The 51965-nt window shown below is 32.3% G+C and overlaps 2 protein-coding genes across 4 annotated transcripts; one reads left to right on the plus strand and one right to left on the minus strand.

Annotated features, from left to right (window-relative positions):
• Positions 1-8748: 8748 nt before the first annotated feature.
• On the minus strand, positions 8749-11541 carry LOC134681184 (transmembrane protein 45B-like). Its single transcript, XM_063540676.1, has 2 exons — positions 11451-11541; positions 8749-9770 (listed from the first exon to the last, which is right to left on the minus strand). The coding sequence occupies exon 2, from the start codon at positions 9755-9757 to the stop codon at positions 8921-8923; it is 837 nt and encodes a 278-aa protein (XP_063396746.1). The 5' UTR covers positions 9758-9770; positions 11451-11541; the 3' UTR covers positions 8749-8920.
• Positions 11542-20646: 9105 nt separating this feature from the next.
• Positions 20647-37233, plus strand: LOC134681181 (uncharacterized). Of its 3 annotated transcripts, none has more exons than XM_063540670.1 (5): positions 20647-20916; positions 24620-24677; positions 27636-29001; positions 34205-34327; positions 35366-37233. In XM_063540670.1, the coding sequence occupies exons 3-5, from the start codon at positions 27657-27659 to the stop codon at positions 35539-35541; spliced, it is 1644 nt and encodes a 547-aa protein (XP_063396740.1). In that variant the 5' UTR covers positions 20647-20916; positions 24620-24677; positions 27636-27656; the 3' UTR covers positions 35542-37233. The 3 variants fall into 3 exon arrangements, with proteins under 3 accessions (XP_063396740.1, XP_063396741.1, XP_063396742.1); XM_063540671.1 differs by lacking the exon at positions 20647-20916 and adding an exon at positions 24234-24363; XM_063540672.1 differs by lacking the exons at positions 20647-20916; positions 24620-24677 and adding an exon at positions 24236-24583.
• Positions 37234-51965: the final 14732 nt, after the last annotated feature.

Here is a 51965-nt window from a genome sequence, read left to right on the forward strand (position 1 = left end):
AAACCGTATATTATAAAAGATAATTCAGTCAAATTTTCAATACTAAATCAACAACTGAAATGATTCCATATTTTGATGAAACATCGTACGAACGGAAAACGGAATCGCAAGTATAAAAATGCATTTTTTTTCACTCGGACGTCTATGTTTTTTGATAGTCAAACGGTTGTCCCCCTAAATACAAAAATACATCTACAAGAACGTATGCTGAAACTTCTTAAATCCACTAACGTTTTTCAAAAGTTTCAAGCTATGTATTGCATTAGAAAACATACACAGGTGTTTAAGAATGACAGACCAGGAGCCTGTTTAACAAAATACTATGGCTTGATCTGGGCGGAGTCTCTGATCTGGGTCACAAAGATGGCCATACGCGACGGCATGAAAGCAATTGCTTTAAAAAAACACAAACAAACGAAAAACAAAAACGTTTCAAACAAGTGTGACAAGACATCTCAAGGTACATTATCAATACATTGTTCAAAATAAATGCCATATAGTTGTGATCACTATGCGAATAAAATATCAAATGTAGAATTCAATGCAACTTTTATTCAAACAAAATACATGTTTAAAAGGTAAAATTCAGCTTGTAAAATACAGATCTCTGACATAAATGTCAACGGTATAAAAATTATTCTCCAAAATAATGACTATGATTAACATGCTTCAAAAATATCTAGTTAATCGGTGATAAAGACACACAACAAACAGTATTTAAGGCACTAAATAACAATTAAGAAGCTTGCAAAGTATGTAAATGATGTACAAATCATGTAATATAATTCTTCTCCTTTACACAAAGATGACAGTATATTGTCATACATGTTGCTATTTCAAGTAATGCCCTCTTGTTTTAAATACTATTAAATATTCATTGGATATTTCACTCCCCCGACTTCTGCTGTCTTATGAACATTTGTAGCACCTGATCAAATAAATGTTCAAGACTTTTAATCTTAAGATTGAGGACCTTTATTTGAGTGTCAATGTGATCGCTTAATCACAATTATTATATAACCCCATATTCATTAATTAATTTAAAAAAAAAGAAGATGTGGCATGATTGCCAATGAGACAACTCTCAACAATGACACAGAAATTAACAACTATACGTCACAGTACGGCCTTCAATAATGAGCAAAGCCCATACCTCATAGTCAGCTATAAAATGCCCCAAAATGACACTGTAAAACAAATCAAACGAAAAAACGCATGGCCTAATTTATTTAAAAAAAAAAACAAAGACAAAAAATCAAGAAATATTTGGTCTGGTAATCGAATAATCACTATCAAAACAGCCAAGTTACCACATAATCAAACAAATATGTGTCCAAAGTACACGGATGCCCCACTCGCACTATCCTTTTTCATGTTCCATGGACCGTGAAATTGGGTTATAAACTTATTTGCCATTAAAATTAGAAAGATTATACTATAGGGAACCTATGTTCTAAGTTTTAAGTTGATTGGACTTCAATTTCATCAAAAACTATCTTGACCAAAAACTTCCACCTGAAACTCCCACTTTCATTTTCTATGTTTAGTGGACCGTGAAATTGGGGTAAAAAGACTACTTTGGCTTTAAAATTAGAAAGATTATATTATAAGCAACAAGTGTACTAAGTTTCAAGTTGATTGGACTTCAGCTTCATCAAAAATTACCTTGACCAAAAACTTTAACCTGAAACTCCCACCTTCATTTTCAATGTTCAGTGGATCGTGAAATTGGGGTCAAAAGTCTAATTTGGCTTTCAAAAATTAGAAAGATTATATCATAAGCAACAAGTGTACTAAGTTTCAATTTGATTGGACTTCAGCTTCATCAAAAACTACCTTGACCAAAAACTTAAACCTGAACGGACGCACAGATGAACGGACAGACGAACGAACGGACGAACGAACAGAGCCACAACCAGAAAACATAATGCCCCTCTACTATCCACTATCGTAAGTGGGACATAAAATTTATGATGTTTACACTGACATGATCAAACATAGTAAATGATACTTCAAAAAAATAATTTATAATCTCTAAACTGAGCTCAATATGTTAAAAAATAACACCTATTAAAATACCCTGTTGGAAAACAACTGTGAAAGATTTACCTATATAATTTTGCTTGGAAAGAATCATATAAGAGTATTGTTACAGGGAGATAACTCATTATTTTATAAAAGATACTTAACTATGAAATACTTCCTGATATAAAAAGTCAAATGAACATAAATGTCATGAGAGAGGAACTATAGTACACAATTATACCAAAATAACACATATTGCATTTGATGATAGAAAAGGTCCAAATAATGAGGGTATTAATGCCCTTTAACATCAGGCTTCAAACGGTCATTTTCCGCTACCATTGGTTTACTTTGATATACTTATTGTATTAAAGCTCTCAATTAATAATCTTTACTATTATTTTTGGAAAAAATTTAACATGATTTTTATCGTCTAAAAGATACAGTACATTTTATCGTCATGCACCAAAAATTGTCTTTAACGTCATTCGGCAAGAAATTTTACCGTTATTGCTCATGATGGTACCCGCATTACCACCCTCAATAATATGACAATTTCTTAACCATGACAATATCTATTAGGTCTAGAACTACATGTACTAGAAAGTAATAAAATTGAAAAAAATCATATCTATACTGGCTAGTAAATGGAATATTCTCTTCAGAAAATAAAGTCCTCACATACAATATAGTACATATGCTTTGCAATTGAAACAAGAGGCTCTCAAGAGCTTGAATCGCTCACCTTAATTTTTTGGTTAAATCTCTCATCAATGATTATTTTGGCTTTTCAATTTATTTAAATGTTCTTTGAATCGTCCTATTTTCTTCAAAAGCAAAAAAAAATCATTTTCTCCTATGTTCTATTTTAGCCATAGGAGCTATGTTTCTTGACATACAAGGAAATGAAATATAAAATTTATACTAGATACTCTGAAACTCATTTAGCCTAAGTTTGGCTGAAATTGATACAGCAGTTTCAAAGGAGAAGATTTTTTAAAGTAAGTCAACATGATGAACAAATTGTGAAAAAAATCTTTGAAGGGCAATAACTCCTTAAAAGGTCAATTGACAATTTTGGTCAAATTGACTTATTTGTAGATCTTACTTTGCTTAACATTTTTGCTATTAACAGTTTATCTGTATCTATAATAATATTCAAGATAATAACCAAAAACTGCAAAATTTCTTTAAAATCATCAATTCAGGGGCATTATACCTGAAAAAACAGTTACCAATTACTTATTTGCTCTAAATGCTGGAGTTTGTGAGATATAAACCAAAAACTGCATTTTACCCTGTGTTCTATTTTTAGCCATGACGGCCATATTTTTGACGAAATAAAAAATAAAGCACAAACTTTATTTTTATACACCCTACTGATCATTCAGTTGAAGTTTGGTTGAATTTGGTTGAGTAGTTTTAGAGAAGATTTTTTAAAGTTTGCAAATATGATGAACAAATTGTGAAAAATTGTCATTAAAGGACAATAACCCCTAAAGGGGTCAATTGACAATTTTGGTCATAACTAACTTTTTTGTAGATCTTACTTTGCTGATCATTTTTGCTGTTTACAGTTTATCTTTATCTATAATAATATTCAAGATAATGACCAAAAACTGCAAAATGTCCTAAAAATTACCAGTTAAGTGGCAGCAACCCAACAATGGATTGTCTGATTCATCTGAAAATTTCAGGGCTGATAGATATTACCCTAATGAAGATTTTTAACCGATGTCAGATTTGCTCTAAATGCTTTCGTTTTTGAGATATAAGCCAAAACTGCATTTGACCCCTATGTTCTATTTTAAGTAACAGCGGCCATGTTTTTTGACGGATCAAAAATCGAAGCACACACATTGTGCAGGATAATCTAAGGAACAATCATGCTAAGTTTCATCCAAATCTATTCAGTAGTTTCAGAGGAGAAGATTTTTTAAAGTTAGCAAATATGGTGAACAAATTGTGAAAAATTGTCATTAAAGGACAATAACCCCTTAAGGGGTCAATTGACAATTTTGGTCATACTAGCTTATTTGTAGATCTTACTTTGCTGATCATTTTTGCTGTTAACAGTTTATCTTTATCTATAATAATATTCAAGATAATGACCAAAAACTGCAAAATGTCAGGGCTGATAGATATTACCCTAATGAACATTTTTACCAGATGTCAACAGACGAGGACGACAATCTAATTGAAATTAAATCTCTCACTCGCTATTTTTTTTATTCTTGGTCGCTGCATGCACTCTCACTCGCTATTTTTTTTATTCTTGGTCGCTGCGTGCACGCAGCGACCAAGAATAAAAAAAATAGCGAGTGAGAGATTTAATTTCAATTAGATTGACGAGGACGACGGACGCCAAGTGATGAGAAAAGCTCACATGGCCTTTTGGGCCAGGTGAGCTGAAATGGGCTGTGATTACCAATGATTTAAGGGATGAATAATCCAGTAGTCTACCAGGCTTTATATCACCAGGGTTTCATCAATCTTTGTCGCACCAGGGTTTCATCAATCTTTATCGCACCAGGACTTTATCAATCTTTATCGCACCAGGACTTTATCAATCTTTTTAGCACCAGGACTTTATCAATCTTTATCGCATCAGGACTTTATCAATCTTTTTAGCACCAGGACTTTATCAATCTTTATCGCACCAGGACTTTATCAATCTTTTTAGCACCAGGACTTTATCAATCTTTATCGCACCAGGACTTTATCAATCTTTATAGCACCAGGACTTTATCAATCTTTATAGCACCAGGACTTAAGCAATCTTTTTAGCACCAGGGTTACGTGGTACTATCAAAATATCTTTTATAATAGGATTTCTAATACTCTAGATTCATTATTTTTCATTGGATACAATTTTTGTGGATTTTCCGGGTACCATAAATAAAAATAATATTTAAGAAATGATATATTTTCCATAGGCTTGTGTATATGCAGACTTTGGCTAAACCATGAAAGTAAATATCTATGAAACTGTAAGTTTTCTTCAATCAACAAAAATAGGTACAAAATAAAATAAATGAATCTACAATATTATAAGTCGTGATTACAAGTAAATTGTAAAAAAATAATACAATCAATGGCAATCGTGCTGTATCAGCTATTCATATCAGTCATGTTTACAAAGGCTTTATCAAACCAAATATGTATATGACATATATATATATATTATATAAAATGACTGAATAAATAGTCAACGATCAATCTTACAGGGCGATGGATCATGTAATATGATTCTGTACACTATATATATTTATCGCTATTATGCGCATTTTTCTTTTGATCTTTTTTTGTGATAATTTTCATATCATGCTTCTCGCCTGAGATGGAAAAATTATCGCTAGAAACTAAGCACGCACGTGCATTGCTAACGAAATTGATATTGAAATTGACAACGTTGTCATAGGTAAAATAGCGATAAACAGATTATCATTGGTCATCTCAACTCGATTGCTTTTCTCACTTTCGCTGTACCAGCTCAAGCGAGAAAATCAATCTCATTGAGATGACCAACGATAATCTAGTTCATGTGATGTTTGCAAAGGATTTATCAAACCATCTAATCTATATAACATGTATAATGTCATGTGAAAAGCATCTAGTACATTTATATATAATAAAGTGCAGAGCTCTTTGGCTTATATTGGTGTCTTGTGTTGATACAGTGTGTAATATTGAAAAAACTATATGAAAATCTATATATTAGTAGTATAATTTAAAGGAAATAATGCTATTTTTATTATCACATGCACGGTGGTATTAGAAAATGCAAAAGTGAAATCTGTTACATCTACCTTAAAGATGTTTACTACTTTATTTCAAAATAACAAGATTTTTAAAAACTGTAATACATTGATTGTAACAAAAAAAAGCAGGGGAAACATAAGGATCAGTGTGCTCTTTTTCGAGATATAGGTCATTGAAAATTTGGTTGGTAATAATTCCCTCTAGACTCTTCATATATTTAAAATAGGCACCCTTTTTCTTTAAAAAAATTAGGAAAAGATAACATAATTTTATAGCATTTTCAAATATGGCTTTTTAAACTATATATATTTCAATGATGAAAAGAAAAAAACAGGGATTAGTGAGGAAAATTTTAAAATGGCACTACATGGATAAAACCCAAGGATTCCGAATATCTGGCGTAAATTCAAAAACAAGAGGGGCAAAGGTGACTGTCATCTTCAAAAATATCAACTGACAGAGATATAATACAATGTACATGTAGCACCAAAATATGAATAAAATAAAGCGTAAATGTCAACAAGACAGCAACTGAACAATACACTTTAACAAATTTTCACAACGTTTTAGCTCTCATACAACATATCAAGGTTTAACTCAATCTGGAGGAATCAAATTCATTTGATAAATTTTTCGAAAGCTCGCACCAAAATTGTACAAAAAACAACAAAAAAAGTGACTCACTGACAAAATGGCTGAAGATTTCAGACTTGGTACAGGCACACATTCACATAAAATAGACAGTAATAGCAGTCAGGGGTAAAACTTATACAAGTGTTTTATTTATTTACTAGCAAAATAGATAGGATGTGGAGTATTATCCCTTAGAAATTTATTTTTTTAAATTTCAATTAGTTAAAAAAGTCTTATTTTCTCCTTTTTTGAATTTTTCTTGAAAGAGTTGCTCTAAACAGCATGAACAGGCTCATATTTCAACTTAGAATTATTTTTTAATTTGAAATTTGCATAATTTCTTGAGCTTGATTTTTTTTAATAAATTCCATGTTTATTCTGTTTTTTAATGTTCTTTGCGGCACACAAATCTTTCATTTACAAAGATGGTAGCACATTTTTAATGGAATATACTGTGCAGTGTAACACTATCTATACAAAATACATTGTATTGTAAGTATTATGCACCACCCAAAACATTATAATACAAAGCAACATAAAAGGGGGAGGGGGTCTAAGTAGTTACTACTATAATCACTAGCCAGTCAACACTGATGTTGTTGAATTCAACCCCTCTCGTGCAGGTGCACTTAACTTCAATCTTTATTGACTAGGATTGTCAGTTAACCTATCGAAGAGCTGTGGTTTTCTCTGGGACTCCAGATTCCACTACCAATTAATGAAATGAAATACTGTGGAATCAGAACTCTGGCTTCCACCACCAAAAAATTACATGAAATACTGTGGCATCAGTTTTATTGGTGTGGCACCAATTATTCATGTATCTCGTTGGTACAGACAAACCACTAAATCAAAGGCCTAACCAATGACATATTTTCTATAAGGTTGTAATGTATTCATACATTGGCAAAACCACTAATTCAAATATCCACAAAAATGTTAATTTTTCTAAATCCATGAAAATTGGTACCCACGAAAATAAAACATTCCACAGTAGCCCAAAAGTGGCGTTAAAACACAAAAAAAACAAGAATGTGTCCATAGTACACGGATGCCCCACTCGCACTATCATTTTACATGTTCACTGGACCGTGAAATTGGGGTCAATACTTTAATTTGGCATTAAAATTAGAAAGATCATATCATAATTAACATGTGTACTAAGTTTCAAGTTGATTGGACATCAACTTCATCAAAAACTACCTTGACCAAAAACTACCTTGACCAAAAACTACCTTGACCAAAAACTTTAACCTGAGCTTCACACTATCTTTTTCTTTGTTCAGTGGACCATGAAATTGGGGTCAATACTTTGATTTGACATTGAAATTAGAAGGATTATATCATAAGGAACATGTGTACTAAGTTTCAAATTGATTGGACTTCAACTTCATCAAAAACTACCTCGACCAAAAACTTTAACCTGAAGCGGGACGAACGAACAGACGGACGAACAGAGGCACAGACCAGAAAACATAATGCCCCTCTACTATTGTAGGTGGGGCATAAAAAAAAATCAACATAAGTTGAAGGATTGCAAAAAGTAGGTGCATTAACCATATAAAGATGCCCAATACTCAAAATCTGTGTGTTATACAAATATATCTATGGTTTGGTTTAAAAAATACCTAAAAATATTAACAAAATCTTGAAACAAACATGCAATGTATTTTCTACAAAAAAACTAGGCATAAAAATAAAACAATTGCTTAACCATATTTAAATAAATATTACCTCAGTATTGTAAAAAGTACATGCACAATTAATAAAGTATATATATTTTACACAAACACATTTTGTAAAAATTCTTTATAGGGACTTAGGCCTTTAATCATTTTAACGGTTGTATTTGACTTGAATATGACAAATAAATATAGTATTGTAAAAAGTACATGCACAAGTATATATATTTTACACAAACACATTTTGTAAAAATTCTTTATAGGGACTTAGGACTTTAATCATGTGTTAATCATATGTTAATGGCTGTCTTTGGCTTGAATATGACAAATATATATAAAAAAATATGGTAAAGTTGTAAATGTTTTAAAAAAACATCAAGATATAATTTAATCTCTGATTTAGAAAATTGGTTGATCAACCGGTACCATGTTTACCAAATGCAGAATATTAAAAAAAAAAAAAAGAAAAAAAAAGGTATCAAGATAAAAAAAAAAAAGTATCTAATTCTTTACATTATTGAATTTTTAATTTACAAAATAATCAAAAAGTCCAAGGTTACCAAAAAATACCCAGATATTGAGATAAAAAAATAAAATTCTAATGCTTTAAATTATTGAATTTCCGATATATAAAATAATAAAAAAGCTTCACAATTGATCAACGTAACATTAATTTGAGTAGACTTTCAAATTATTTTAACATCTTAATTGAAGAATTTCATGTACAGAATGTGCAACAACAAATCTATAGACATATGATGATGTAATAGAGAAAAAGCAAGAAAAGGGTAGACAACTCTTTCTGATTGTTATAAAAATTATTCAGCATCAGAATCAAATCTGTTTAAAAGTGGATAATCAAAGCGAACTCTGTTGTGTAAACAAACATTGTCATCTGTGCTGTTATCTAAAGGTAAACAACAACATTTATTGTGTGTAAATAGTTTGTATGTAATCAACCAAATACACAACATGAGTATTCCATTTATTGCACAATGCCACGTAAAATATAGTGTGACCATCCATGCATTGTCTTTTGTATCTATTGACAATTCTTTGTCTTCCAAAATGATCGATGTGTGTAAAGTCCATGTTCCAAGTACCATGACGAAGACTCCACGAAACAATGGAAAAATTACGTTAGTTCGAAACTTCATTTCTAAGGCAGTGACAACACAACATATTAAGGCTGTATACTGAATGAGATTGTGTACAACACATTTTACCGAATATTCTGTTGTAAAATGGCAGCCATAAAGTAAGGCCTGAGCACCAAATGCAAATATCAAGGTCACATATTCAAGGTCATTTACAATCAACTTGACCTTAAAATGCTGAATAATCTCAATGATAAAACTGAATGAAAAAAAGGCAAAAACAGTCATGTGCAGGAGATTCCCATAGTGTAAATTTTTGGCATGACCAAAATCTGTCGCTAATACTATTTCGTAAATGATGTAACTAATACTGAAGGCAAACTTGGTAAAACTCTCTATAGGAAATGTTCGACATGAATAACAACATGTATAGGATGTCGAGCTTTTAAAGTCAGTTTGTTGATCTTTTGCATAGTAAAACTTTTTCGTGATTTGGATGCTCCACCATATCCCACAAATCAGGAAAAAAACTCCCGATAAATGAAGTGATACGTCCATGACAGCTATTTTTCTAAAAAAGAAGGGAGATAATTAAATAAATATCAAAATTCAAATTATCTGTTTTAATATTCTACAAATCAGGAAAAACACTCCCGATAAATGTAGTGATACGTCCATGACAGGTTTTTTTCAGGGAATAAAGAGAATATATAAGTTTCATAACATTTGGTTGATGCAAACTTAAGGTGGTACCTAACACTTTCACTAAAATTAATTTGGCTCGTTTAATTTTCATAAAATTTTGATAAAGTATTTACTTTGATCCTTTAACAAAAATATAAAAAGAATCAACATATTTAAACCAACCGTTTTGTCAGAAAAAATACACTGGTTATATAGCAGTTTGACAAACACCAATTTTGATCATTGAGAAGCTTGATATTCCCTATACAACACAACGTAATAAAAACGTTTAGCTGATTTTACAGAGTTATCTCCCTGTAGTGTTAGGTACCACCTTAAGTTAGACATGTTAGAGAAATGAAACCAATTTCAGGAGAGAGGGATGAACTGATGGACATTAGGGTAACACTTATGGTTTTTGAACCTGTATTTACAAGATGATGAAAATTTGCATAGAGGCTATTTTTTACCTGATTAAATCAAATATGTAATAAAAAATATACCTTCATGTGCTCTTTGAGTAAAATGAGGTCAAAATTTTGTTTATTTGCTCAAAATCCCTATTTTCTTTTTCGAAAGAAAGACAGAACTTTTTTGTTTTACAAGATAAACACGAATTGTTTTTTGTTAAATAATCTGTAATTTCTGTATTTCATAAGTATCGTTAAAAAAATTATGCAATTTTTATTTCCGAAATAACTCTATATTTATCAAATGTTCATGAATAGAGGTAAAAACATCATTTTTTGCTGCATGTTTATCAAATAAAAAAATTGCGCTATTTACAGTTTTATAAAATTTGGGTAACATAATCTCCTTGCACAACAAAACAAATGGCTGTTTTAAAAAATAGAGCTCTATGCTCTCGTTTTTAAATCAAATCAGTTTGAATGATAAAAATCACTTGAAAAATGCATCTTTTCCCGATATGTCATAAGTTTGACATCGCGAAAATAACATTTTATGTTAGCAACGTCATTACCTTCCCTGTAACTGTATCGTATGCCCTTAATGCCGCCTCTGATAAGGCAGGGGTATGAAAACAGACATGCAAGATACAGGCATGCACGAAAACAGACATGCACAAAAGTAAAAGAGCACAGAAACACAGTTTTATTGCTGTTCTTCATCTTAAAGTCACAGTTAACCTTCAACACTGAAGATAATAATATATATAGAGAAAATAAGTTACTCTAAATCAATAAGATAAGATTATTCTCTCTATATTACATGTAGCTATACAATACCTTAACACATATTAGCTAGGAATTCCAACATGATACTGTGGATTCATTAATATTCGTTGGATACCAATTTTCCTGGATTTCGAGGGTACAGGGAAACAATGAATTTAAATCTTTAACAAAGTGCAAATTTTCTAAAGGAATGCATGTGAACTTTGTCAGAACCACAAATTTAAATATCCACGAATATGCAAGTTTTCCTCTATCCACGAAAATTGGTACCCACGAAAATAAATGAATCCACAGTACCTAGATTTTTTTCCTGAACATTGATATTTTTGCAGCATAAATAACTGTTTATATTCATGCCATGATATATTTACCTTTACAAAGGAACTGTATCTGTTTTAATATACCACACAATTCTTTTCATCTGTTGAAAAACATATCAGGTCTTGTACACAACGAAAACCTGTCAATATAAAGGCAAAGCTAGTATCACTATCATTTTCTAAATTAAAAGGAAATTTTACATGAATGATAATGATACTAATTTGAAAGAGTAAACTATTAAATTCAATTTATGTTTTGTATAACCATCTTTTTATACATCTCATTGTTTTCCCTGGAGATGTTTTCTTATGGATTAGTATACACGTAGAATGTTGACACACATACAGTCTCATTATTCTCCTTCTACGTTATTTTTTTCATTGATTTTAACACCGCATTATTCTCAATTCTTTATTTTTTCGCCCTTTATTCTGCATTTCTTTCCAATCTGTTTACCCCATGAAGACCCTCATATTACAATTAGATTTACAAGCCAACTGAAAACAAAGGATGAGCTAATTAACTCTTTTAAAAACATCCTTTGAAAACAGTGTTGTATTGTCGATCGTTACATGTGCTTGTGGCAGATACAGATAATTTTATAAGAGGGGCCAACTGACTTCCTAAAATGGACATGCTCCAATCATGCTTCAGTGATTCCCTATATGATCAAACAATTTTTTCCCACAAAAAGGGAAGGGGGAGGGCACCCTGTCCCCTAAATCTGCCTCTGTGTACTGTATATAAATATATATATATAAATGGAAAGGGCAGACATTTGTTTATTTGGTCAAATTAAATACTTGGCAATTTTAATGATTTTAAAATCTGACATAAAACCATCAAACCATTGGTTAGCAAGACACAAGATGACAAAGGATAAGAAGGATTAAATATTGTTGGAAGGGGGAAAGGGGAGGGGGAGGTCATTATTATAATTGAGTCAAGGGTTTGGATAGTATCTTACTATAAAAATCCTTGATTGAACAATTAGAATTTCATATTTTATCTTATTTTCAAGGATTGTTCAGAATGAAAAAAATGTAAACAAATTTTCTCAATGGCCGAGTCTTTTGACAGTTATTGATTCTGACTTAAAATAGTCAAAATTTATTTTTATGGAAAACTCCAGTCCCCATAATGACTTGTACAACGGAATCAGTTTTTAAATACCATATTTTGACACTATGAGTCCCATTTATCATGTTTATTCAAAATTTGTGTCAAGTTTTCATTTTTGAAAGTGTGAGCCTTGTTCAAGGTCGTTTATCAGTATTAAGTAAAGACCAAAAAAACAATAAAAAAAAACATGAAATAGGGGGATTTATTTAAAAATTGTATATTTTTCTACTTACATTGACTTATCAGGTGTCAAAATTTAAAAAAAAACATGCACTCAATATTTTCTAAAAAAAAACAAATCGAAGAAATATATAAAATACACAAATAACATGATGTATGTACAATGTATGCCAATTTTTTGTTATCATTATTATGAGATTTGATGTGCTTAACATATAATATTGCTTTAGTGTGGCCTTTTCTAATAGATAATTATACCCTCTTACACCTATGTGTTATCTACATGTATAAATAATAAGACTGGGGAGATTAAATGAATACCTAGATACCTAATTTATCTAAAACTGTTAAGCAAAATTGATTTTCTTAGTAGGTGTGGATTTCTCACGTATTCTATAAATATAATTAGTATAAACATCAGCCCAACAATGTTAGATCTCAACACCTCCCTCGACACCATTAGCGAGTATGGTCTTGAGGAAACGAAGATAGTCCGTCGGAAGGGGACGATACATGGCTGACCCATGTTAAGAGAGAGCCATATCTCTTGCACGTAAAAGACACCCTTGTAGATTTCGAAAAAGAGTAGGCTAATGCCGCTACAAGGAAGAACTCGCACCCGCAAAGTGGAAAGGGATTAATATAAGTTGCAAAACTTGTTTCCCAATCCACTATAAATAAATATGTTTAAACTAACAATGTTAGATCTGTAAATTTGCTTTTGCAAGTTAGTGGTCTGTTTAAACATATCTGCAGAAACTGTATTGTTTTTCAACAATTGTAAGAAATGAGAAATCACAAACTGAAATTTATTTTAATCATTATCAAATAGATATATATAGGAAGATGTAGTATGTTGTACAGTTATACCACTGTCCCAGGTTAGGGGGAGGGTTGGGATCCCGCTAACATGTTTAACCCCGCCACATTATTTATGTATGTGCCTGTCTCAAGTCAGGAGCCTGTAATTCAGTGGTTGTCATTTGTTTATGTGTTACATATTTGTTTTTCGTTCATTTTTTTTACATAAATAAGGCCGTTAGTTTTCTTGTTTGAATTGTTTTAAATAGTCTTATCAGGGCCTTTTATAGCTGACTATATGCGATATGGGCTTTGCTCATTGTTGAAGGCCGTACGGTGACCTATAATTGTTAATGTTTGTGTCATTTTGGTCTTTTGTGGATAATTGTCTCATTGGCAATCATACCACATCTTCTTTTTTATAGGTTTATGGTTGGTTGGCCGGGTCACGCCACACATTTTTTAAACTAAATACCCCAATGATGATTGTGGTCAAGTTTGGTTTAATATGGCCCAGTAGTTTTAGAGGAGATTTTTGTATAAGTTTACTAAGATTTACAAAAAATGGTTAAAAATTGACTATAAAGGGCAATAACTCCTAAAGGGGTCAACTGACCATTTCGGCAATGTTGACAGCTAAATTTCCTTAAAATTACCAATTCAAGGGCAGCAACCCAACAAAGGGTTGTCTGATTCATCTGAAAATTTCAGGACAGATAGACATGATAGATCTTACCTGATTAACAATTTTACCCCATGTCAGATTTGCTCTAACTTTGGTTTTTGAGTTATAAGCCAAAAACTGCATTTTACTCCTACATGTATGTTCTATTTTTAGCTGTGGTGGCCTTCTTGGTTGGTTGACGGGGTCACGCCGCACATTTTTTAAACCAGACACCCCAATGATGATTGTGGCCAAGTTTGGTTTAATTTGGCCAATTAGTTTCAGAGGAGAAGATTTTAGTAAAAGCTAACGACGAAGGACGCCAAGTGATGAGAAAAGCTCACTTGGCCCTATGGGCCCGGTGAGATAAAAAGGGGGGAGTAAGGTACGTATATTCTCTGAGTCAGAAAATTTGTTTAAACACTAGGTGTGAACATATAAGAAAAGATAAAATTCATCAAATTTGGGATCAGATTTTTATTTAAAGAAGATTCCAAGAAAAACCATACCCCCTTTTTTTTAAAGTTAAATACAATGGACAATTATTGGTGTCATTTGGAATTACACAGTCAGAAAAAAGTTTTAGGACTTTCCTACATCGCTTACAACTGCTTTCACAATAGCCCCCTGATCTGAAATGAAATATGATCTTTGAAAGGTGTGCGATAACACTGTCTACTGCATGCGCTGTGTATCAACATCTTCATCTGTTCATGATCATACACTTTTCAATAAATTAAACCTAGCTTTATAAGTAAAATGTACATTATGGCAGCAATAAGTTTATCAATTCATTGTGTTTGTAAATCTTAAAGACAGACTGAAATGCTTTACATGTCTTACATAGCTTACCAAGCACGAAAATATAAACAAACTTTACTTCTTTGTTTGTAAACTTTTTCATCCATTGAAGTCGAGTGTAAGGGAGGTAACTCGTGTGTATTGTGGAAATAGAGCTCTGTCTAAGCCTAAGATAAACATTTATGAGGGGGAGGACAGGGGGTACCCTTCTCCCTTCTCCCACCCTCTTCTCCTTTCTCCTACCCCTCTTCTCCTTATTTTATTTTTTTTAATTTACCGGAAAAAAGAGAGATATTTTATTTTTTCATATTTTATTTTTCTCCTTTCTCCTACCCCCTTTCTCTCTGTCTCCCTTACCCCTGTCCTCCCCCTCATTAATGGCAGGTTCCATGTACAGAAAGTGCAATGTCTGTCAAAATTAATAAATGACAAAAAAACAAAAAAACCCAAACGAACATGTTACTAAAAACAAACTTGTAGATGTTAGTATGGATAAATATATCAGATTAATTTATAAAAATAATATTTTTTTGTCACTGTTTTATTAAAAGTAATTTGACACCAGGCGCGGATCCAAAAAAAGGGGGGGGGGGTCCGGGGGTTGGTACCCCCCTTTTTTTTGGACGATCAATGTATTTGAATGGGACATGTAATTGGAACCCCCCTATGTCCTGGGTTAGGAACCCCCCTTTTTAAAATGGCTGGATCCGCCCCTGCACACGGAAGACAAATATTACTATTTTCTGATGGGAAATTATTACAATCAATAGTTACTAAGAGTTGTGACTAAAAAATGATCCGTTTATTGAATAGAAAATTACCCTCTCAAGCAGAGGAAACAAACCCCGAAAACAATCGAGTACTTTTTTTAGTATAAGTCTCCGTTTAATTATATTTCAACTGAAATCCGAAATTAGCAAATTGAGTCAACATCTTACTAGATAAGGTTGGAGACCAATAAAACAAATATATATATTATAATCTTATAAATAGAAAATATTATATAATCATTGCACTTTAATATATTAACAAATATTAGATCTATACTGACGTAGCGCATTAGAAGAAAACTAAAATGAACAATGAAAGTGAGATATTGTTTTTCTTTTGCATTTTCTCGCTATGTTATTCATTTGATGTCAGAGGCGGATTTAGGGGAGGGCAGGGGGCCGCCCCCCTATTTTTGGAAAAAAATTGGTTGCTTTATAGGGAATCACTGAAGCGTGACTGGAGCGGGCCCTCCGTCTAAGGTCAGTCAGTGGACCCCCACTTATGAAAATCCCTGGATCCGCCACTGGATGTTACAATATATTTGAACAGTATATCGAGTAAGTAAAATGAAAACTTTCGAGAAACATATGATTTGAAGGGATCAGTTTGAAAAATATATATTAGAAATAAATTCAAACTTTAGGACAACAGATAAAAGCAAGTTATATTTAATAATTTACTGTACTGACATTTTCAAAAATGATTCCGCCCTCAAGAAAACTCATCCAATATATATAGAAATACGTTATAGCAATCAATCGGATATGATGATGTTGTATGAGTGCCAATGAGACAACTCTCCTTCCTAGTCACAATTGGTAAGAGTAAACCCTAATAGCTATAAAGTGCCCAAACAATGACTAGTGTAAATCCATTCAAACAGAGAAAAAAAACATAATTATATTCATGTACATTCAACTCATTTGGCACAATAATGATAACTGCATATTTTTCAAGACAAGTACAAAGTTATCCACTCGTTTACTCGATACTCGAGGGTATCACCAGCCCAGTAGTCAGCAATTCGGTGTTGACACGAATAACAATTATAAGTTGTTTTTTTTTTATAAATTTCCTGTTACACAACCATGACAACTGAATTTTTCGAAAAATCTAAGAGGATTTTCTTATCCCAGGAAAAGATAACCTGAGTCGTATTTGGCACAACTTTTAGGAATTTTGGGTCCTCAATGCTCTTCAACCGGAACACCTGAGATCACCCCCTATTTTTGGTGGGGTTCAGGAATAAGCTGACAAGTATTATTAAAGTCAGCGTTTATATCTACAGGCTAAATTTTCATAACATGATGCCTGAGTATCAAAAATTCTGTCAACTTATATCAATGTTATATTTAAGACAAGTGTGGACACTGATCAGTGCGGAACGTATGCTTGAATGTTTGACAGTGTTTTCTGACAAAAATAAAGTTCTGTGTTGTTTTTCCCGTAGTGTTCTATGTTAATCTGTGTTCCACAGCGACAATCACCCTGAATATCATATACGTATTAAACAATACACATTTGCACGGTCGGTTTTTAAAAAGATGTTCATTTTAAGATTGACCTTGGGGAAACACTATTTGTACATGTTATATGAATTATGAAATGATTCTGATAAACCACGGTACATTTCATTGATTTTGGATAGGAGCAAAAACACAAAATAAATAGAGGAACACTCTAGCTAAATTCTGCATTGTTGGATTTTAATATGCAAGATTTTTTATGAGAACCTGTATGTATATTCTTTTCGTCTGTTGTGGCGGTCATTCTTACTTAAAACTGTAAATTAGTTACAGATCATCCAAGTATTACAGGCAAGTGAAAAAAATGTGTTCATTCAAAGATAATGATAATTACTGGCGTGCACATCGGGCTATGACGAGAAAGAACGTATATCCTGTTGTATTACGCATGACTTTTGATTCTTTCTCTGCACATAAATTGTTTAACGTTTTGTTACTTTATTTTCAGATACTAAAAGATGCCGTTTTATTCATCTCTTATTGTATCACAACAACTGTCGATGATGCAACTAAATGCATAGATTCAACAGATTCGAAGACCGCATATTCTAGTGTAGGTGGAGATATAGCTTGTTGTTCGGGTGTGAGCCAAGGCTCCGTGTTGAAGGCCGTACATTGACCTATAATGGTTTACTTTTTTTAAATTGTTATTTGGATGGAGAGTTGTCTCATTGGCACTCACACCACATCTTCCTATATCTATATAGATTAAAGGAAATCATTTTTTCACGGAAGGTTGGAAACAAGACTAACTGAAACCAGATTTCGGTCCACTGCCATATGTTGGAGTTGACGAAGTTTGACGCAGCTGTTCGTCAATACTACTGAAAGGATCAAATCTTCCACTAATGGCAGTCACATCATGCACTTGGGTTTTTCGAGCAAACGCCGTGCAATACCGAAACAGTTCCCAAGAAATGTTCAACAATTCAAAAGAAAGATTCAGATATTAAAAAGAGAAGGTTGTGAATCTAGATTTAATGAATATGAAGAAGCAGATACCATTATTCCAATAGTAAATGTATGTGAACAGCCAAGAGAAGTAGTAAAAGATTAACTATAACAACCACTTCTTCAGCTAATGCTCATGGACCAGTGAAAAATTAAGGCTCAAAGCCAGGCCTCCATCCATCTGATTGACCAGAGAAAATATATGATGTAGATGTATGAGTGTAATTGAGTCATTTTATTTTTATGTTGTAAGAAAATTTTTAAATCTAGTCAAACTGGTATTCAAGGCTTTTGTGTATTTTAATTTATGTTTGCCTCAATATGGTCCCTTCTATGAAATTATACAACTTTGATTTAAAAAAATGCATTATTACATCAGTTTAATTGCTCAGTTCTATCTTTGTTTCCACACTAAAAATATTCAAATATGGTATATATTTTTGATATCTGTTAATTTTTCAAGGTTGTGTTAGTTTTTTTTTCCGGTAACGGATTTGTCTAGCTTGCAAAACATCTCGTTTTGGAAATGAGCAATACAATTCGATTTAGCTAGAACAATGACATAATGATAATATATCTTTGATTGCTTTTAATTTGTTAAATCTTGTTTTTATATTCTAAACGACATGCTTACCCTTTTGGAGCCCATACAATCATTGCCAGTTTTTGCAAATTTTAGAAGGGGTATTTTGCTTTCTATGTTTTTTATTGTTATTTCTCTATTTGTGTTTTTTTCTTCTTTTTTGTCATGATCGACTTATGAGTTAAGATATCCCTTTGGTATATTCCGCCTTGCTATAGTGTGTGAAATATTTAATGTGTCAAAAAAAGAGACCCATTCCAGCGGCACACTTGTATATATCTTTATATTGGATGAGACCACCCCCCCCCCCCCCCCCCCGTGCAGGATACCTGTCTTCCGTTCATGACTATGATTTGCCTTCTAGACTGCGTTTGGTCAATTTCGTGTAGTTGCTGTATCTTCAAGGTTAGCGATCTATTACTGATTTCACGAAGTAAGAGTTTGAATTATTTGGTGTTTTGCTAGTCGGAATTTCAGAACACGTTGTATTGTTCTGAGCTTGTTTTACCACAATATTTATGACATACAGGTAATTGTTTGCTTTTATAGTGATTAATATTATGACAAAATGCTTACTGCTTTATTCCTATTTTGGACATTTTTACCGATTATCTCTGTTTGTTTTGTTCACACATTGTTGTTAATAGTTTTTTTTTCAGTATATGGATATGGATAGTAAACTGCACATTGCCAGAAAACAAAGAAATAGTGATTGCAACTTTATACAAATAGACAGGAAATAATAAAAAATAAATTAAAAACATTGATTTACAAAATTTTAATCTACTAACCGAGTCCCTGTGATAAAAATGACAAACATATATTTTATAAATTTAAAAAAAATCGTCACTTTTTTAAAATGTTTTATGAAGGCTTCACAAAATAATTAATGTCTGCAAAAAACACCCAGACTGTATCAAATTTAGTTACCATAAAACATAAACGATAAATGATAAAATTGAGAATGGAAATGGGGAATGTGCCAAAGAGACAACAACCCGACCATAGAAAAAAACACAACAGCAGAAGGTCACCGACAGGTCTTCAATGTAGCGGAAAATTCCCGCACCCGGAGGCGTCCTTCAGCTGGCCCCTAAACAAATATATACTAGTCGAGTGATAATGAACGCCATTATGAATCCATTTATCAGTAAAGGTTGAGAAAATAAAATATGATATATTTAAAATTTTGAACAAATACATTTTTGCATGTTAAATATATACTAGTAAATTCCACGAAGGTTTAACAAAGACGTTGGTGTCTAAAATACTTAATTATCTCAGACATTCTACCAAAAAACACATTAATTGTCAAATTTAGGAAATTGAAGAAGAAAATGTTTTAAAATGTTGCTGTTGCTATGTATTCTTTCCTTAATCAAGTTTCATAGAATTGTAACATCAGAGTACTGGTATTTGTCTTTTTAAAATCAACTTTAACCGAAGACAGACTATTTAACTTTAATTATGACGACACGGACGCTGACGTAGACGAAGACAACGGAATGCACGACCGCTATGTCCCGTCCGGGAGTTTCGTACCAAATTCTACAATTAAACAATAATATAAAGTTTTCAACTGTGTTACATTACGTCTGCTTGAATCTAAAGCAAATTGATAATACTAAAAAGATGACATTGTACATTGTAACCTTTATCTATATCACGCCTTCGAACATAGTTTTTAAAGGTAAATAACGACATTCATACCGACTTACGGATACCGATACACGCACCGGTAAAATAGTGTAAGATTTTAAAGTTCTGATACAACTTTAGATAACTTTTCAATACCTTCAATATGTATAGTGCTTTATAAATTACAATTTGATAGATAATTTGTGTATTCAGTTTGCCATTTAAACTCATTATCACCATGTTATAACAGTAAAACTAATATACATCTTAACAACCTGTAGTGTATGTAACGTAAGTGTTACTATTCTGTTTATTCATACGGGATAATTTTGTGACAAACTGATATTAAAAAAATCCTTTTTCCGATTAGATTCACCTTAAAGTTTCAGTAAATATGCTGATAGGAATGTTTGTCTTGAAAGAGATATGTTCAGTGGCCAGATAAAATGCAGATAAAAAGAGACGTGTGAATTCTTAAGGTAAGTCGGGTTATTTTGTATTCGAGGACAAGAAAATGAGTACTATATTGTTAGTTTTTATTTTGATGGGAAATCAGGGCGGATCAACTAGACGGTTCCAAACATTTAAAAGGGGAGGTCCCTATCCAGGATAAAAGGGGGAGGGTTTCAACCGTATGTCCTCGAACAACAGCATTGGTTAAAAAATAAGGGTGTTCAAACCTCTGGACACCCATGGATCCGCCACTGGAAAGGATGCTACCGTAGTTTTTAAAGCATCTTTGACAGTTACAGTCAAATTGTTGTACAATTTGTCTATACTCGGGTGGGGTCTATAGGTTCACTACAGATACTTGTCTGCTTAAGAGGACGGGAGGTGCGGTAATCCAGTGGTCGAAGAAATTCATATTAATAGACCTAAGACATTGTACTTTGAAGTTGTAAGTTGGAATCCCGCCCTTAGAAAGGTTTGTTTGACTTGAATCTTAAATGACAAACATTGCCAGATTATCTGCTGAAGGTCTTTCCTTGTAAATTGGCATTCTTGTTTTCTACACAAATTGGTGGCTATGGCTTCATAAAAGCCGAAAGTGTCTTTAAACACCAAATCATTGATGATAGTTTGTGTAAATCTTTTAAGGATGTACTTTGGTGAGGTTTTGGAATTTATGTCAAATGTTCGGACTTCTCTGTGTTTTTCCACACAATACATTGTAAAACATTATGCCCAATAACACCCTTTTTTTTTTATTATATAAGACTTAATAGCTCATGAATCATCATTTACCAAAATTTTAGAAGATTCTTGATTTTCTTTCTTTTGTTTTGAGACCCAAATAATACCAATGCAAATATAAGGTAAAAGACCAAGTCAGCCTTTTCCCGCCATATTTTAACTCTCAAATGTATCAAAAAGAAGGTCCATGACCTATCAATAATTTTAGCTTATCTTTATCCTTCCTTATTTCCTATCAGCTTATAGTATCAATTTTATTTTCTTATGATTTTTTTTTTACACAACTTCACCTAAGTACATCCTTAAATATTATTTGCTGTTTTTTTTATTGAACGTTGTATCTAAAGTCGAGAACCTGGTGTTCAGTGGTTGTCGTTTGTTGATGTGGTTCATACGTGTTTCTGTTTTTTTATATATTGATTAGACCGTTGGTTTTCTTGTTTGAATGATTTTACAATAGTCAATGTTGTGCCCTTTATAGCTTGCAGTAAGCCAGTGTGGCCCATGCTCATTGTTGAAGACCGCAATATGACCTATAATGGTTTACTTTTGCAAATTATAACTTGGATAGAAAGTTGTCTATTTGGCACTCATTATGCCTCATACAACATCTTCTTCTGTCTCTTTATCATAAATCGATCATTGGGTATAAAAGAGGGACGAAAGACACCAAAGGGTTCTACTTCGGCGCTTAAACGTCCGATTGTTTTCGCTCAAATGTCCTATCAATGCGCTAAAATGTCCTCCGCCGAGTTATCTTCCCCGCTTCATAAGCTCTAAATTTATATGTGGTTTTTAGTACAAAAAGTTGTGGTATGATTGGAAGTTAGAACATTTGACAGCATAGTTCAAAATGTCGGAGATGTAAGTAACAATAGATCACCATACACCTTTTAAAAAATTAACACCATCCATATTCTATAGTGGGCACTAAAAGACTCAAACAAAACAAAATAACAAACAATTCAAATGACAAAACTATAACAGCCTGTTATATAACAACAAAGTAAAACGAACACAATATGACAGACACATATATACACACCATAAATTGCTGGCTCCTAAATTACACCCCTTACGAAGAATCAGCAATCGTTTCATTTTTTAATTCTTTTCACATAACGTGATGTTTATCTCAAGTACAAATAAATTAACACTCAGGCTATTTACTTTTCAAACCTTGTAGTTCTTTTATTGGGTAGTTTCTGTCAAGGATTCAGTACCGAACGTCTCATCGTATCATAGATTAACACTGTATTCATGATAGACGACTTGTTGAAAACCATGTCAACAATATGCTATCTACCATGTCAGAATTACAAACCAATATTTGGCTAAATGTCCGAAGAGTTTTTGTAATGTGTCAAAGAATTGGCACGAGAAGCTCAACCGTCTCTCCCACACCTTGAGACGTGTTAAAAGTTATACAAAAAACCCACAAGATATTTATCTACAAATTAAGACATATAATTACAAATGGTTTGATTTATCTCATATCTTTCGTCCTTGTGTATTAGTTGGCTGTACACGTAGTTCAAATTAAGCGTGGATTTATTTTACGATTTCTAATCATTGATAATAGCGTTGTCAATAATTAAGACGATGATTAAAAAAAACAAGAAGTTTTCATTTTTTGAGATTCAAATACATTTGGTGAATTAATTGGTGTTTTTTTTTTGCTTGTTTTTTTTTATAAAAAAAGAAGTATATTTAGTTTTATTTTGATAGATAATCCTAATGCATTGATTTTTTTGTCATTCTATGTTGTTAGGTTACCATCATATAGAGGTAAGCACACATCCCCCCCCCCCCCCCCACACACACACAAAATAAAAAAAAACATATATTTATGTTAATCAGGTCTGCGGTTAGAGAACGACCATTTAAATCTAAATAAAGAAGAAAAGAAGGGTATGTTTTTTTTCGTACCACGAAAAGCATCAAATATTTATTAACAAAAAAAAATATCATCATATTAAAAAGAAAAAACTTGCAACCAAAAAAATGTTTTGCCCTTCCTGCTGATAATTTATTTTTGATTAAAAGTAGAAAAAAATAAACAAGAAATTTCCCATTGTACACGAATACCCCACTCGCATTATAATATCTATCTCCGGTGGACCGTAAAATTGGGATTAAATCTCTAATTTGTCATCAAAATTAAAAAGATCATATCTTAGGGAACATGTGTACTAAGTTTATTGGACTTCAACTTCATCAAAAACTACCTTGATCAAAACCTTTAACCCGTAGCGGGACAGACGGACGAACGAACGAACGAACGTACAGACCGAAAATGAATGACCAAAGCCAAACAACATACACCTTTTTCTTAGAGGTTATTAAATTGCTTTTCCCTTACCTTTTCAAAACAACTGTCAAAAGTATGATTGATAGTATTTGTATAATAAAAATCTATTTCATAATGTTTTCACGGTAAATGTAAACTGGGTATAATTACTACCTGTTAATGTGCAAATAACAGCAGGTACAAAGCCATGAATAGATTTAAACTATCGACGTATCTATAAATCTTTATAGCAATTGATTTGATAATTTTGTTCTATTCAATATTTATTTTACAAAAAATAAACTCTCATTCAAATACAATTTATCTATATAGGATTACCATACTTTAGAGGAGACATGTTCAATGGCAGATTCTAATAAAATAAGCATTATCGATGAATATTTCAGTCATTGCATGACTTTAAAGATTTCAAAATCTCCAGGTGAACGAGCGTATGGCAAAGTCTATACCTGTAATTGCAGAAAATTTCAACATGTAACTAGCGTACTTTAATTAACACAACTTCAATAGACTGTGTATAGGAACTTCAGTAGTATTTAAATTCGATAAGTATTTATTTTTCGGCTTTTTGAAATTGACTGTAGTTAAATAGGTAAGCTACCAGAGTACAGGAATATTGACATAAGTAAGATTGTACACTGGTAAGTACAATACTAATATTCGAATTATATTTTCAGCAATTTATAAGTGTTCACCACACGGAAGACATAGTGTAGAAGTCAAAGAACTTTGTCAGTAAGTTATTCAGTTAATAATTTCATTACCGTTGTACACATTTATGCACATTTAATTACTATAGTTTTAGTTTTTTCTACAGCTTTATAAAATACGGATCTATGGCATTATTGCCAATTAAAAAACTATCCAACAGAGACAAAATGACATAACAGTAACTATATAGGTTGACGTACTCGTCCTTCAACAATCAGCAAAACCAATACCGCATGGTCTTCTATAGAACGTCTCTTTTATTTTATTTTGCAGTTTTGCGCCTGTCCCAAGTCAGGAGCCTCTGGCCTTTGTTAGTTTTGTATGATTTTTAATATTTTTAGTTTCTTGTGTATAAAACGGAGTTAAGTATGACGTCCATTATCACTGTACTAGTATACATTTTTATTAGGGGCCAGCTGAATGACATCTACGGATGCTGGAATTTTTTTGTAATTTATAAGTGTTTCTCTTTTTTTTTTAATATAGATTAGACCGTTTGTTTTCCTGTTTGAATGGCTTTACATTAGTAGTTTTAGGGTCTTTTATAGCTTGTTGTTCGGTGTGTGCCAAGGCTCCGTGTTGAAGTCCGTACATTGACCTATAATTGTTTACTTTTATAAATTGTTATTTGGATGGAGAGAATTGTCTCATTGGCACTCACACCACATCTTCCTATATTCATTAAAGCTCAAAGTACGGCCTTCAACACAGAGCATTGGCTCACACCAATCGGCAAACTATAAAGGACCCCAAAATGCATGTTTATTTATAACGAAAATAAAATATGAATTTTGGAATGCCTCGGCCAAATTAAAATGACAGAATCACAGATAACAATACAGTATGTTTCATTATATACTAGTACAAGTGTTTAGAAACGGTATAACATTATTGGTTCAAAGGATTAAATGCTAGTTTTAATTTGTCAAATATCACTAGAGGAGCGCTTGTCAACTATACTTGAGAAAAAACCCACTCTGAACATAGAGGATTAAGCATGGTTATATTATATGCCATAAGATTGATGTTCCTTTATGTCCTACCCTTCAGGAAAATTTTATAGTAGTGTTAATTAGAAGTAAAAAAACGTTATATAAGGCTATATTGCTTCTTGTTCCGTCCACAAAATATAAAGTAGGATCTAGATGGGGTATGAAGAACAGAGAATAGTGAGCAAAACGTGTGTAAATTGCAAAAAAAGGAAAATATGGCCAAAAAAAATAAAGAACGGCAGTGGCGGATCCAGCCATTTTAAAAAGGGGGGTTCCCAACCAAGGATAAAAGTGGGGGTTCCAGCTGTATGTCCCCATTCAAATGCATTGATCGGCCCCAAAAAGGGGGGTTCTAACACCAGGAACCCCCCTGGATCCGCCAAGGAACAGAGAATTAAAAGAGTGCTTACATGTATTAATTATCTACAATAATATTCATAAGGAATAAAGAAAAATGGACAAAATTTATATAAAAAACCAAATAAAAGATCCGTCTTACAGACTCTCATACATATTTAATTTTCAATCTTAGCTACGGTTAATTTAAAAGACACAAATCGATTTTTCCTTTTCCAATTAAAGAGTGTAAATATCGATAATAATGAAGTCTTACAAGAAAGTGTAGCGGATAAAGATCTGAAATAAAGCATTGTGCATTTTGATGGTTAGTGATGATACTATCTAATTGATATGTATACAGTTGAAATCTTAAATTTTCAAACGGTATGAAATCCACCTTTAAGGGTACAATAAAGGAAGATAGAAGCATCAATAGAATAAATTTAAAAGTTTAAGTGAAGTTCGCATTTAGTACAAGAGGGTCAGTATGGGGGTAGGCCTATAAACTGTATGCTATAAGTTTATGGGCCGTTTTTCTCCATTCTTTACGTACTTTGTCTGTTATTTTGTATTCTTTATATTGAAGCCTCAATAATTCTGTAGTCTGTTTTATCTTGATATGTTTTTCTCCGTTCCATCTAGACCCTCACATATCATTGTCATATTGCCAATGCACTCTATTCAAAAGAAGATACATATTTTTACAGAATTTTCTATATATCCTGTCAAATATAAATTTGATTATTCGTCTGGCGAACATGTATATACAAAATTTAGTCCTGGTATCTATGATGAGTTTATTTATGCCTATTTCTTCTTCTTCTTCTTTCTTTATTTGAGGGTACCAAGATTAAGTGGTTCCAATAAATAAACGGTTAATTTACAGAAAATTAACATATCAACACTTTCGCATGTCAACACATAAGTGCTGACCATTTCAATGGTGACAACCGAGGGAACGAACGTCCATAAAACAATAACAGCAACCAAGGAAACCTGTTTCAAAGCTGTCAATTTTCTGGAATCATTTACTGCCCCTCAATTCGAAATTTCTGAGGTAATGTAAGGGAAATATTTTTTTTCATAAATATCTCATCACATTCCCGTCCTCCTTTTCCCCGATGTGACCTACTTAATTAGACTTACGACTGGGTTCGATCTTAGGGAGCCTGATATTCTTACCCTTCCGGAGCATCCGAAGTCACCTACTATTTTTAGTGGGTTCGTGTCGCTCATCATTTGGTTTTGTATGTTGTGTCTTGAACACGGTTGTTTGTCTCTTGGTCTGTTGTTGCCATGTTGTTGTCAGTTTATTTTCAACTTATGAGCTTGAATCAATGGAGAAAAAGAAAATGCGTTGTTTCATGTGTGTTTTGTTGGTTCCCTCATGGTGTTTTGTCCGTGTGTACAGTATGAGCCCCAAAAATGCTAAAATCAATCCACCAAGGATAGTGTACATTATTATATAGATGCAATCAATTTATAAATAGTAAACATGCATTACATAGCCATTCACTTAATTCCGACTTTGGTAGATAGATGTCTCATTGCCAATCATTGCCAATCATATATATATATATACCTCATCTCCAAACATTTTTATGACAATGTTAACAAATAAACATGTGATACTATGATTACAATGTTACAGATGTCATATAGATGATAAATAATGCCGTTAAGGAAAGAGGAAACGATAATAGAGAGCAAGGGATTCATTCGGTACCAGAAGGGACCAGTTTCATTAGAGTCAGAGAGACGCAAAGCTATAATTCTCGTGGAGGAAGTAGAGAAAATTGTCAGCCATTTTAAAAACAAGTGGTTGAAAGAGGCAACAGACGACCATGTTGATTCGTGGATTGACCTTATTGCACTCGCTAAAGAGCATGCCGGGATGCCAAAGTGTAAAACTGTCGAGGAGTTTGGACAAGAACTAACTAAAATCCGAAAACATGAAGCCATGTCTGAAAATAAAATATTATTAAATGATATGTTGAAAATTGCAGAAAGAGCTAAAATGTTTGATGGAATGATCCCAGACATTCACAATAAATTACAAAGAGCATTTGAAAGGGTATCCAAGTATTGTATTAGTTTTTCGTTAGAATCTGAAAATCAGGACATTAGAGCAATTCAGGATTATGAAAATAATATACTGAAATGGGAAGAGGATATTCCGAATGGGTTAGCAGAAGTTAACAGAAAATACCATGATTACTTGGAAGCAAAGAACATTTCAATGGAATCTTATATAGAGACGTATGGAAATATACTTCATAATATGACTTACACACTCGAATCTCTTCCAAAAATATGTGAGCCTATGAGAGACTGGGTGCTAGCAGACGAAACTTATCCAAGAAAAATTATGCAGGAAATAAGAAAAATTGAGAAGAAGAAAGAAGAAGTTTCCGAATCACATCGGAGACAGTTTAACCGGAAGAATGAAGATAGTTCCCGTGTTCAGAGAACGATTTATAATTCGAAGAAAGTCAAGGACCAGTTACAAAATGCAATGTATGAACGTAAACAATGTCGTAAAAGGGAAATGGCGGTACAAGACAATATTGATATTATCCGAGAGGACATGGACGAAAAAAAGAAAGAGTTAGATGAAACTCTTAAACAACTAAATAACAGAAAATCAAATTCTCCTACATTATTCGACGTTTTATCTGCGAAAGTTGATATCTTGCACGACGAAATACAAACATTGGAAAATCAGATGAAACTTTATAGAAGAAACATGAGTAGAATGAAAGAAGATCGTTTGAGAGTTCAAAAAGATATTCATACATGTAAGAAAGTGCACGAAAAAACTTTAAAAGATACCCAGAAAGTATATGAAGTACTCGAACGAGAGGAACACAATGCTAAACGTTTGTCAGACCAAGACGCAGTGTTAGCAGCGCGAATCAAAGCTGCTTATCGAGTTAGACAGATAAAACTTCATCCATTGACAGTGAAAAAAATTTACCTCGGCGGATATGTTCCAGGTCAAATGAATGGAGTTACAGGTAGGTTAGGGCTATTTTTTCTAATGCATCTAAAGTAGGAATTTGGTTTGCTTGCTTGCATTGTTTGTATATTGTACCATTGTAATTGAGATTGGGATGACGTCCAATCAAATTTAAATATATTATACAGATTTACTATGCCTTTCTATATAGTTTACAGGTGTCAATCTAAATACAATGCTTAACCAAACGTTTATACAAACATAGCAAGCAAGCCAATCAAATTTCTACCCTACAAGCATTAGGAAATTAGCTTTAATGATATGTTAAGGTGGTATGGGAGTCTAAAATAAAAATGATAGAATTTGTTCATACTTTGCCAAAACTTAGTATCTATTGATATATGTTCAAAAATATAATAAGAATGGTAGGTCACCGCGCATTTTCTCAAGCTACAGGTGGTGACAAAATGACACATTTTGTATGGATTATACAGGAAAATACACCATTTTGTAATTAGAAACTTAACAAAATGATAGAATTGTAAAATAAATGAGGAAAAGATAGCTTTCATACAATGCTTTGAAAATATCAAAAGAAAAGATAGGGTCACCGTGAGTTTTTTCCGGCTAAAATACAAAATAGAAAAATTCCATGTACAATCCTTCAGAAAATGCACTGTTTTAGAGTTACCTCCCCTTAAAATGCCAATTTGAAAACATTTAAAAACAACCAAAAATTATCAACAATTGTAAAAATATTAATATTTATAAGTTATATTCTTATAAATTAGTTCTTTTAAATGATAATTCACATTAAATATCTACATTCCTGGATTTAATTTTGCTTACTTAATAGAAAATCTGGACCTTAGATTCTCTGTTTTTTACAATCCAAGATGGCGGAAGACACCCATACCACCTTAACAATAAGTCTGTAAGATGACCGAATCCAATAGGCCCCAACATGAATCTTCGCCGTTCTGTGGGAAAGGATAGTGGATTTTGGTGATTTTTATTCTGATATTTGACTGAGGAAAGATTATCGGTCGGTCATTTCATTTTAAAAAAGTAAACTTATTGTGGTTTTCGATACTGGTAATGATCAGTAAGATATATATATGTCCACGCGTTATATACCACTTGTGTTTTACTTGTGCGGAAAATCTAATATTTACTAAAAAGGATTAAAAATATTTCGCTAAAATGGGCTCCACTGTCCCAGGTTAGGGAGAGGGTTGGGATCCCGCTATCATGTTTAACCCCGCCACATTATTTATGTATGTGGTTTTCGTTTCTTTATGTGTTACATATTTGTTTTTCGTTCATTTTTTTTACATAAATATGCCCGTTAGTTTTCTCGTTTCAATTGTTTTACATTGTCTTATCGGGGCCTTTTATAGCTGACTATGTGGTATGGGCTTTGCTCATTGTTGAAGGCCGTACGGTGACCTATAGTTGTTAACGTTTGTGTCCTTTTGGTATTTAGTGGATAGTTGTCTCATTGGCAATCATACCGCATCTTCTTTTTTATATTTGACAATTTTAATTTTCGCTAAAATGGGTTAAAATTCTGGCGCTCAAACGGGTTCTTTTTTGGCGCTCATACGTTCTATTTCTTATGCTAAAATGTCCTATCAATGCGCTCAAATGTCTTCCGCCGGTGTTGTTAGGGGACAAAACGGCCGGGTCATTTTGACAGAAACTAGTAACTTAAGATTAGAACGAATTAAAGTTTGATATATATACCGTAATACGGACAAAACATTCATTTATTAGAATGTTGGTATTTATATTTCCCTATTTTATTGTTTATGCTTTGTTGGGTTTCTGACTTGTTGACATGATATACCCGATCCTATTACTCCTGTTGTTGGGAGAGTTATGCATCTCAAACTAAGTATTTGCAGCGACCTCCGAGTCTACAATGTTGATATATGTAATATTGTAATAAGCTAGAAATAGGCAAGAATTAACTTTTCACGAAAATGCATTTTATTCATACATGTTTTGTTGAATTCAGGACTTATTCGAACTGAATAAATGAAAAATGGACCAAGATTAAATTTGACAGCTTTATACGGTATTATGTTACACAAAAAAATGAATAAAATATTTTTAATTGATCAAAAAATTTAATCGTGCTTTAATACAGAATTATTATGATTTAAATATTCAACATTGAAATAATTGTAAGGACAACTTCTTTCCAACAAAAAGCGGCCTTCAGTATTTAAAATTTTAAAACCATTTCAGATTTTTAATGAAGTATAATTTAAAGTAAATTTGCTTTGTCGCAATTTCATGTTTTTTTCTATTTGCTAATACTCGAAAAATTGTTATAATCTTTGAATATACTTTCTTTAACAAAAGAACATTTAAGAAGACGAACTTATTATTTGTGATTGTGTATAAAGTAGTTGAGAAGTATAGTTTTTAAATTACAAAAAAAATGCACCTGAGGAGAGACTTAGCAATAACAAATATTTTAACACATTATCATATTAATTCCATTACCAAAACAAATATTTTCACTTTCCTAAAGGTTTAATACACTCGTTTATGTAAAGTTTAAATTGTAATAAAATATTGATATAAAGAACTTTATTTCAAACAGTAAATAAGTTATATACATGATAAATCTTTCATATATGTGCGTGTTAAAATGTTATTTTCATTTTTTGGTCAGGTTGAAATATATATTTTTTGGACAGTATCCAGGTTTGTTATTTATATAAGGCCAAATAAAATTATATGAGTGGTTCCAGTTACCCTACCTACCCTACTTTCTAGTCATACTAATAGCCTACCCTAAAGATTTTTTGTCATTTTCCGTTAAGAACTGTTAAAGTCGGAATGTTTCTCCCATAGAATCAATGTAAAAAAATAACATGAAATAAAAAAAATATCCCTACCTACCTACCCTAATTTTATTTTATATGTAACTGGAACCACACATACTATTTTATTTGGCCTAACAAATAACTATCTATAGGTGTATCATATGAAGGTGTTATCTTTACCCCCAGTGGCGAACTGCTACCCGAATATGAAACAAATAAAGAATGTTACCTGTAATACCTGTAATAAACATTTTAAATTTTACGATCTAGCTGTATATATAAAGTTTAAAAAGAAATATTTTTGACGACATGATATTGGTATGAAATTTTTATTGTGTTTTTCATTTTATTTTAAATTTACTTGTATCTGTGTGAACGTGTTCCAACATTTGTCTAGGAACTGAATAATTATTTTTGCCACTGCTATTTTATTTTATTTTGTAAAATGGTTGACCAAAGCTCATTTTGTGTGAAGCGCAGAAGCGCTCGTACTAAAATTTTCGCACGAACCTTATAAAATTACAAAAAGATGCATTCAGTTCTAAAGTCTCAAGAATAACGACATTCGTAACATTGAGCTGATCAACCACAACTGTTTGCACAGTAACCTACTCGCTACTACCAAGGAATTGTATATTCAAAAATATACAATTCCTTGCTATTACATGACAATTGAATCAATATATACTCAGTATAGAAAGTTATTCATACATTCAGTAAACTTTGTTGATATAAATACATTACTGTAAACAGATGGTTCCTTTTTGGTGTACTGTTTGTATTGTTATAAATCAAATACAATTCTGATAAGCGCAAACGTAGAGCACAAACATACTTATCATATAATATTTTAATCATCATGCATTATGTAATAAAGGTTAAAAGAGCTGAGGATTTAGATATTATCTAATAAATGTTTGTATATAAAATTTCAAAAAGATGTGGTATGATTGCTAATGAGACAGCTTACCACAAGAGGCCAAACGAAACAGAAATAAACAGCTGCTATAGTTCAGGGTTTTAGACAATTTAATGAATGCTTTATTTTGTAATTGTATTATGGTGTAAAAGTGTTGACCACAGTTTTTTCACGTTTACCGGACTATAAAGAAAACTCTCTGTTGCGAGCAACATTTTCTATGCCAAATGCGGCACCATACATATATATGTGTTTTCCATTGTCGCCTATGTAAATAATCACTTCCTTGTAACCGTATGGAGGAATATTATCATATGTCAAAATGGTATTCTTTGTAGGATTACCTTATAATGAAGAACACAATTCTGCCGCATATGACCATATCAAGACAACTGTATCCGATCATCTTGTTCTTAAATAATAAGATTACATAAAAGATTCTTACGATTCCGCAAGTTTTGACAGACTGAAGCCTCACAAAAATTATATATTATTTCCGTATAAAATGCAACGCAAACTACTGCCCGTGCATGATCATGTTAATAAGTGCATGGATAAAAACCCAAAAGTTTCGAATCATCTCGTCATTTCATGGTTGTAGCATACAAATATAATTATAAATCGAATGCTTTTTTTCGTGCTATCATATATGTGATATTCTATGAGGTCGTAAATACGGTAAACGTAAAATATAGCTTTGGTCAACACCTTCATGCATATTCAAGAACAGGATTTTCGATTGAACTTGAAATAAATCATTTGTCCCGAGAGAAAAAACCCACAAAACCCCCACCCAAAAAACCCTCTCCTATAAGCAAGATATATAACCGATGCCCGACCAGAAACATCTAGTAATTGTAATCAGAAATAGACAACGCAAAATGTTACGATCTAGTATATTTATCAACTGAAAATAACATCTTAAAGTAAGTAATTTCATTATCGGTACCAATTGTACGCCACAAGATACGCATTTCGACAATTATTGTTTCTTCAGTGATGCTAGAGGTCTATTTGAAAATAGGATTCTTATTCATAAATTAGAAAGCTAATTAATTATTTTTTTAGAGGAACAAGCTGTTAGTTATTGATGTTATATGTTATATTTGGCCTTTTTTTCAAGTGTTTAAAGAAAACGTTTTAAAGCCAATATGATTTTAACTAGTACTTCTAACATATTTTTCTCTCCAAAATTCATGTGCCCTTCCGGGCGTTTTTACGTTACGTAGATTCGCTTCTGATCAATATGTTTGGCTGTAACCGTCATCCTTTTTTGTATGATATTTAAAAAATATTCAAAGAAATTTCCCTTTTAACTTGTAAAAAAGCTACTACGTGATACATTTTCATTACAGAGTTTAGACTATTAAATTCATCAAACCAAAATGTTGGCCCGTGACTTTAAATTTAGCCAATGAAAACAGTTGTTACATGAAGATGGCATTTGGATAGTTATTAATTTTAAAACATAATTGACACAACTATAACATTGTTGATTGTAGATCATTTGTCTGAAGCTCTCAGGGTAACAGCAGCAGAAGTTGGTAAAAATTGGACGACACTTTACCGGAAGTTGCCATTTAATCCACCACGAGACAAGTCAAATATTGACTATGACATCGAAGGTAATGATTTGTTCACAGGTATTTGGGGAATGGACCCCCCTTTTTTTTGGACCTCACTAAAAAAAAAATTGGCGTTTTATTTATTCATTTACAATTTTCTACAATGTATAAACATATATCAAGTATTCTTTTTTCACTTGGGGCACGTATGGATAGTAAAAAAAATATTGTAATCGACTAGCAATGGATTGTTGAGACTTGATATATGAATATATGTATTCCCCAAATACCTGTGGATTTGTTGAGGGAAATATAACTCATTGCTTTAAGAAATTTTTTGTCATTTGAAATGTCCTTCGTATTTTTATATTATAGATTACTGACGTCGCAAAAGATGTATATCCAGTGTCAGTGTCATATATTAAAAACAAATATAGTTGATATCGTAAAATGTATTAGCCGCGATTGAGTCCCAATGTGAAGCATTCTAGGCGCTTACCTTCTGTTATCATTTGTTTGCCAAATATCTTAAAAGATTTGTTGTTCTACCAGAGTCAAATCTAGCTGTTACTACGATGATAAATTCTCAACTTAGAAATGAAAAATTGATCATCAAAGTATCAGAAAATAGAAAAAAAGAAGATGTGGTATGATTGCTCATGATACAACTGTCCAAATGAGACCAAAATGACACAGGCATTAACAACTATAGGTCACCATACGAACTTCAACACTGAGCAAGTAAGTATAATCTACTCCAACGTTAAACATTTCTGTAATAAAATATTTACAGAATGAAGACCATCAATAAATGAGGAAGTTGATGGATATTAGAAGAAGGAAACTTCCTGATGTAGGCATATCTAATAAAAAACAATATTTGTTGAGATATACATTGTAGTCCAGCTTCACTAAAGTATATACATTGCTACATCTTTCAATTTGCCTTTACTCAGTACTGAATTTTAGTGAGTAAAATAATAATATATTATATCTTCCAGCTCACAAAATATCTCTTTGAAGAGTAGTAAAGAGTATAGATGAATTTACTGATGCATGTTTGTATATTTTAATTTTTGAGTTTTATTTTATTTACAGCAATAGACTGGACTCGATCAACAAACACAGAGTACAAAGACCTAGCCTACAAAGGCCTTGAGAAATGGAGAAAACTTAGCAACAAAGCTTCTACTAACGCACTTATAAGGACCTTAAATAGTATGAAGAAACAGTCAATAGCTCAACAGTTACAAAGGACAGTCATTATAACATGACGAAAAAGGGACTATATAGTTCCATACTAACATGATGTGCTTTAGTATACTATATATCTTAAATAGTAATGTATGAAACAACAGTCAGTATCCTAACAGTTACAAAGACTTGCCATTATAACATGACAAAAGGCATTTTTTCTATGTTAACATGATGAGCTTTATTATATCATATATCTTAAATAGTATGAAAAACAGTTACCAAGAACTGTCATTATAACATGACAAAAGGCATTTCTTTTATGTTAACACGATGTGATTTATTATAATATATATCGTAAATAGTATAAAACACAGTCAGTATCTCAACAGTTACAAAGAACTGCCATCATAGCACGACAAAAAGGCATTACTTCCATATTAACACGATGTGCTTTATTATAAAAGAGGGACGAAAGATACTAGAGGGACATATGAAAAAACAGTCAGTATCTCAACAGTTACAAATAACTGTTATTCTAACATAACGTCCTTTAAACGCTTTGAGTACACTCCCGTGGTAAAATATGAATATATTTTCTGGGCTGTTCCGCTAGTACTCTCACGTAATATGTTTTTTTTATGAATGTGCTTTCCGACGTCATAAAATAATATAAACATTTCACGGGAAAATACAGGCTTGTTAAACCGAATATCATCACAACAAGGAAACGTAAACAAACGATGCTAAAATGTGTTATAATTTACAATCTTCCAAACCTATATAAGTAATACGTTATTGTAAATAGTTAAAGCATGTCACTTATTCAGTTTGCTTCGTTCTTTTACATCAATTTAATAGTGCGTTTGTTGACGGGAACGGCAAATAATGCCTTTACTTAGAGCGCTTCGATATTCCAAAAAATGCCGTATTTGTCTTATTAGAATCGAAATAATTCATAGGGGCTTGATAATATCGTTATTATGCCACGGGTTGTCCCTTGATGCCGACATTTTACCCCTCGCTATCGCTCAGGGGTAATATATTTTGCAGAAAGGGCCAACCCGTGGTAAAATCACGATATATTCAAGCCCCCATGAATTATTTCTTAACTATAATATATATCTTTAATAATATAAAAAAACAGTCAGTATCTCAACAGTTACAAATAACTGTCATTATAACATGACAAACAGCAATTATATAGTTCTATATTAACACGATAGGCTTTATTATAATATATATCTTAAATTAAAAAAAAAAACAGTTCCAAAGAACTGTCAGTATTACTTGACAAAAGGCATGTCTTCTATGTTATCACGATGTGCTTTATTATACTGTATATCTTAAATTATATGAAAAAAACAGTCAGTATCTCAACAGTTACAAAGAACTGTCATTATAACTTGACAAAAGGCGTGTCTTCTTTGTTATCACGATATGCTTTATTATGCTTTAAATTACGTTAACTAGACCTTCGGGTGTGGGAATTTCTCGCTGCGTCAGTAAAGACCCATAGGTGGTATTCGGCTGTTGTCTTCTGTTTTGTCGGGTTGTTGTCTCTTTGTCATATTCCCTATTTCCATTCTCAATTTTACTTACTATTGTTTGTAGAATGCTTTAATCCCTGTTTTACATTTGTGATTTAAAAGAATACCAGGCGTCTTTCATATAGACATGTATCCAGAATTTCGACTAATATACTACGTATCATTATGCATAACCATATATCTACAGTTATATTAAATGAAGTTGTGTTTATGCATAACTAACTTAAATTGCTACTAATTGTGTCTGTGTATTACAAAATTACAGTAAACTTCTCATACATATTTCAGTTTGATTCAAAGATTCTTTGATTATATATATCCAAACTCCCGCCCTTTTTTTCTCTCGTTTTCTCCTCTCGTCTGATACGACTTCCCGCAAGATCTCTTTTTGAAATAAAAAAGCCGTTTACTAACATTAGTTGAGAAGGAACAGTTAACAAATGCTAACACTATACTTGAGTTGACTTTACATTATACATTAGAAGCAAGTAATATCGATGAAGTTGATTTGAAAATCATCAACAAAATGGCAGTTATAATTCTAATATGAAGCAACACCGAATTAATACCCTATTGTCAATTTTTATCATGATTAACTCATTATAGATGCAAATAAACTCATCGTAGATACCAGGACTAAATTTAGTATATACGCCAGACGCACTTTTCGTCTACAAAGGACATCAGTGACGCTCGAATCCAAAAAAGTTAAAAAAGCCAAATAAAGTACAATGAATTTGAAAAATTGAATTTGCGCCAAACGCGCGTTTCGTATACAAAAGATCCGTAACGCGCGAATAAAAAAAAGTGAAAAAGGCCAAATAAAGTACGAAGTTGGAGAGCATTGCCGACCAAAACGCTTTGCCAAATACAGCTAAGGTCATCTATTCCTGTGGTAGAAAATTCTTAGTATTTCAGAAAATCAAAGTTTTGCACACAGTTAATTTATAATTATGACCATATAATATGACCATATCAATGCTGTTTCATGTCAACACATAAGTCATAACTACTAGGCTCGTAATATCATATAAGAATGAGAACTTCACCAGCAGTGGCATAGACCAAGTAGTTGTAAATAAAGTCCTCATAGATACCAGGATTGAAATTTAGTATTTGCGCCTGACGCGCGTTTCGTGTACAAAAGACTCATCAGTGACACCGAAATAATTTTTTTTTAAGATGAGCCAAATAAAGTACGAAGTTAAAGAGCATTGAGAACGAAAAATTTCTAAAAGTTTAGCAGAATACAGCTGAGATTAACTATTGTTGATGTAGAAAAAACTTATTATTTAAAAAAAAAAATCAAAGTTTTGTGAAAGAGGGACGAAAGATACGAAAGGGACATTCAAACTCTTAAATCTGAAATAAAATGACAACGCCATGGCTAAAAAATGAAAAAGACAACCAGACAAACAATAGTACACATGACACAACATAATAAACTAAAGAATAAACAACAGTTAACAACTAGTAATGACAATATATGGATACTTGAAAATGCCAAAAGTCTTTTATAGCATACACTCGAAATGCCTTCATAGTGCAACAAAAAGACGAAAGATACCATAAGGACATTCAAATTCATAACATAGAAAAGAATGAGCAACACGAACACCAGCGGGGGAATGTCAGGTGCTCCAGAAGGGTATATAGATCCTGCCCCGCATCCGACATTCATTTGGCTGCATTTGAAGTATAAACCAGGTCACATTCATGGGGAAAAAGAGGGCGGGATTATGTTTAAGACGATTGCAACATATTTTTTTGACATCGATAAAACAGATATTTCATACTGGTCAAACAACTCGTGATGGTCTGTAAAAAGCATAATGTTAACTGCGTACGCTGGTTAAGCAGAAATTACGTAAATCATAATGAGAAACATCGTATGGCACTGCATTGTATGGCGCTGCATTCCAGCACCATACATGAATGGCGCTACTCAAATATTGATACAAAGGAATGAAAAAATTAAAGCAACGCCAATATTTGAAGTATATATCTTCATCTTGATACTATATTCATAAGCTTCCGTAAAATTGTTTAATTAAGTGGTTTTTTTCAGAGAGTTGCAAGGAAGTAATGTATCAGGGGTCCATTTTATTACACTGAAAAATGTTCAAAAATTTTATGATTTGGTTAACCGTTATGAAATATCCTTATCACCGATGACCACGAGTATATTCCTATTCCTGTCGCAACAATCGTGTTCTCTTTCCTACTTTTATACAATACCTGAATGCGACTACTGTCATGATTGTTTAGGCCATGAGCAAAACAATAGGTACCACTAGTGGAAAAGGTTTACTTATCCTTCCGAATCAAATGAGATCATCTCCTGTTCATGATCATGATGAAGGGGTACTTGGTTCTAGTTATTCAATGATCAGTAAAGTGTTTTGAAGACTTTTAATTGACATGATACTGTCTGTTTATATGATTATAGGATTTTCCTCTGTGCGTCTTCGTTTTTATTTCTGAAATATTTCGTTCGAATTACTAGATTTTGGTGTTATATATATATACCAAAGAGATTTAATTTATAACACATTATTCGGAATTCATTAAAACGTGTGTGATCCTTACAGAAAATCTACTGCAGCAGGATTATTCCGACTCCATTAATCGCGTCTGATTTTTTTTTATAGAAAATCGACTGCACCAAGATTATTCGGACTCCATTAAACGCGTGTGATTTTTACAGAAAATCTACTGAAACAGGATTATTCGGAATCCTTTAAAACGTGTGTGATTTTTACAAAAAAATCTACTGCAACAGGATTATTTCGACTCCTTTAATCGCGTCTGATCTATATAGAAAATCTACTGCACCAGGAGTATCCGGACTCCATTAAAAGCGTGTGATTTTTACAGAAAATCTACAGCAGCAGGATTATTCCGAATCCTATAAAACGTGTGTGATCTTTACAGAAAATCTTCTGCTGCAGGATTTTTCGGAATCCTATAAAACGTGTGTATTCTTTACAGAAAATCTACTGCAACAGGATTATTCGGAATCCTATAAAACGTGTGTGATCTCTACAGAAAATCTACTGCAACAGGATTATTCGGAATCCATTAAAACGTGTGTGATCCTGCCGCTGCTGCAGCATGACTATTCGATAGAACGAATGCAATTTGACTTCATTAACTGAAAACTATGTCTATGATTTAAATCACCAGAGACAATATTGATTTGCATGTGATGCATGCATAGCAGGGGAAGCTTACATTATCAACGTATCCGGTATTAGCGGTATTCAACTCATTTCTTCAGACGAAATACGTGACGGTTGGGTGACTCATTTCCAATCTGTATTCAGTTTCGATAGCAACTTGATCAACCCTGTGAACGAAAAAGCTATCGATAATACTATCAACGACTTGTTAGAAACTGTCCGTACAAACACAAATGAAAAGATCGAGGAACTTACTTTCGACGAACTATATAAACTTTGTGACAATTTGCCGTGTAACAAATCTCCAGGGTTAGATGGAATATGTTACGAACATTTGAAATACGGCGGAAAGCTACTTCAGCGTCATATTTGTAGTTTGTTTAATCTTGTATTGGAAACATGCTACACACCGATAAGCTGGAAAGACAGTTGTATCATACCTCTATTCAAAGGTGGAAACAAATCAAAGTCTGATCCGAATTCATATCGTGGAATTTCTCTTCTGTGTAGCATATCAAAACTGTTTGAAAAGGCATTATATACTCGTTTACCATCGCTTCATCACAACTTTCCACACCAATCACAAGTTGCCTACCAGAAGACATTATCTAGCACACATGCAAGTTTTAACATGCAAGAAGTCGTACACCATAACTTAGAGCGTCATAGCAATATTATCGTCACACTTCTGGACAGCATGAAAGCATTCGATACTCTATGGCACAAAGGACTATTAGTTAAGTTGTATATATATGGAGTTCGGGGTTTAACTTGGCTGTTGATCTATGAAATGTACCAGAACATGCGAAGCTGTGTGCAATTTAAAGGAAAGTGTTCTAAATGGTTCAACCTCAAAAGAGGCGTAAGACAAGGCGGGGTGCTGTCTGCTGTTTTTTATTTAGTGTTCATTAATGATCTTCTAAAACAATTAGATGAAAGTACTTATGGAAGTATGCTATGTAATCTTCGCGTAAGCAGTACCGTACAAGCGGACGACATTGCTCTTATATCTACAACATCAAAAGGTATGAAAACTTTAATAGACATTTGCCAAACATATAGCGAAAATTGGGGCTTCAGATTCTCATCAGCAAAAAGTGAAGTGCTGAAATTTTGTTCTTCAAAATGTGCTACCATAACCCAACCATTGAAACTTTACGGAGCGGACATTCCAGTAGTAATATCAACCAAGCATGTTGGAATTTTATTAAATGCCGAATTTAAGAGCATGTCAAGAACTTTAAATGCATGTAGAATTTTGCGTGCAACTGCGTTATCCGTAATGAAATCCGGAATACACCCATCCTTCCTTAATCCATTAACGTGCTCCAAAATAGTATTTCAGATGTGTTATCCAAAAGCAATGTTTGCTTGCGAGCTTTGGTATGGTCTTTCAAATACTGAATTAACAATGTTAGAACGTTCTCACAAATATATATGTAAAACAATTCAAGGGCTTCCTGCACGAACACGATCTGACAAGTGCACAAGCCTACTAGGTTGGCTTCCTGTGGAGTGCTATATAGACAAGTGTAAGTTACAATTTTTTGGAAGACTATGTAGAATGGACAATAATTTATTACCAAAACGTATATTACTACTACGACTTTTAGAATTTAGAAACAAATGTTCCAAAAAGCAAGATGGTTTTGTACCAGATCTAATCAAAATAGCCGTTAAATATGATTTGATAAACTTTGTTGAAGATTTCGTGAAATCAGGCAGCTTCCCAAGTAAAACTGTATGGAACAGATATATTTCCACTTCAATAGCGAAATCTGAAAACAACAGATGGCAACAAAGAATATCAGTTGACAGTGACTTTGAAGTTTTCCGTAAAATTCACACACACATTGTACCACACAGAGCTTGGGTTATTGCTAAAACTAATCCTAACTTCAGAGAAGGAGCTAAGTATATTGTTGACCTATGTTCCGTTAACCGATCAGAAGAGTCACCTCTCTTATGCGATAAATGTGGACAGTTTTTCTACAACATTATTGAACATATCATGTGTATGTGCGATCGTCTATTTGACTTAAGAGCGAAGCTTTGGGAGGACTTAATAAGCATTAATCCGATTGTGTTCAGTGTGTATCTAGACAATCTAACGTCATCCACATTCACAGCAACACTTTTGTCATGTTATACGGAATATGATCTGGATAATGATAACAGTATTTATTTTTCAAAAACTTGTATTACACATGTTCAACGGATGTGCAGCGTTTTTTATAACAGTTAACTTACCTTCAGAAATATTATCATTTACTTTAAAGTGACATTCAACTGATGTAATATTATCATTTACTTTAAAGTGACATTCAACTCATTCAAACACTCTTTATCAATATATGACATTTAAATCATTCAATCACTCTGATGACCAATATGTAAATATTATTATTGTACAAAACTGTTTAATACATGCAAAATCTTCGATAAGAAGGAAATAAAGTTAATATATCCAATAGACAGCAATTAGGTCCAAAAATAAACTGGACGGATTTTTATCGTGTCCGTAGTTGTGCAAACATTTTTTAAAAGAAATTTTAATAACGGAAAGATCAGCCGAGATTCAGTATATTTCACTGTCTTTTTAATGAAAAAGGTTTGACACTTTAAGACTGTATTGAGGTTGGTCATCAGTATATATGTCCCAAGATAGAATTTTCTCATACTTTGCTAAAATTATTATTTTACTATACTTTTTTTTTTAAATATTAAAAAAAAAGATATTGGTGACCGTGCTATTTTTCAAGCTAAAAGACGTGCAAAGTTTGTATAGATTGTTCATGAATAAACTCAGATTTGTGAATTAAACGAAATGTATAAAACCACGGAGATTTGATTTTGGAATAAGATACGAAAAGATAGGTTTCATAATATGCCTAAGTATATTGATATTTGTTTTCTATGTTCTAAAAAAGAATTGGGTAACATACAAACTGGTTTTGTAAATTGTAATCACCACAAGGTCAATTTTTGTAAGATGTATCTTATATCAATGGTAACTAAATTGTAAGACAAATCTGTTGCACTTTAGGATCTCAATGCTCTTCAACTTCGTACTTTATTTGGCTTTCTTAAAACTGTTTTGGATTCGAGCGGCACTGATGAGTCTTTTGTAGACGAAACGCGCGTCTGGCGTATATATACAAAATTTAGTCCTTGTATCTATGATGAGTTTATTATCAAATAATTTCTAAACTCTATCATTACATTAGATTGTACATTGTCGAGGTAACGCATTTATAAAAGGAGAACCCTCAGAAAATACACTTTCACAGTGTATTTTACCAATCAAAATCACTCACAAATAGCTTCTTGATTAGTATAATTGTCCTCCTTAAAGGACAAGACTAATATTCATAACAAATCATGAAAATATTACAGTACATTTTTCTCAATGCAGAAATGTAGTTACTTAAAAGAAATAAAAATATTTTGATTAAAAATAAAATATCAAATGAAGAAATATCTAGCCAACAATCAATTATCAGGAATCTGATGCTCGTTTTATACAGATTAGACCGTTGTTTATCCAGTTTGAATGGTTTGAGACTCCGAGTTGAAGGCCGGACCTTGACCTATAATGGGTTACTTCTATAAATTGTTACTTGGGTGGATAGTTGTCTCATTGGCACTCATACCACAACGAACTATATTTATATAACATTATTACCAATGATACAGTTAGACAAAAGTTATCAAGACCTTATCTGCTTCCACTTAACAGATAATACGTGATGGTCTTGAAGAATAATTCTAGGTACTGTCGTCATCTTACTTACGTTTTATAGTGTTCTTTTATTTGTCTTTATAAGTAATTACCATAATGGATTACTGTTTTTGGTAATCTTTTTAGCGTTAATCGGTACATAAACGTCTCATCATTATGTTCAATTTGATTGTCTTCCATTTGCCGATTTGCCATTGTGTTTTTCTTTTGTTGAAATTTTTGTTTGGTTGTATGGTGATTAGGATGATAACACAATGGTCACTGCTGTGCTCTAATTTTTGACATTTTTACCTATGATGTCGTTTTTTTTTGTTGACACATCGTTGTCCATATGAGGGATATGTGCACGACTGTCATACAAGTGAGAGGTATATCAATCTTGAAAACCTGGTTTTAGCCACCACTTTCAACATCATGAAATTTATGTAACATTTCAGGAATATGACAGGTTTTTTCCATTCGTTATAAGTGTTTGAACATTTAATTTTTCCATGTGATGTAGGCATTTCCGATATGATATTTCTTGGAATTCGTTCTTTTGTTTGTAATTTACCTTTTAGTTTTCAATCCTTTATATCAGAAATATTACTTACTATGCAAAAGGAAACTAACTGCCGTACATTCTCATCTACTTCCTTATCAACTGCAACTATACTTGATCAATATCAGAAAACTGCTTTTATTAACGTCATAGTCAGAATGTTCTATCTGAAGACATATCATGACAGTTCCCTCATAGAACTGTATAGGTATTATGTAATTTAACGTTAATATGTTTAAAAAATAAATATTTAATTGAACATTTCGCTGCTGTGTAAACTACTTACTCGAGACGACACATATCATTCAACAACGGGTATCCCTGTAAATTAGTTACTGTTCAACCAGGGAGAATATACAGTAAAAGTATTGTATCTATTTAAAATGGTAAGTTATACATGTTATACAATACATTGATTTTGACTATTATTTTACCTTTGTATTTTCATGAACGTTTGATGCTTTTAATTATGTTTAGTAATTTACAATTATTTTTTATCAATAAATAAACATTGTCAATTTTAAAGTAAACATACCTCCACTGAAACATACAGGATTTTTTGTTGTTGAATGTATGCCAAAATATATTTTAATAGTAGCAAATTACTTTAAAAAAATAAAATTAGAATACATTTGGATGTTTGAGAACATGTTTAATTTTACGCCATTAGTAAAAAGAAATGGCTACTTATCAAATAGTATGTATATGTTACTCAGTGAATTTTTATAAACAGTGATTATGTAGAATCAGTGGTCAGTTTAGGGATTATATATAATCACTAAAATTTTCAGGGACAATGCATGATCACTAGAAAAACGTCAGGGATTAAACAGAATAACTGAAATGATGAATTAGTTTAATTTATATAGAAAATGAATAAAAGTCAAATAATTTATTCTATACAATCATATTATAAACATAAATTCTCAATAATATCTGAATTAAACTTTCATCATTATCTATGTACATGATACACACATTAGTCCAACCAATACATTGCTTTAATACTTATTGAAATTTGAATTATTCAACATTGAAGGAATAACCCAGAAATCGATAACCCATTCTACTTTGATGTGTACATTTTATAATTGCTGAATGAAATAAAATAACATAATACTGTACTTAAGGTGGTACCTAACACTACAGGGAGATAACTCTGTAAAATCAGAAGAACGTTTTAATGATGTTGTGTTCTTAAGGGAACATGAAGCTTCTCAATGATCAAAATAAGTGTTTGTCAAACTGCTATGTAACCAGTGTAATTTTCTGATTAAACGGTTGGTTCAATTTTTTTGATTTTTTTATATTTTTGTCAAAGGGTGAAAGTAAATACTTTGTCAAAATTTAAAGAAAATTAAACGAGCCAAATTAATTTTAGTTCAGGTGTTAGGTACCACCCTAATGCTGGACGTTATATATCTGTATTGGTCTCACCGGTATAGATGTCTATCGTCTCTTCAATACTTTTTTACCATATAATCGTCAGTTTGGTTCGATTTAAACTTCTCCTTTATAATGCACCACTCATTAATTGCCAAAAAATATTTCCATATTTTTAATAATTTAAGAGTTTCGAATGTTTGAATCACAAGCATATCGGTATTTCACACACTGAATAATATTTAAACTGAAATAAAAAGTAAAAGTCAATAATCTTTCTATTTCTAGTAAACAGCCATATCAGTTACCAAATAAAGTCTTTGTATTCTGCAGTATTTTTTTTTTCTATTTGGATTGTACAAATTTTTCTCCATATTAAATTTCTCGATAAGGAATGCTTTTTTTTATAAGAATTTGGCGAACGGAATAGATAAAAAGGTATGCTAGAAAGTTAAATCACTATTGCTATACAACAGAAATAGATGAAAGTATTTCGGATAAATTTATGCAAATAAACCCATCATTGATACCAGAATTGAAATTATAGGTTTGCGCCATAAGCACGTTTTGTCAACAAAAGACTCACAAGTAATGCTCGAATAAAAAGTTGAAGAGCATTCAGGACCAAACATTCTAAAAGTTTTGCCAAATACAGCTTATGTAGTTTATTAATATATTTTATTTTACAAAAATAAGGCCGTTAGTTTTCTCGTTTGAATTGTTTTATATTGCTATTTTGGGGGCTTTTATACCTGGCTATGCGGTATGGGCTTTGCATATTGTTAAAGGTCGTACGGTGACATATAGTTGTTAATTTCTGTGTCATGTTGGTCTCATGCGGAAAGTTGTCGCATTGGCAATCATACCACATATTTTTTTTTTTTATACTAAATAGCGTTTAACTAATGGTAAAATCTCATAAATCGACAAAGGTGATTCAAATCTGGGAAAGGTACGAGCTCATAATGGATGAGTATTAATACACAAGGCTAAAAAATGACACGTAGACAAATAATAGTGCAAAACACAACAAAGAAACTGAAGACTTAGCAACACGAACCCAACCAAACACTGGAGGTGATCTCAGGTGCTCTGGAATGGTAAGCAGATCCTGCACCACGTCAATCGTCGTGTTGCTCTTGTTGATACTAACCCGGTAAAAAGTGTAATTCAGTAGGCCACATTCGTGAAAGTGGTACAGATAAGAAATCATCAAGACAACAGCCCAACGAGAAAAATAGTAAGACAACGTTGTTAGGACAACACCCAGGTTTTACATTTCTTTTCTTTTTTGTACTCTCAATCCATAGTCTCCTTGTTTTCATTTTGTCATTTTGAAGTATAATAATGCAGTGCGTTTTGAACGCCTTCAAACTTGTTTATTTCGCCTCACATTTCTATCCATGTCTTATTCACATTGCGATAAGACGTGTCACGGTACTTGTCTATCCCAAATTCATGTATTTGGTTTTGATGTTATATGTGTTATTCTCGTGGGATTTTTTTCTGATGCTTGGTCCGTTTCTGTGTGTATTACATTTTAGTGTTGTGTCGTTGTTCTCCTCTTATATTTAATGCGTTTCCCTCGGTTTTAGTTTGTTACCCCAATTTAGTTTTTTCTCCATGGATTTATGAGTTTGAACAGCGGTATACTACTGTTGCCTTTATTTACGCTGGTTTTTGTTGTCTTACGTGGTTTGTTCTTTGTGTTACCTATTGTTTCTATGTGCATGTATTTTGGTTCAGCCCATTGTGTTATCTGGTTCTAATGGTTTGCCTGTCTCTGTATTGTTTGTTAGTACGTAGTAAGTACGAAGTTATTCATCTCATTTTTGAACTGTCGATAGAACTATTGCAAATCAAATCATGGTTTTTATTGGTTAACGTCAAGTGTCAAATATTTTGTAATGTAAATTTAGGGACAAGAACAAATTATTGAAATGTCTAGAAATTCAATTTGCAGGTTCTGCAGTAAAGGTAGACTATAGAATGAAGATCAGAGTCTTGAACTGCCACTAGATAACAAAGTTGTATAAAAGCGAGGAAGAAATTAAACGCAGTAACTGACCAACTCAGAATATATAAATATAAATCTAAATTAAAGGCTGAGAACAAGTTATTGGATATGTTCCTTACGTCGTAACTACAATCCCCTTCCCTTATATGAATGTGACCTACCGAATTAGACTATTTACCGAATTTGATATCACATAAGCAACACGACGGGTGCCACGTGTGAAGCAGGATCGTCTTACCTTTCCGGAGCACCTGAGATCACCCCTAGTTTTTGGTGAGGTTCGTGTTGTTTATTCTTTAGTTTTCTATGTTGTGTCATGCATGTGTACTATTGATTGTCTGTTTGTCTTTTTCATATTTAGCCATGTCGATATCAGTTTATTTTAGATTTATGAGTTTAACTGTCCCTTTCGTATCTTTCGTCCCTCTTATTTTGAACTTACTAGAAAAACAAGTAGCAAGTTCTGCAACATAGGTCGAGTAGAATGAAGATTCCAATCTTGAACTGCCACTAGAAAAAAAGGCAGAAATTTAACGCACTAACTGACTTACTCAGTGTAAAAATATAATTATTGTGTGATGCCAATTAGGAATAGGATCGATCGAAATGTTGCAAGAGCAGATGTTCTAAACTTAAAAAGTCACTTTTGAAATTAGTTATCAAAGGTACCAGGATTATAATTTAATATGCCAAACGCGCGTTCCGTCTACATTAGACTCATCAGCGATTCTCAGATCGAAATAGTTATAAAGCCAAAAAAGTACAAAGTTGAAGAGCATTGAGGACCAAAAATTCCAAAAAAGGTGGGCCAACGACGGCTTGAATAATCTTTTCCTTAGTTTTTCCAAATATTCAAGATTTGTAACAGGTTGGATGTTTATCAAAATGACCATATAATTGATATACATTTCAACACGGAAGTGCTGACTGCTGTTAATGATGCCTCATTATCACATAATTATTAATGAGGTATTTGAATATGATGAATAAACCAACACTATTGACTATAATAATTAACGGATGCTCCTACAATATTTTTTTTTAATGAAACACTAATTGATGACCTTATCACAAGAATTAAGCCTACACTGACAGACATATATAATATCATCATACAATTATAATGATATATTGCAAACGTCATGAGTATTGTTATGTTTTATATAATGATATATTCAACCCATTATATAGAATTCTGACCAATAAAAATATTGGAAATATGGTTAGCATTGACTGATTAGAAAGTGGACAGTCTTGATTGCAAAGGAAACACACGCAATAAAGAGAAGTAGAATATTTAATCTTTAAGGTAAACCAGACGAAAAAATGTGATTGAAACGTTACAGTAATGAAAAAAGCGGTGATTAAATCAAGGTAAGACGTTAAAAGGAACTTAGATTTTATACTATTACGTTGAAATGTTAAAATAATCAACAAAAATAAGGTAACAATTAAAGATAACTTAAAATTTGTATGAATATGTAACTTTGATGAAATGTTAACAAAAATTATAACAAAAAATAAGGAAAACAAAATAAAGATCACTTGATTTTTTTTTTAAATATGTAACTTTGATTGAAATATTAAAATAATCAACAAAAGATAAGGTAAGAATTAAAAGTAACTTAAAGTTTGTCTGAATAAGTAACTTTGATTGAAATGTTTAAAAACATCCACAATAAAGGATAGAATCAAAAGTTGTAAAACAAATTGAAATGTTGATATGATGTATCATTATATTGCGAAGGACAACAATTAATATATTTTGGTTTGAGGTCACTTAAACCAGTATCTGCATCGCACCAAGTAAGGAGTAAATTGGCCGAAAGTAGTTGTTCGATGGTCAAATATTTTTTTTAAAGCTGCATGAAATGAATTCATACTTTGTTAGAGTATTTCTGTGAAAATCAGGGCAGCCATTGAATAATTATTTTTCTTTTTTTCTTATTACTTAAAATATTGGAAATTCAGTATTAAAAAGAATTGACAGGATTAGAAAGTGGACAGTCATGATTGTAAAGGAAACACACAAAGTAAAAAGAAGTTAGATATTTCATCCTTTAGCTAAAACAGACAAACACATATAATTGAATCGTTACAAGAATGGCTTAAAGCGTTGTTAAAATCAAGGTTAGATGTTAACTTAACATTTGTATGAAAGTGTAACTTTGATTGAAATGTTAAAATAATCAACAAAAAATAAGGTAAGAATTAAAGGTAACTAAACATTTAAAAAAAAATGGAAATGTTAATATAATGAATAATTATATTGCAAAGGACAACAATTAAAATAGTTTGGTTTGATGCCACTTAAACCAGTATCTGCATCGCTCAAGGTGAGGAGTTAATTGGCCGAAAGTAGTTGTCTTATGGTCAAATTAGAAAAAAAGCTGCATAAGATAAATTCATTTGTTCGTCTGAGTATTTTCTGTTAAACTCAGGACAACCAGTTTTTTTTTATCATTTTCTTTTTATTCTATGTGATGCCTTCATACGAGTATAGCACGGTATGCATGTGTCTTTATTTTCTGTTAAACTCAGGACATCCAGTTTTTTTTTATCATAGTATGTGATGCTTTCATACGAGTATAGCACGATATGCATGTGTCTATATTTTCTGTTACAACTTTCTTTTAAGGTGCAAGTATTATATGCTTATCAAATCCAGATAACATGAAAAATAGATATAAATTTACATACTGAAATAATTACACGATTTTACTGCCATTCAAAACAATATCAAAATAAAGTATTGGCACATACATCGAACGCCAATAACATTTAAAAAAAAGGAAGGAAGACATCAAACGTGATAAAAATCAAACGCTCGACTACTAGTATAAAAACAGAAAATTGATTGATTGATTGTTGGTATTTTAACGCTACCTTTAAGTGTCACTTTAGGGTGTTTCTTGGCGGCCAAGAAAAAATACAGAAACAATACCGACCTTCGTTAGAAAAAATGACAATCCCTGTCAATTAAGATAGGAATCTATTAAATCCACTCGAGCGGTGTTCGCACTTACAATCTCGGTGTTGATTGTCTGAGGGTTTACAGTAGTAAACCATTTGGCCACCGAGTTATCGGAAAAAAAGGAAAGCAAGTGTCAAACACTTAAAAGAGGGACGAAAGATACCAAAGGGACAGTCGAACTCATAAATCTAAAACAAACTGACAACGCCATGGCTACAAATGAAAAAGACAAACAGAAAAAAAATATTACACATGACACAACATAGAAAACTAAAGAATAAACAACACGATGATGCATTTTTCTAGGGAGAACTGCCTGGTTGTATAGCTATCTCATGTACATTCTTGTATGACAGTTGTTAAAAGCGAAGCGATACAAGAGAGATGCTTAAACTTCGAAAAAATGACAACAACATGACTTAAAAAGAAACACACAAACAGACAAACAATAGAACACAAAACACCACTTAGAAAACAAAGGACAGAGAACATGACCCACCAGTGTTGGGGTTGGGGTGATCTCAAGAGCTCCCGGCGTTGGGCAGGGGATATAAATGTTTGTAATTTGGTTGTTTTGACAAAACATATGATCGTATTCGTCATCTATGTATTTATCTTTTATAAAAGGAGATTACAGCTGAATATTTTAATCACGTTCTATTGCTAAGAAAAAATTTAGCTTCACAATGATCAAAATAAGTGTCAAACTGCTGTTGATCCATTGAATATTTGTGTTTTATGTTCAAGTTTTTTGAAATTTAGATTTTTTTCAGAGAGTCGAGAGAAATATTGTATCAAACGTTAAAACAATTTAACGAGCAAAATAAAATCTAGACAATGTGTTTGGTACACCATTAAATCTACTGAACGTTGGCACACTGTAAAAAGTTGTAATTGATTTGTTAAGTATTGTTTATTTTTAAATCAATTTTGAAAGAGCGACGAAAGATACCAGAGAATTAAAGCTTATATGTTATATAAAACAAAAAAGTGCACTTAAACAAAACGCATTTGACTAATCGGTCGAACAACTGATGTTCTTAAACCCTGCTGACTGACACTTACGATTGCCAAATAAATTGATCACAAGATTATATAAAATGGATCTTACATTG

Source organism: Mytilus trossulus, chromosome 8 (genome assembly GCF_036588685.1).
Source record: "Mytilus trossulus isolate FHL-02 chromosome 8, PNRI_Mtr1.1.1.hap1, whole genome shotgun sequence".
Lineage (NCBI taxonomy): Eukaryota > Metazoa > Mollusca > Bivalvia > Mytilida > Mytilidae > Mytilus > Mytilus trossulus.

Excerpts from the sequence above, each read along its gene's own strand:
- LOC134681184 (XM_063540676.1), bottom strand. The coding sequence starts at position 9,757 with ATGGACGTATCACTTCATTTATCGGGAGTTTTTTTCCTGATTTGTGGG.
- LOC134681181 (XM_063540670.1), top strand. The coding sequence starts at position 27,657 with ATGCCGTTAAGGAAAGAGGAAACGATAATAGAGAGCAAGGGATTCATT. Across the intron at positions 29,002-34,204 it reads TCAAATGAATGGAGTTACAG|ATCATTTGTCTGAAGCTCTC; the intron begins GTAGGTTAGGGC and ends TGTTGATTGTAG. Across the intron at positions 34,328-35,365 it reads TATTGACTATGACATCGAAG|CAATAGACTGGACTCGATCA; the intron begins GTAATGATTTGT and ends TTTTATTTACAG.